Source organism: Hippopotamus amphibius, chromosome 2, assembly GCF_030028045.1.
Source record: "Hippopotamus amphibius kiboko isolate mHipAmp2 chromosome 2, mHipAmp2.hap2, whole genome shotgun sequence".
NCBI lineage: Eukaryota > Metazoa > Chordata > Mammalia > Artiodactyla > Hippopotamidae > Hippopotamus > Hippopotamus amphibius.
In genome coordinates, this window is record NC_080187.1 from 162,679,285 (window position 1) to 162,751,373 (window position 72,089).

Sequence of the window (72,089 nt, forward strand, 5' to 3'; positions counted from 1 at the left end):
CCTGAGGTTAATGTTAGAGGAAAATAATAATTGTTATTATAGGGAAAATGTATTGAGTACTTTGTGTCAGGCAGTATGCCAAGGTCTTTATATTGATTCTCTCATTTTATTTTCACAACTGCTTATGCTAGTTATTATTTTTATACCCCATTTTACAAACAAGAAAAATGAGCTTCAAGTCACACTTCTGCTTAGTAGCAGAGCCAAGATTTGAACCCAGGAATCCATTCATCTTGTACATACCATCTGGGTGAAAACCCTGTTTAATTAAAGCTTATGGCATTAGATTTCAAGAAATCCTAATATGGTTTTTGAAAACAAGTGTGACTTAATTTGTTCAATCAACATGCTCCTGAAAAACTGAATAGAGAAAAATATGTATAAACATCCTAAGGGCATGGGACATGTCTTTGTAATATCTACAGTATTTAGCACTGTGCCTTGCACAAATAAGACCTGAAATAACCATTTGTTAAATGAATGGATGAATGAATGAAACCATTGTAGACGTTAATTTGCTGAAGTAAATATACTTGCTAACACCAGTGTTTGAAGTGACCTGCAGAATTACTGAACAGAGTGTCTAGCTTCATCAGGTTTATTAAAATTTCTAAAGCCCACTATAAGTAGGCATTAATGCATAGAAATAAGACTGGAGGGATGTTTCAAATATGGACTTTCAAGTTTCTTCTTGTACTTTTCTGTATTTTTAGGTTTTTAGAAATTGAGGCTACATCGGTCTTAGTCTGGGTCCCACTTGAAGAAGAGCCTCCTGGAGAAGGACTTGCTATAGTTGATTTGGGACATGATCCCAGGCAGAGGGGTGAGGGAGCAAGCAGATGGAGAGGCGGAGGGCGAAAGCCCATGTTGGGGTGTTTAAGGGCTGTGGGGGTGTGTAATGGCAGCTCTTCACCATAGGGACTTGCTTGAAGGCCAGGTAACTGGAGCAGTAATTTCCTGGCTCCTAGTCCTTGTTGACAGGAATTTCCCCACCTTTCCAGACTCTACTTTCAAGGGCCCAGTGAACCTCTGCGGCATCAGAAAAGGCCCTAAGTCTGAAGGCAGAAAGAGGCATGGCCCACACTTAAGGTGGGGCCCTATGAGCACCAGGTGAGTCTGAGCTTCCAGAACTGCCCACCACGGCTGAGCTAAGATCAGAGGTGGGGACATGAAATCGGAGGCAACTGTGATGGTATGATTTTTCAAACACTAATAAAACCATAAAAAAAAAAAAACTCAGAAGACATTTTCATGAAGCCAAAAGTTGTTCTCTGATTTGACTTTGCAAATCTGGACTATCACAGGTGAGGTTATTTTCACTGAGATCTTGATGTGCTTGGTGTTGCAGGCCAGATTCTTGGGAATCAGACTCAAAGGCAGAGTATGGTGCAGGAAGCGTACTGGGGACCACTCTAGGATGTACAGCTATCGGGAGGGCAGGACTGAGCACAGGGAGAAGCTGAGGTGTGATGCAGCCACAGGGAGGCTTAAGCTGATTCCATGGGGAGCTGGAAGCTGGGGTGGCTTGTCCTGAGTTGGTCCTGGAGGCTAGGACTTTATACATGAGCATCCTCTAGTCACTGGATGCTGGATGCCCAGGGAGGGGATACAATCTTGAGTGCAGCAGTTGAGGGCAACTCCAGGAGAGGCCTTGGAGAGGAGGCCGGGCAACCTGGGTAACAGGGATCTGGATGGTGCCGCATAGTGAATGCTGCACGTGGCTGTGAGCAAACTTGCCTTTGAACGTCTGGGCCAATAGATGAAGTTGAAAAATTCAAACCCAGGAAAAAGAAAAGCGAAACTAAATTCAACAACAACTCTCCCTCCTTGCTGTGGTAGGCCGAACTGAAAAGGTACGAGGAATGGGACAAGGCTACTTTCTCAAACGTCACATGAAGACTTTGGACTAGACCAGGAATTACAAACTGGTGGCCAACATGTCAAATCTGACTGAAAAGTCTGTTTTATTTGCATGGCTTGTTTCTCAAATCCAGATTCCTGGCGTCTCTTGAAAATTTGGAGGACCTGGCACATTGGGCCCACTCTCTTCATGGCAAGTTCCAGCTAGAGAGGAGTAGCAGGTGCCCCCTTTAACCTCTGTCCCCTCAGGCCTGCTTCAGCCATTTATGTCACCACCTGCGCTCTGTCACCATTTGCGTTCGTGAACTCTAATCTCTGAGGTTCTGCCCAATTCTTTTTTTTTTTTTTTTTTTTTTTAATTTTTGCCCAATTCTGATGAGCTGTGGTTCGGTGTGAATCACCTTGCATACTGCTGAAATGCATATTTTAATTCCTAATAACATCATGACATCTAGAAAGGTTTGACTTCCTAGTCAAAGATCATCTCTTCCTAGAGATGATCCTTGGGCAAGTCAGGCCATTTCTTTGTAGTCTCACTTTCTGGCTTTGTAAATGAGGATCTCAGTGACCCTGATCTTGAACATGGGCACGAAGCAAAATGCTCCTGATGGTTGTAGTAGGGGCTGCGTGGGATTTTTCTAGCCACTAGAATATTTTTTAAGTCTTAGTGATTCCCACATCCAGCTGAAATCTCGGAATTACCTGGGCTGTTTATAAAAATACAAATTCTCAGGTTCTTCTAGGCCCCTGTGATTCAGTAGATCTGTGCCCTGTAGATGGGCCCAAGAGTCTTTATTTTTAATTGGTTTCTCATGTGATCTTGGTGTGCAACCAGATTCAGGGAGTGTATTGGTTCCTCCTAATTGCTCCTTTTATTTAGCACTTGGCTCATGCATTGTAAACTTTTGAGGTCCCAATGCACAGGGATCCTTTCTTAGTCATCTTTTTATCCATCCCCATCCTTAGTGCGAACACCTAGCACAGTGCCCTGCAAACCCTATGTGCTCAATGAATGTCTAGTGAAGGAATGATTGAATGAATAAATGAACATTTCTGAATAGCCTTCTTTTAGGAGGTTAAGAGCACATACCTCCAAAGTTATGTGTTGAAGATCATTTGATTTAGAGAGTTTATTTTATAAATATGGTGTCAAGCCAGAGAGGGTAAGAGACCTAGCTTTACCTTGGGAGGTTTTTGCCTTGGGATGTTAAGAAATAAATGATTCCTTCTCAAGAGAACTTATGCTTTTCATCAAAAGACAGATGATTCACCCACCCAACGCAGTGTATGTGAGTTATTTGTACAATATTTCAAAACAGCAAATTGACTCAATAGAAAAGGAAAGTTTCTAAATTATGCTGAAGATTTTCCTTGAAATATAAACCTTGAAAGAATAAGACCAGGAGCTTCTTTCATACTAGGAGATAGATGCAATGATACAAATTTAATTTATTGCACTATGGTTTATTTATCAGGTGCTCTGCTTCCAAAGAGTTCAAAAAGCCTATGTCTGCAGAGGGAAGGTGTGGCAGTTCCTGCAGTTAGTTTGGGCTTGAAGGAGGACAATCCAGAAAGTTTTGGCTCGAAGGAAGTCTTGGAGTTGTTTGGCTGTTTACACAGCTCTGTCCTTCTAAGAGTCCCTCTGCCTTCCCTCTGGCTTCTGGGCTTGGAGTCCTTCTGGAGGGGCCCTCAAGCTTCAGAAAGGCTGTGAATGTTGTTGAGGTGGAGAATTTGCTTGGCTTGAACTTGACTGGCTGTGGCCTCTGTCTAGAATGCTGGGGATTAGAAGTAGTATTTTCTCAAGTGCTCAGGAGTCTCTTTTAGGTCAACGTTAAATGAGTTTCTTGGCACTAGAAATGATTTCTATCTTGAACTCAATTAGAATAAGTTTATAAAATCTGTTCTTTGCATCACTGGCACCTACATTTTCTTCTTCTTAAAAAAATAAGATTATAATGCAATAAACTATTCAAATGAATGTTGCACAAACAAAGTAATGGTGCTGAAAGTAAACCAACCATTGGTGCATTGGCTGTAGCACCATGCAGTAGCTTGTAATGTTCACTGTCAGCTGTCTCCCCTTCCCCTATATGCCCCCCACCTCCCTGCTCTCTCCCCACTGGTAACCAGTAGTTTGTTCTCTATATCTGTGAGTCTGCTTCTTTTTTGTTATATCCACTAGTTTTTGTGTCTTTTAGATTCCACATATTAATGATATACAGTATTTGTCTTTCTCTGTCTGACTTATTTCACTTAAGATAATGCCCTCCAAGTCCACCCATGTTGCTGCAAATGATAAAATTTCATGCTTTTTTTCCGGTTGAATAGTATTCCATTGTGTGTATACACACACACACACACACACGCACACATGACCTCTTCTTTATCCATTCATCTGTTGATGGACACTTAGGTTGCTTCCATATCTTGGTGATTGTATATAGTGCTGCTATGAACATTGAGGTGCATGTATCTTTTAATTAGTGTTTTTCTGTTGTTGTTTTTTTTAATATACCTGGGAGTGGAATTGCTGGGTCATATGGTAGTTCTATTTGAGAAACCTCGATACTATTTGCCACAGTGGCTGCACCAATTTATATTCCCACTAACAGTGCACGACAGTTACCTTTTCTCTACATCTTTGCCAACTCCTGTTATTTGTGTTCTTCTTGATGATAGCCATTCAAGAATCAGGGACATTTTATATTTTAAGCATTATCAAGGTGATAAAAGAGTAATTTTCAGCAGGAAAGTAGCAGTATAGGAAGTCTGACACCGTCATGCTCCAATGTTTTGAGCTTCCAAAAGCTTATCTTTGCCACCACTGTCTTGGTTATCACGGAGAGATACTTATTAAGGACTCACTTGTAAAATAAGCTAAGCAGCTCTGATGGCTTTCCTCTAAAGATGGCAGTTCATTTAGTTGGTAAAAAGAAAATTTTTACAAGAAGAATGATATAATTTACACTAGAAGCTCACTTTCAACAGTTAGCTGTCCAGGTACCATTTCAGAGAAATCAGGTAGGAATGTGCTGTAGCACACACTAAAAATCATTCCAATTTCTCTTTATCCAGCTGAGACATTCTCGGACTGTTGAATTCAGTCTAGAATTCATACCTTTCTCTGCAAATTAACAAATCACATTCAAATACACTGATGATGCTTTGACTAGTGTCAAACAGAAGATGTTAAAGGAATTCCAACAAGTGAAATAGGGGATGAGATAATCTCTTAGGTTTCAGGAGATGTCCGTAAGACTCTATCATTTTACTTTTTACCTTAGAAAGTTGCTAAATGGGATAAAATAGTGATATGATAGCAAAATAACACTGATGATAACAAAAGACATTTTTCATTTGGATATTTGGATGTTTTGTAATTCAAAGCAACAATGAGCAATCTTTCCATTTCAATTTTTGAAGGAAGAAATATTGTATACGTGTTAACCAAAGATAAGATGCTAATCAAGTTGACTGTTCATCTTTCATTTAGTTAGTTAACCACATGTATTGGACATAAAAATGTGCTAAGCACATTGGGAAATTAGGAAAGGAAAATGGAGGTCTTATCCTGGAGTGTAAGTGAATGGAGTTGTCTCTGAGCTTTTGCTACAGACTTTAGCCTGTTTTGGACTCCTGGATTGTGAGTTTGTTGGGAAGATTTTCTCCCATCTCCACCAGCACTTACCCTGGGCTCTCTAGAGTGCCACTTTCCCCAAGAATGAAGCTAACCATTCTTTCTTCATTGTAGGGTAGCAGCAGGTATATTTCTCCCCATTTTGCTGATAGCAGAAGTGAAGCTAATTAAATTGTAAAGGTCACTGCAGATAAATTCACCTGAATCTGAAATTTTAAGATTTCACTGCAGGAAGGAAAAGGCTTATTAATGTCAGGTGCAAGGTGTGTTCCATATTAGGTTCTCTCTTGTCATAAGCTGCACTTCCTAGGAGAGTGTTAAGAATGTACAGAGTGGTGTTACTGTGTAGTTAGGAAAAGGAGAAACGTTAGAAGAAATTGGTGAGCCTGCACATCGCTCCTGTGACAAGAGTCCCCTGACTTATCAAAGTGTGTTCTAAAAAGTCATGTATGTACTATCTTGAAGGCTGTAGTAAAAGAAAAAAGTCAGTCCCTTCAGACAATAGACAGATTTGGTGGAATTCTCGAGAGGGACGTGGTAATTTTATCACTGGGAAAACAAACATAAACATTTAAGGAATGAGAAGCTCTCTCAGTGGAAATCTCTTCCCCTTCCCAACATGGTAGCTGCCTTCAGGATTTTCAAGTCAAAGAAGCCACACCTGCATCTCTTACCCAGTGAAGCTTCAGGAAGATTTTAAGTACTTCTGCTAAGTTATGTCTTGTGATTCAGATCTTTATTGGAAAACTGTGCATCATCAGGAGCAATACCTAGGGACTCTGGAACGCTAGTATGCGCTGAGACCCCTCTGCTGGGTGAAACTGCAACGTGAAGGGAACACACATCCCTCTGTCAATTAGGTTTTTAGGTTCATGAAAACAATGAAATCATCCAGGTAGTTAGCGAGTAGGAGACAATAAAATCTCTTATAATAATTTAGTGCAATTTCCTTGGAAAGCAAAGAGTAGAGGCAAAGAGAAAGAGAGAATGGTTGTAAAGCTCAGATTGTTCCAAGAAATGATACATGGACTTATTAACTATGTTTCAGAACAGCTACCTAGAATATTTCCTTCCAACTGAACCATAACCAAGTTCTTCAAAAATAATTGTCAAGAGTATTTGGATGGAAAAGAAAAAAAACCTCTCACATATATATTTACATTCATTTTTCAGGACATCTTTCTGTCTCTTCACTAATTTCTGGCTTCTCTTATTCTCTGAGAAAGCCTGTGTTTATCTCCAACTAGAAGAGAAGGTGGGGGAGAACTTGGAAAATGTTTTTCATTCCTTACACTTGAAACTGCTCTGCCTCTGAGACATTTACAGGATGGAAGAAAAGTCCTTTGTATAGACTCATAGACTAGATACTGCCTCACCTGCCTCTGATAGGCTCCCTTTTACCTTCAGCCAGTCGCTTCCCACCACCATACTACTTGTACTGGCAGTAAGACCTGAAGTTTTGCTATGGCCTGACCCGCATAGTAGAGTCTGTTCTTGTTGAGTAGCTATAAAAGGGAAGAGGGGTAATGCTGGAAGGACCCCCAGGGAAAGCCAAGATTCCTGTAAGAGTTCTGTTCAGGAGCCCTAACTCTTGCTTTCTGATGTTTCCAGTTTCTCTTTGCAGCACAAAAGCAGCTTTGAGTTGAGAGAGTCTTGAGGTATTTTGACTTCTAGGAGTTATATTAGTACAGGTTACCAGGCTAGAAGCTTAAGGTTACCATTTTAATAGTACAAATGGATACAGTCAGAGTATGTGACCACCCGTGCTTCCAGGCAGATCCAAACAGAACAGAAGTTGGGGAGGTGATATCGGGGGATCAGCAATGGTGGTAACAGTGTTAATGGGGCTGGTACGCATTTTCTTGAGCCCAAAAGACTGAGCAGGGGCTGATCAGATGTCCTTTGCTTTACAGAGGGCATACTAAGACTAGAGGGGGGCCGGAGCATTGCAAACAGTATTCAGGGAATGGCAGTGCTAAAAATAGGCCAGGTTCTCTATTTCACACAGGAAGGCAGCACATCAGGTGTTGATGCAGCTGCTTTGTGCTTTGTATCAGCCCATTGCCAGCTTGAAAAGTGCTATTTGGTGGCTAGTGAAAGTTGGCTAAATGTAAGCAATAGGGATCAGAGGTCTTGCCCCCGTGGTGTGCTTGAGCTAACTTGCATGTGCTTGGGGACAGTCAATTTTGTGCATGTCTTTCCAACCTGTGTTCAGTCATAAGTTGGTAGCATGAAATGGGCCATGGAGGGAGTATTGACACCACAGAAATTGGCAAAGTCTACAAATCAGTGCTCGTTGTCCGACATATACCAGTGCACCACTGTCTTGAGCCCTTCCATTTGGAACGAACAGACTAGTTTGGACTGAGGAATTCACTTTTGTCTGTGTAGAACTGCCTTTGGTCTCATAATCCTTGCTGCTAACCTCTACTTCTAATGGTACTCCTGTTCTGCTTGCCTCTGGTTAAAGCTCTCTCTCCCCCTCTTGATTCCTCTAGCACTTTGTTTCTGCAGTACTCTTTGGACATTTGCACACGTTACCCTGTTTGGGTTTGTTGTTGTTGCTATTTTACTGTATTCCCTGTTTCTCCACCTAGAATGTGAGGGTAGGGAGAGTGGATACTGTTTAGGGGCACCAGCAATGGTGGTAACAACACAGACAGGAATGGTTCAATAGGGGGCTTATGCAGAGAGGAAAGTGACGTGAAAAGCATAATGAAGTAAAGTCCGGAGGTAACACCCATTCAGTGTAAATGACGCGAGGGGAGAATTTTGTGGGGCTCATTCTGAAGATATTCCTTCCTTCTGAGGCTTCGTTAATGAATTTTTAGTCATTTTGTTAGTTCCCAGTCAAAACTGCTCAAGGAGTAGCCTTCTCTATGGATAGGAGAGGAGACTGTGCAGGAAGTAAATGGGAGCAAGAAGCTATCACTACACACTCCTGCACATGCCAGGAGGGCCTTCAGGAGAGTTCTGGAATGGAAAGGAGGAGGGAGGAGTAGCCAACTCTAACAGCTCTTGCTGTTTACCTGCCGTGGGTCCGTTACAGGATGCTTTCCCCTTAGCTTCTTATATGCCCCTCTCCTCTCTGTCCCACTCCTGAAGGCATTTGGGGCCTTTTCTCCCTGGTGCCCAGAGTCCCAGGTAAGCTCTAGCTCCCTATCTTCTGTTTCCAGAGCCCATGGTCTTCTATTCCAGGAGGCCTTCTACTGAAGGGATCCCAGATAAGGGTGGCCCATCAGAGACGATCAACCATTTAGTTTACAGAAGCAGTTTCAGAGCGGGCCCTGGGGCCTTGAAACCCAGTGGAGGAGGTCCGGGCAAGTAGGAGATGTAGAGCATCCCCTTTGAGTTACACTAAGAGTCTGTGTCAGAGTCTGGCTTTTCTGGTGAATGTGGTCCACTGGGGAGGTGAGTTTTCTTGAAGACCGTGTCAGTGTGTCTGTCTGTGTAGGTGGGCATGGGGGTGGAAGCGATGTTTGGGAGAGGGGAGGAGAATACAGGCTCAGTGGCCACCCTGGGAGGGCCAGTCTTCTAGTGAGACTAGAGCTGGAAGAATTTCCTGCTTTTGTTCTGCTTCCCAGTCATACTGGCTGGATTAACCAGGGATCCACTAATTCCACTGACATGTCTAGGACTCTTTGAAGACAAGAAGATGAGTGAGTGCAAGAGTAGTAATAAAAAGGTGAGGACAAAGGAACAGGTTTATTTTAAACATGTTTCTCTTGTCTACCTGGAACATACATCCATGCCCTACACATGTGGTATTGGGATATTTCAAGCACAACACTGTCTGCTATGCAATGTAAATGCTTTTCTACATCACCACTTCAAACATGTCAGTAAATGACACTGCTAACCAGTGCTCTTCTGTGAGTGGAGTTTTGCTTTGAAAATACTCAGAAGGGGATAAGAAGAATAGTTGACATGAGGGTTATAAACAAAGACATTTTTGTTTTTTTATTAATATTAAATCAGCTTTCCCCACCTCCACTAAGTAGATGCTGAAAAACAGTAAAAGCATATTGTGGGAAGGAATGTTGAACTATTAGCCTATTTAGGGGACCCAAATGTTTTGACCTGACCTTGTAAATGAATGAATGAATTAATGAATGGTGCCTTGGAATAAATATCACTAGTGTCAGCTATTCTAGCACCAAATCTAGAGGCGAAAAATCTCTGGGCTTTGAGTTAAAGAGGTAAAATTCTGTGTGTGTGTGGCGGGAGGGGGGGTGGGTAGGGAAGGAGTAATAGACCTATATGTCAACATAGTGGCTCCTCTCTTTAAAAAAAGACCTTGGAAACTCTGCTTAATTTTGATTTAGTTAAGTCCTTTACATCTACCTGGGTTCATATCACTGACATATTTTTAAGTGCCTTGAAATCAAGATTTGGAGGAACCCTAATTTTCCACAAACACAAATTCTCTACTTGTATTTTCCCTTTTGTCTTTGGGTTAAAGCAAATGCTATACCTACAGATTCAATGCAATCCCTATCAAATTACCAATGGCATTTTTCACAGAACTAGAACAAGAAATTTTACAATTTGTATGGGAAATGCAAAAGACCCCAAATAGCCAAAGGAATCTTGAAAAGGAAAGACGGAGCTGGAGGAATCAGGCTCCCTGACTTCAGACTATACTACAAGGCTACAGTGACCAAGACAGTATGGTACAGGCACAGAAACAGAAATACACATAAATGGAACAGGATAGAGAGCCCAGAGATAAACCCATGCACATATGGGCACCTTATCTTTGACAAAGGAAGTAAGAATATACAATGGAGAAAAGACAGCCTCTTCAATAAGTGGTGCTGGGAAAATTGGACAGCTACATGTAAAAGAATGAAATGAGAACACTTTCTAACACCATACACAAAAATAAACTCAAAGTGGATTAAAGATCTAAATGTAAGGCCAGACACTATAAAACTCTTAGAGGAAAACATAGGCAGGACACTATGACATACATCAAAGCAAGATCCTTTTTGATCCACCTCCTAGAATAATGGAAACAAAAATAAACAAATGGGACCTAGTGAAACTTAAAAGCTTTTGCACAGCAAAAGAAACCATAAACAAGACAAGAAGACAATCCTCAGAATGGGAGAAAATATTCGCCAATGAAGCAACTGACAAAGGATTAATCTCCAAAATATACAAGCAGCTCATGCAGCTCAATATCAAAAAAGCAAACAACCCAACCCCAAAACGGTAAGAAGACCTAAATAGACATTTCTTCAAAGAAGACACGCAGGTGGCTAACAAACACATGAAAAGATGCTCAGCATCACTAATCATTAGGGAAATGCAATTCAAAGCCACAATGAGGTATCACTTCACACCCATCAGAATGACCATCATCAAAAAATCTAGAAACATACTGAAACAAACAGCCACTATGGAAAACGGTATGGAGGTTCCTTAAAAAACTAAAAATAGAACTACCATATGATCCAACAATCCCACTACTGGGCATATACCCTGAGAAAACCATAATTCAAAAAGATACATATACCACAATGTTCATTGGAGCACTGTTTACAATAGCCAGGACATGGAAGCAAACTAAATACCCATCAGCAGATGAATGGATAAAGATGTGGCACATATATACAATGGTATATTACTTAGCCATAAAAAGGAATGAAATTGAATTATTTGTAGTGAGGTAAATGGACCTAGAGTCTGTCATACAGGGTGAAGTAAGCCAGAAAGAGAAAAACAAATACAATATGCTAATGCGTATATATGGAATCTAAAAATATCATACGATTAACCTAGTGGCAGGGGAAGAATAAAGATGCAGATGCAGAGAACAGGCTTGAGGACACGGGGTGAGGGGAAAGGGGAAATTGGGATGTAGTGAGAGAGTAGCATTGACATAATATACACTACCAAATGTAAAATAGATAGCTAGTGGGAGGCTGCTGCAGAGCACAGGGAGATCAGCCCTATGCTTGGTAATGACCTAGAGGGATGAGATAGGGAGGGTGGGAGGGAGGCTCAAGAGGGAGGGGATATGGGGATACATGTATAAATACAGCTGATTCACTTTGTTGTACAGCAGAAACTGGCACAACAGTATAAAGCAATTATACTCCAATAAAGATCTAGAAAAAAGAAACTATTTCAAAATTTAAAATTAAAAAAAAAAGGGAGGGAGGCAAATGCTATTTCAGGGGATCACAGTCCTAGGAAAACAATTAAGGCATGTTGTGTCTTTTTCTAGGCATCTGGCTTTTTAACACTGTTAAAGCATGTCTGGAAGCGTAGGGTATGATCCGCACAAGAGTTTTTGACAGCAGGGCTTCCAGTCCTGTTCCTACATGCTCCCCATAATTGGACAGCAAACAATGCTCCTTTTCTTCCTATGACCCTCTGTATTGCTGTGGAAATCTGTGCAAAATTGTGATAATTGCTGTGTTTGTACACTTGAAATTCCTGAACTCAGCAGTTATGAGGAAAGGGTGGCAAGCTCGTTGTGGTTTTTATGAAATCAAGTAAAACCTGGGAGAGAGAGTGGCCGGTTTTAGCAGTTGGTACTAGGTAAGATACAGTTAAATTTTTGAAGAAACACATTTGCCAGTGAACTTCTCCCATAATGACACATATCATGTAACTGTTTCATCTGCATTTCTTGGAAAGGGGCACATCAGTGCCCTTTGGACTTCATCACGTGCAGTGTTGTAACCAGGCAGTCCACTTCTTATGAGTAGAGGGTGCTGGCAAAAGACACTGTAGTCTGAACGGCTGCCTCTCCCTGCCCTAAACTTAAAGCTCTGTCCAGGATCAGCTATGACATTTGTGGCACTCATTGCAAAATGAAAATGAAGGATCCCTTGTTGAAAATTTTATTAAGAATTTCAAGGCAATGACAACAAAGCAGTAAATGCAGTGTGGGACCCTTCCAAGCAAGGGGCTCTGTGTGACTCACAGGTCACACAAAGGGCTGGATCTTGCTCTGATCTTCCTAAGTAAGTAGATGGGATAAGAAGGAAGTACCCACATCCTCCCAGGCACAATTTATAGTGTGTGCCGTCTGGGGAAGAGCACGGCTAAGAGGTGATGTTTCACTGAGGGCCCAGGGACCCATCCTTCCTGCCACTGGTGAACAGGAGACAGAGAAGCCTGGAGTGAGTGACTGGGGTGCCTTCAAGTTCCCTTCTCATCCTGAGAGTCTGTAACTTAGAAGCCCTTATCCTGAGGGGACTCTAATTCCAAGATGCTGTACTTTTCTTCATTACTCTTCACAAATTGAGAATTGCAGCTTTACCGCTTATCAAACATGATGACTCAGGGCTGGTGATCTGTCATCTCTGAGCTTCAGTTTCCTTGTTTGTAAAATGGAGATAGACTTACCTCATGGAGTGGCTGTGAGGTAAATTCCACGACGGGTGGGAAGTGCTTGGTAGGGTTCGGGCACATGGTCCACTCTCAGTACTGGTGATGAGGAATCACGGTGATTCAGGTAAGCCTTGCTTTTGGCAACGTGTGTGAGAGAGAAAAGCCTCCTCTGTGTACTACCCGCACCCCTCTCGGGCCCCGGGTGACAACTCTGTTGAAGGCCTATGCTACCCCAGTAGGCCGTCTCTGACTCCTTTTTTCCCAGCGTCCTCCAGCTTAACTCCTTTCAGATGTAGACTCTTTTGAATATGATGAAAGTCCACGCACTAACAAAGCGGCTGCTGGCAGCAAGGTCACCCAAGGAGAGGCAGTCTTGTCCTCTGGGCACACAACACAGCATGCATTTATTCAGACGCTTCGCAGGGCAGCCCTGCTGTGCTGAGCCCCTGTGGGTGTTCTAGTCGCAGCCTCTTTCCAAGCCAGGCAGAGGGAGGCTCTTCCCCTCTGGACTCAGCTTGGAGGGATCGTCAGGGTCCGTTGTCAGTGGTGTTGGTGATGTCAGCCCCTTTCACAGATCCTGTTTTGGTCCCAGAAGTGGGGAGGCACTAGCTCGCTCTTTCTAGGGGAGTGTGGGGTCCTCGTCAGTGTCACTCCCTCCTCTTCCTCACAGGGACAGGGCATGGACAGGCTGGCCTGAGTCAAGGTCAGGGCAGCATTTTAGGGCAGTGGGCCCACTCTGTCTGAAATCTTTCCCATATCCACACTCGCTCCCTCAGGATGGACAGACTCTCTTAGACCTGGCAGACCTCCCTCTCCCCCACCCCTTGAACTTGCACTGCTCATGAGAGCCTAACTCAACCCCTACCCTGGTGCTGTGCCTCCGAAGTGTTTAGGATGCAGTCCTTCTCTCCGGAGAAGAGTGTTTTATTTCAGCAAATGGAGTGTGTTTTTCATGATCTGCACCTTTGTTTTAGTCTTGAAGCAGATGGCTGAGTATAGACTTAGTTGTAGGGTCTTTGGCTGCAGCAGATTTGTCAGAACAGAAGGGGAAGTGACGTTTGTCAAGCACCTTCTGGGTTCCCAGCCTTGTGTTAGGGTTGCTGTTATTTTATTTATTCTTGGAAGGTGGAAACGATTATCTCATTTTTTTGGTTGATGAAGAAACTGAGGCTCTTTCCGGAGGGTGCCCACACGCGCGTCGCTGGCACAGGGCAGCACCCACATTTAAATCCAGTTCTGACTCTTGTTTCTCTCAGCGACTGTCTGTTGCCTCACCAGACTAGCATCCTCAGATGGGAACATTCATCCTAACATGTGGGCCTTAGATGCACATTCTGCACACACGGGCAGGGAGGAGCAGGGCAGGGCAGAGCGTGGTGGGGTGTCTGCTCTGGTAACATGGGCAGTATCTGGAGGACACAGAATCCCAGAGGGGTGCGCATTGCGCCTGGATCTCCTTAGAAGACAGAGTGAACATGCGGCCCAGAGAACCTTGGATGTTGCCTAAATATGTAGTTTCCCCCATGATTAGTGATAAGGAGAGGAGTAACTAAAAGTAAATATCAGGATAGGAATATCCAGATTCATGGTAGAAAGACATCCATAGCATCTTGTAGCACATGGACTCAGGTAAGGTACAAAACCCAGCTCTCTAAAGACCTGAACTGGGGCATATATCTGGAGAAAACTCTAATTTGAAAAGATGCATGCACCCCAATGTTTATAGCAGCACTATTTACAATAGCCAAGATGTGGAAGCAAACTAAATGTCCATCGGCAGATGAATGGATAAAGAAGATGTAGTATATATAGGCAATGGAATATTACTCAGCCATGAAAAAGAATGAAATAATGCCATTTACAGCAACATGAATGGACCTAGAGATTATCATACCAAGTGAAGTAAATCAGATTACATGATATCACTTATATGTGGAATCTAAAAAAAGTGATACAAATGAACTAATTTACAAAACAAATAGACACACAGAAAATAAATGTATGGTTACTAAAGGGGAAAGAGGGTGGGGGAGGGATAAATTAGGAGTTTGGGATTAACAGATACATACTGCTGTATATAAAATAGATAACCAACAAGGATCTACCGAATAGCATGGGGAATTATATTCAATATTTTGTAATAACCTATATGGGAAGAGAATCTGAAAAAGAACATATATGTGTATATATAACTGAATCACTTTGCTGTACACCTGAAACTAACACAACATTGTAAATCAACTCTACTTCAATTTAAAAAAATTAAAAAGACCCGGACAGAGAGTTGAGTCAGATATGCCACTGACATCTCTGGCAACATTACCCCTGAGGCATCCTAGTAAGTGGGGCTGGGTATGCTGGGTAGAGAGGCCTTGGGCAGCTTGGCATGGCAATAGGTAGATATCATGGAAGACCCGGATGTGCCACTGTGAAACAAGGTTCTCTGTGCTTTAGAAGAAGCCTCTTACCAAGACAGACTCCGCACAGCTGCCATTGCTGGGAGTGGGCCCAGGGCCCCTGATATCTCTAAGGGTGGGGGGGTTGAACTAGCGGCCTGACAGGGCTGCTATAGGTGGAGGTCCCTAGCACTCAGCAGCTCAGGACTACAAGTAACAGGGCTGACACTTTCATTTTAGCTGTTCCACATCATCCCTGGGCAGGGGTGAGCTTGGGAGGGGGAGGAGCGTCAGTGGAACTTAAGGGCGACAGATACCTATCCCTGATCTCATGGATTACCACCATCCCCCTATCATACACGCTTATATTACAAGGAAGCTGGTGTCCCAATGTGTTATCTCACGTTTATTTGTGCAATTCTTTGTCACGTATCTTCTAGTCCATCTGTTTTTGTTCATCATTGTCCCCAGTGCTTCGTACATTGCCTGCCACATACAGCAAGTGTTCAAATAAATATTTCTTCAATGAATTAATTAAAAGAAGTTCTGGAAGTAGTAGAAGATGAGAAAATGCTTCAGAGATAGTTTAGTGCCGGCTTTCTTGGCTCTGCTGAGTAAGTACATGACAGATACCATATCTATCAGAGTCCCAGATAAGAATCCAGAAAATGCTATCTTTTACAGGGTCAGAGAAATACAACCTTTGCTCCTTCTCAATTGCTGGAAATACACTTGTCTTTGAATGAAATGAGGCATTGGGGCAGTAAACATGCCCTTTTGCCCTGGCCCTGAATTTATCAGTTACAGTTCCCACATTGAAGGCATGAGAGTCATCAGAGAAAAGCCAAAGAAAGGAAAATAGATCTTCAAGCTCTGTGTGGGGATCCAAGGTCAAGGCAAATGTCCAGGGGAGGCTGAGAGCAGGAAGGTTTGGAGGTTGCCTGTGTGGCCTGAGGGGATCTGAAAGGCTAAGTTGTCCTAAAAGATTCCTTTATTAGTTTAATTGGAGGGTCACACATTTCTATCTTTAGGGATCTCTCTTTGGATTTAGATTTGACTATAGAGTTCTGTAACAGTGTAAACATTTTCCTGGTTGAGATGGGCATGAAGGCTTGAGCACCCTGGAAGCATGGAAGCATGAATTATTTTGGTAAGTTACTGCATTTAATGATTGAGCAGAGGTCTTCCAAGGGCCAGAAGGAAAGCACTAGGTAAAGTTGAAAGGAGACTGGAGTGTAGGGAGTTTGGGCGCTGGTGGGAGTTGGGAGGAATGGTCTTGAGGAGTGTGGTCTCATGGAATGTTCCTGTGGGCATAAGTAGGAACTTGGCAGAGAAATGTTGCCAGGGTCCCAGCAAATACCTGGGTACACTCCAACTGGATATTTTGAAGGAGAGTTTAATAAAGAGACTGTTACAAATGTGTGAGCGGGGTCTAGGGAAATCAAACAAGGGGTAGTGTAGCACCTTGGGACAAGCACTAACAGGGAGCCAGCCGCTCCACCCCCGGCCTGATGGAGCAAGGGGGGGAGACCAGTTATTGGAATAGACATAGGAGGGGCACTTATAAAATGTGGTGGATTAAAGATAGATAAAATTCCCTGATACTCTTTTCATCAAGAGTGGGGTCTGTGTTCTTTCCCATTGAATCAGAGGGGCCTCTGTAACTGCTTTGACCAATAGAACATGGCAGAAGTGATGTTGCACCTGTTTCCAGGCCAAGGTCTTAAGAGACTGGAAGCTTCCATTTCCTTTCCCTTGGACATTTGCTCTTAGAACACAGACACCTTGTTGGGAGGAAATCTAACAGCCCCAAGTGGAGGCCCACCAAGAACTGAGGCCTCTGCTGACAGCCCTAGGCTCGCCTAGACCATAACCAGCACCACCTTGCTAGCCATCCTGCAAGTGGATTCTCCAGCCCTAGTCAAGCTGCCCCAGCTTATGCCATGTGGGACACAGATGAGTCGCCTGACTGAGCCCTGTTCAGATTATAGGTTCATCAATAAAAGAAACGTTTGTGGTTGTTTGAAGCTATTAAGTGTTGGGGATCGTTTGTAGCCACCAGTGGTTACTGGAACACACGAGTTGTGGCCTCAGTAGAGGGACACAGACAACCCATGGTAGCCTGGCAGAAAGGGAGCCAGGGGGACAGCCCCCCAGCTTCTCTCACCTCCGGCCTACTTATTTACTGCTAGCGAGCTCCACTGGATGGACCCAACAAAAGCCGGAGGACAAGGAACCCATCAATGTGTCCTTATAGGCCAGCCCCCTGGGACACAGAGCAGGTTGGAGAAGTGTGAAGGGAGCTCTGGAGGAACAGATGGGAGACAGCCAGCACAGGCGTCAGGCAATTTAAGGTTGGTGTCCTGGTGTCGATCCCATTTGATCCAACTCAACCTAGCAGAACATGAATCTTAAAAGACCACGGCCAGAATCTTTTTGGAAGGTAGCCAGGTATGTGATCAATAATCCAGAAAGGAGAAAAATCTGCCTGAGACATTTCTTAATCAAACGTTTGATTTAATCAAGGTTAATTCAAATGGAAAACCCTATAAATGATGGCCCCTCAGAGAGCGCTGGGGTTGAGCCATCCTCTTTAATTTCCTGAGTGGCTGTCCAAGGGGAGCCCTGGGGAGCCTGACACCCAGTGAAGGAACTGGCTCTGCCTTTATGTCCCGTAAAGTAAACATGTGTGCTTCCAGGGAAATAGGAATAGTCTGGCTAAGGGAGAAAGGGACACCTTCCCAGGTCTGAAGCCCCAGATAGACAAACGCAGATGACCTGGGCAGAATCAAGACTCACTTTGCTAGTCAGCCGTGGCAGTGAACCCACTGGCTCCTGGAGGGGATCCCTGGAGCAGTGTGCGGAGGGCCAGGAGCCCCTTCACAACTGCCTCTGGGGCCAGCCACAAAGCCCGAGTGAGGCTTGCCCACATCCAGCCACAAGTTGGCAAAACCTAGTGAGTGGGAACTTTGGAAAACTGCCCTGGCTTAAAGGGAGGTGGTAGAATGTGATAATTAGAGCTGGGATTCAGAAGTCTAGCTCCCTGGATTCAAATTCTGGCTCTGCCTCCTGCTAGGTGTTGTAACCTCATTTAGCCCCTCTATGATTTTGTTTTCGCATCAGTAAAATGGGGGTGTTAGTACACACTATGTGCAACTTTTATGAAGGGTAAGTGAGCTCTTAGCACGTACTGGAGGAAACCACAGGATGCAGTGGTTGAAGAGCACCAGCTCTGAAGCCAGATGGCCAGGGTTTGAATCCTGACTCCACCACTGACGATACGCATGATGTGGGGCAGTTGTTTAATTTCTCTCAGTGTCCCCTTTTATGGAGAAATAGCAGTACCTCCTTCATCTGGTTGTCATGAGGACGAATGAGTTCTTCTGTATGAGGGTTTAGAGTGCGTGGTGGCTGCACTGGGCCAGCTGCGTGTTTGGCACAGAGTAACCTCGAAAGAGTATTTGCATTATTCTGGAAGCACAGGCCAGAGGAAGAAACCCACATGCTCAGTTCAGATTCACCAGGAGCTCCCGGGACTGCCCTGCTTCCGGGTGGATGGCTTTGAGCCTAGTCGAACTGTTTGCTCCCACAGGTGTGGTCATGCTGGTTTTTTTTTTGTTGGTTCTTGTCTTTTTCTTGCTCTGCTCCAGTCCCATCTTAGCTTCTGGGCTGCCCACCGAAGACATTCCCCCCCCCTCAGCGTGCCCTCTGACCCAGCCGGGCAGAACGGGGCTGCCACCGCCAGCATGGGGTGACTGATGGCTCACCGGAAGCTGGGCTTCCCTTCTGCCCTGGGGCTTGATTGTGAAAGAAAGCAAATGAAAAATGATAGCAATAAAGAAGGCTGCTCCTGGTAGACAACGCCCCTTTCTTTCCAGGTCAACGATAGGGTTTGGGCTTAAGACTGTAGAGTCTAAAATCTGAGCCTCCTGCTTCTCTTACCAGCTTCTGCAACCCGCTTGTGACGTGGCTACACCCCTGTGCCTCAAAGTGTACCCTTCCTTAAGCTCTTGCCCTTCAGAGATCTCATCACGATTTGCTGGTCAAGAGTGGTTTGCTCTGATAGAATGCGGGGTGGAGGTGGCTGAGACCACAGTGGCTGCAGGTGAATATCAAAATATCATTACCGGGCGGGTGAGAAAACTCCAGGCTTGGCCAGTGCCGGCAGGCTGGGTGACGTCACACTTGTACTTAGCATCCCAGGACCTCTTTTTGCAAAATGAAGGCAACCTGAGCTGACTTTGCAGACTATCGTGAGACTAATAAAATCCTTGGAGAAAGAGCTAAGGAAAAGCAGGTGGGGGTATTTATTGTGTTGACAGAGCCGTTATACTCATCAGACCCCCTCATTTGAGGGCCTGGGGCATCATCTTCAGGTGGAGAGTTTTTCTTCTTGCCTTTTCTCCTCCTCCCGTCCTCCCTTCAGTCCCTGATCTTCTCACAGACCAGGACGAGTCTCAGGACATGCCCCTTGGGCCAGCAGAGGTGCAGGAACTCTGGGAAGAACGCCGTTCAGGCCCGGCCTGCTCCGGGAATGCGACGACTTCTCCTTCGGGGTGAGTCCTCTGAGGGCCCTAGGAGGGCTGCCCGCATCCTCCTCACCCAGGCTGACCTGGAAGAACGGCCCCCACAAGTCAGGCCCTGTGTCTTAGCTCTGCCCTTTTTAAAAGGTGCCAGTCCTCCGGAGAGGGCAGAGCCACAGTTCCAGCCACGTATCCTGGGATGAAAGAGGTGGTAGAAAGTACATCAGATAAACTTAGAATGTCCACCATCCAACCGCGGAGCCTGGCTGCCAAATAAAGACATCCCAGTTCAACAGCAATTTTTGCAGGTAAAATTTTCAGTCAGCCACCAGAGGGTGCCCACAGAGCTCTCTGAAAATGACCCAAACCTGCAGAATTAGAAAAAGAAAATTTCCAGTGCATGTAAGACCAAGACCAAATACAGCTCCCTCACACATGAGTGGGACGGATGCACAGGCCAGCTAAGGAGCTGCGAGTTTGCTGGGGAAGAAGAGCCAGGGTGGGAGTGATAGAAATCACCTGAATTTTAGCTAAACAAGTTACATCTTGATTTTAAATTGGCAATTGCAATAGTGTTTTTGAGGATAGGCCCAGAGTGCATTTTTATTCCCTGGCAAACTCCCTTCCCCACCCTTTCTTTCCCCGGCCCTTTGTACAAAGGAAATGCAAATACATGTAAATATTAGCCTAAGCCACAGGCTTCCTGGAAGGTGAGGCTGCTGCTGCTTTTAAAAAAATCCTATAATGCAAGGGGAAAGTCGGAGTTTCTGAGCCGCTGCTCCTGCGTGAGGGTGAGGCCTCAGGAAGAAGAAATGGAGAAGTCATGGTTCTCTGAAGAGCTGGCCTGGTGTGGAGCGTGCCTGGAATGAGAGGAGCAGAGGGACAGCTCCCTCCCTGTCCCCAGCAGGGCTGGCAAGCAGGCTCCCTGGCCTCCCTGTCTCTCCAGGGCCTGGCACACTGACTGACATACAGTAGGTGGCTGTTAATGTGTGTTGAATGAGTGAGTGAATGGGAAGTGAGCTGGGCTGGGCGGGACACTGCCTGTGAGCTTTCAGCAGGGTGAGGGGAGAATTGGGAGACGGGTGGTTGGGGTGGAAGGGCAATTTTCCAGGGAGAAGAGGTCCCACGTTCAGTGTTAGCTGCCTGTGGCTCAGGCCCTTTCTGTGGATGTCCAAGACTCCAGATGAGATGCTTTGTCTTAATGCTGGTCAAACTGCCCAGTGGCCTCATTTTTTCATAAGGTCCATTCATTCACAGTTATTGGGTACCCGATGGGGACCCTGGCAGTTATTCCCACGCCAGGGACTCCAGTCTCCCTCAGCTTTGGGTTTCTGGAAATCCAGCTAGCATGGAACGGGGTACTGGTTGCGGGGCAGTTGGGCCATTCATCTCTCTGCACAAGTACAGGCATTGTTTGTGTGTGTGTATGAGAGAGAGAGAGGGAGAGAGGGAGACTATATGAGTTGCCATAACGCCTTGTGTGCGGGGTCTATCATCTACACAGCCTTTTGACAGCGTTCATGGCTGCCTCTTGCTGGTACATACATGGAAGAGAAGAGATGATTGACATTTAAGTTTAGGAATGGCTCCAGTTTGGGAACAAATTAATTTACTTAGGTTTCTGTACTTCTGATCCATCACAGAAGGAATCATGATGTCGATGCCTTGTAGGGTTTTTAAAACGTCCCTACATACGCTCCCTTTCCAATATTTCTCCTTTGGGGCAACTTTAATGACAATTTGGGGGGCCTTCAGATGAGCCAGGAGGGCTGCTGGACTTGGAAGAAAGAGAATGGTTTCAGGAATTATCCTGTGTCTCTCCTTCCCTGCCTCAGCTAAGTCTGTCCATCTGCTTAGCACAGTAATGATCAGCTTTTCCCCATCTGACTGAAAAGTATGGGTTCCAGGGCCATGATCCTTTTGGTTTGCAAGTCTCATGCAGATGAGGCCCTGAGAATTCCCAGGCCCCCTCTGCATTGGCCTAGCTGGGTGCCCACACTATGTGAGATCTGCGATGACTGAGGTTACGTCTTCTTCGGGTCCTTTTTTATTTCTGATCTCCACCAGGCCCTGGCACAGCACTGTGTACTTGGGGAAGGTTAGACCCAGAGAAGAGGCTATTAGGAAAGGGTCTCAACAAACCAACTGTAGCTAAAGCAAAGGAAAATTTTCTAGAAAGCTAAACAGTTTCCTGAAAGAATGTTCCACCAGATTGTGTTGTCAAAATAAGATCTCTGCCCCCCACTACATATATACGTATATATAACAGAATCACTTTTCTGTACACCTGAAAATAATACAACATTGTAAATCAACTATACTTCAATTTTTAAAAAATTGGGGGAAAAGATCTCTGGGGGAAAGAATCCATTTTCTTGAAAAGGGAAGAAAAGAAAAGGAAAAAGAGGCAAAGGATGGCTCAAAGAACCTCTTTGCCTGAGCTCTCTGTCAAGAAGGATCATAGCACCAGCCAAAAGATTAGGGGGTTTGGACACCAATAGAGAGAAAGAGGTCAAGGAGCTGTTTACCTTAGGTCCACTGATCAGGGGCCGTGGTGAGGTTGTGTGGCTTTGTGAGTGCCATTTTATCAAATATGCAGAGAGATAGTGTCTTTGCTATTTCCAAGAATGAGCGAAGGGAAGGAAGTTAGCTTTAAAATGACCACTTTGTCAAGAAAGAAGAGAGAAAATGTTATAAACATTTACTTTTTTCTTGATCTACAGGATAGATACAATTCTACAAAGCTCAACGAATTCCTTTGCATTTAAAGACTCATCTTGAATATCTACCATGTCCCAGGCACTAAGGGCTATATTCTTGCCCTCTAGGGATTCACAGTCTAGTGAGGGAGGGAGAAACATGACCATACTGCACCAGAGAGGCCAAGTTTCACCGGCACTTCTGTGGCCTCTGCAGGGGGAGTTCCGGCCCAGAGCCTGGAAGGTGCAGTGCTCATGACATGAGGCTCCACCTCTCATGTGCTGTAACTGGGCCAGAGATGGGCAGCTGATGGCTGGTCAGGGGTCCAGCCCTTGGTTAACTCTAAACTGAGCCAACCCAGTTTCTCCCATGACAATTTATAACTGGGATGCTGAGAGACAAAGTTAGTCAGATGTGGGGAATAAACTTGAGGTTTACAGGGACCGGGGCTGCAGTCACCTTGATGAGCCACACACACCCAGAGAGTGATGAAGCAAAGGAAGCCAGCCAGGGGACAGCATGGGACGACTCACAGAGGGAGCAATACCAGAGAGCTTCTTAGATGACCTGGAGAGATGGAGAGTCACTTTCCTTCCCAGCCCTGGTTCCCAGCTCCAAAAGCAGGAGGCTTAACGTCTCATCTCTGTGTCCTATGAGATTACAGTTCTTTCAAATAAGTCCCTTGCTTCCTGAGCTAACTGGGGTGAGTTTCTTTTTCTTATAATCGAAAGTTCCCCGATATCCGTTCAAAATGTTATGGAATAATGTATTCGTTGCCTAGGACTGCCATAACAAGTTAGTATAACTGGGTGGCTTAAAGTAACAGAAATGTGTTCTCTCACAGTTCTGAAAGTCCCAAATCAAGGTGTCAGCAGGATTGGTTCCTTCTAGAGTCTCTGAGGGAGAATCTGTTCCATGTTTCCCTCCTGGCTTTGGGGGTTCCAATAATTCTTGGCATTCCTTGGCTTGTAGATGCGTTGCTCCAACCTCTGTCTTCATCTTCACATGGTGTTCTCTCCACGTGTCTCTGTGATTGTTTCTCTCTCATAAGGACGCTCAACTTTGGATTTAGAGCCCACCCTAATCCAGGATTACCTCATCTAGAGATCTTTACCTTAATTACATCTACAAAGGCCCTTATTCCAAATAAGGTCACATTTTGAGGTTCTGGGTAAATATATCTCTTCGGGGAACATCATTTAACCTACTACAAATAAGATACAAATGTATTTATTGCTGGATTACTCAACTGGTGGGCATGTGCTTAAAAAAGCAACAAAGCAGGGGTATAGAGAAAGAGATTTTATTTTAAAGAATATAATTTATCAAAAACATGAAGCCTGTATGGAAAAAACTATGATTTAGGATTGCTTTTAATTTTAATTTTATATTGCAATGGGAGAAAGAATTCATCCTTTCAGTGTCCGGGGTCTCTAAATGTATTAATCAATGTAATTTGTGAATTATAAATAGTTCATGTGATTCGAAGTTAGGATGTAAGAGGAGTTTTTGTGGTTGTTGTTAGTTTTATTCTAGTTTGTGTCTTACAATTATTGAGGCCACTGGTGACCTTAGCAGGAACAAGTGCCACATTGCTAACCTCAGTGGTTGAGGTTAAGGATTGAATGGAGGTGAGAAGATTGCTAGTATGGATATTGTTTGCAAGAAGCTTGATTGTGAAGTGAAAGAAAGATTTAGGGGTCTCTGAGAGGTGATCTGTCACCACAGAAAGCTGATTAAAAATCTGCTGTTTGTGTTTGAATGCTACAGTTAACTTTAACCTCTCTCAGAACTTCTTAGGGATGGGATCCACTGATGATGTCTCTTAAACAGTACAAACTGAAGTTGTTAACCAGGCCGCAAAACTCCCTACAGGTGCCTTCATTCTTTGGGTAAAACAGCGACTCACCGCCATGTTCAACCAATAGTGTGACATAGAGAACACTTATAGTAACCTGAGCCTGCCAGGCCAATGTCTTTGGTACTAGCTAATTTCCCTGCCTGAATGTCCTTCTTCCTTGGTTACCTACTTATCTTTCAAAGCTCAGCTGGAATATTCCGTTTGCTTTACCATGAAGTTCCCCATGAGGTCGCTCATTCTTTAGAACTCCCATAGCACTCTTAAGTTATGTATCAGTACATAGCACTTATCACTGTACTAAGTAATTAAGGAATTCTTTAATTTTCTGCCTCTCCCATTAAATCATTGAGATCAGGATCCCTGTCTTTCCTTCTTCTAGTCCTCAACTCCTCACACAGTATTGGGCATGCAGTATGAGTTCAATGAGTGTTTATTGAATTTTTAAGTTTGCAGTTAATACATGACCAAACGCTGTGAGTGTGAAGGGGGACTTTGTTGGCTGTCTTGCAAAGGAAACCAGTCAAGAGAGAGAGAAAGAGGGGCGGGGGGTAGACTCATGATCAGCACCCATCACCCTCTTCCATTACTCCCGGAATCCAGGTTTTGTGCAGGTGTTCACCCTCTTCCAACAGCCATGTGCCTTGGAGGGAACTCACCCTTGCCCAGCCCGGGGTGGGTTTGATGGGCCTTAAGCTAGTCACATTCCTGTTGTCAGTGATTGATCTGGGAATGGGGATGTCACCCAATTCTGGCCAATCACACATGGGAGACTTCTGGGAAATGTTCCCTTGCTCCTAAAAGAGAGAACAAAACGAGATGCTGTCTCTTCTTTCTCAGGGTGTTGTCATGTCTGGAGAGGATATCTGGAAATGTCAGAGCCATCTTGCCATCAGCCTGAGGATGCAGCCAGCGACTGAGGATGGAGGAACACAAAACGGTAAGAAGCTGGATCTGCTATGACATGGCCAGGCTACTGACACTGCCTGTCCAACTTCCTGCCCCTTGAGAACTAGTTATCACAGTCCATGCGTTTCCTTATTGTGACTGTTAGAATCTGTTTCTATGGCTTGAAGCCAAAAGCATCCTCACCAAAACAACTTGCCATATAGTAAATATTCATTAAGTATACAACTTTATTTTAAAGTGATGGCCATGGAAATAAAAGAGCCTGTTCCTTGTGACCCTGTTATGCACCAGGATTTGGAAAAGTAAAATATGATATTCCTGGGGTCATCTCATAAGCCTGAGGTTATGCCATTCATTTGACTATGCCACTCAGACAGTAGAGGCTAAATTTCATTTCCTGGAAGATTAAGAAAAATCTAGTCCTGATCTATCTGAGGGAAAGTAAACAAGGTTGTGAGACATGGACAGAAAACCTTGTCTCCATGGATCACTGACCCAAAGGAAGAGTTACTTCAAGGAGATACATAAATAAAGTTTAAAAAATTGAAATACAATTGCTTTTAGTTACGTTTTAAAAAATCAAACCAGGGTGCCACTGGCACATGAATAGAGAGATAAAACAGAATAGAAAATCAAGAAGTAAACCAAACTACATATAGGGACTTAGCATATGATAAAGGTCTCATTTCAAATCACCGGGAACACTGGATTTTTATCCGTGATGTTTGGACAACAGGGTAGTTAGCTATGACAATCAATACATAATTAAAATTGCAGCCATACCTCAAATCTTATCAAATAAATTCCGGATGGGTTACAAATTTTAAATAGAACAATATGAAACCATAAAATTGGAAAAAACCACAAAAGATTTTCTTGTTGTAATTTATGACTGAAGAAAACCTTTAAATATATGATACAAATTATAGCAGTCATAAAATAAAAGATTGAGAAACTCAACCGTGTTTTTAAAAATGTATGCATGCAAAAACAATCATAGCTGAGTCAGAAGTCAATGGACACATTAGGAAACATTTGTTAAGTCATTGCCACACAGTCAATAAGAAAAAAACCAATAATGCAATAGAAAAATGGGCAAAGGATGCTGCATCAGGTGACATGAATTTGCAACTTGGCAATACTTATCAAAATTACAAATACATTATCTTCGATTCAGCAATTCTATTTACAGGAATTATTTATAATGATTCTATTAGTAACAGTTCTATTAAATTACAAACATACTCCTATATGCGGAAATCACTTATTGACAGGTTAATCATTACAGCACTGTTTGTAGTATCAAAAAATTGGAAATAATGGAAATGATCATCAATGGGAGAGTGGTTAGACAAATGAAGATACGTTAATATAATGGATTACTATTCATCATAAAAGAAGATTGAGGAGGTCTTTGTGTACTGGTGTGGAATGATCTTTAAGATATTTTATGTGAGGAAAGCAAGGAACAGAATAGTGAGTTATCATGTGTGTAAATAAAAGATGGTGAGGGGATGCCTTATACAAATTTGCTTATATATTTCTGCAAGAAAAAGTAGGAAGGGGATGATGCTTATGCCTCTGCAGGGAGAACTGGGCTGGAGCATGTAGGTGGGAGGGAGTCTTCACTGTACATCACTGAATGCTTTTTGAATTGTGAACTGTGTGAATGTATTACCTATTCCCATTCCAAAACAAATAAATTACACTTAGAAAGCTATTTGAAAAAAGAGAGAGAGAGAAAACCCTCAATGCTTTACAAGAATGAAAACTAAAAATAAGTAACTGTAAATCGGATTCAATAAATGCAGCACACCCATACCCAGCATGAGTAGAGCCTAGCGTCTCTGCCACCATCTTCAGCCCTCTACCAACCTCAGGTAGACTGGGCCTTGATTTGCCAGCCCCAACCCCATCCGCACCACTTCCCTCTCCTCCTGTCCCAGGTCAGGCTGTCTACCTGGGGTTTGCCTCTAGGCTTCTGTCTTCTTCGCACCCAGGGCAGAGCACTAAGCTGAGGGCATCCTGCATTTCTCTGATGGGAGACCACTGATGGGAGCAGTGGTTTGTCTGAAGGGTGGAAGAGTAGTTGAGACTCTTGATTTTGGAAAAGACTCTTGATTTTGTATGTTGATCTTGTTATTTAGACTAAGACAAGAAAACAGAGCAAGGTAGGAGGTTTTCACCTGTAGAGTAGTGTAATAGGGTGGGTGGGAGGAAATGTAATAAATTGCAGAAAGGAGGAGAACCATGTACTTGTCACACTTCGGCTGAATTTTTCTCTCCCCAGAGCTCCATAGTTGATGCCTTATTAACATCAGAGGGGATTTGATGACTTGTCATAGTCAGTCCTGACTATTGAAATGAAAAGGATAGAAAATGAAAAGTATGGAAAATGAAAACCAATTGCATTCTTTAATTTTAGTCATCCCATTCCTGGAGCATATCAAATACTACTTTGGGTTCTTTCATTGTTCAGGTTATTAATAACAAAGAGCCAAAGTATTTCACATTCCTAAAGAGTCTTTCATCTCAAAGGAGCCAAGGTAATTCACTAATTCAGTTACCTGAACTACATTTGGTAATTATTTGAGGATCACTTCACCCAGGGGTGAATTTCGACGAGTTGTGTGACACAGCCAACAGTCACTTCATTCTCCAGTCAGTGCGGAAGGAAAATGAATAGCTAATGGGGATGTCCTCCTGAAGGATTTGCCCAGTGAAAACTTCAGGGAGACGGATGCTGAAAGAATGTAATTAACTGCCCGAAATTATTACCTCCAACCTTACTCAAGGTTTCCTGACCTCTTTACCAGAGTCAGGGTGGAGAGGTGTCTTATCTCAGAATGGGGCTCTCTAGTAGCCGAGAGACCCGTGAGCAGCAGTCACTCCATTGCTGTATTTTTTGAGTGATTATAAATGGTTTTGTATTTTTAATTTGTTCCCATGTATTCACTGTTAGGATATAGAAATACAATTATTTTTTCTGTTAGAATTGATTTTGTGTGTTGATCTTGTTATCTGTGAACTTGCTGAATGTACTTATTAGTTCAAGGAATTTTTTTTTTAAGATTCCTTGGGATTTCTATGCAGACCATAATGGCATCTGCAAATAGGGGCAGTTTTAGTTTTTCCTTTTGTATCTGTATGCCTTTTATTTCCTTTTCTTGCCTTATTGAGCTGGCTAGAACATGACTGAATAGTAGTGGTGGGAGCAGACATTTTTGCAGACATCCTTACCTTGGACCTGATCTTAGGAGGAAAGCATTCAGTCCTTTACAATTAAATAAAATGTTAGTGGTAAGTTTTTTGTAAATGTTCTCTATCAAATTGAGAAAGTTTCCTGCTATCTTACTTTTCCCAGAGTTTTTATCATGAATGGGAATTGAATTCTGATCAGATGCTTTTTCTGTATCAGTTGATAAAAACAGGTGACTTTTCCTCCTGAGTTTATTAATATGATGGGTTATATTGATTGATTTGTGAACAGCAGTCATGCTAATACGACCTCCTTTTAAAGTTCCTTTATAAGGAATAGTGTCTCAATCACGTGACCCTATTTTTGAGGGGAGAAAATGTCGGAGTAAGAAGCTAGAGCTCTTCCAGCGAAGGGTATGCAACTCAATTCGCCTCACTGAATGCAGTGCCTTCCTTCTCTCTTCCGTCTACTCTCTACTGTCACCCAAAGGTCAGGAAGATGCTGCCAGCATGACAGCTGCCCAGCACCCATTAGGCTGGTCATCAGGCAATGGACTGTGGAGTCTGGAGCACGGTGGAGCATGCCCAGCAGTCACCACCGCCCAGAGAGAATGCCTCCACTTCTCTGCACTCCAGCACACGAGTGTGTTTATCAGCAGAAGCTCAACCTCATCTAGATCCCTAGCAGAAAGGGAGTCGGGAAAATATGGTTTTATGTCTTTCCAGCCCCTGTGATCCATAGGGGAGCATAGAAAAATGTGGAAATAGAAGCTTAGGACCAAAGGGCAGTATCTAGCACTCCTTTCTACCTCACTGGATCTAACAGAAACCAGAGACCTTCCACCATCTCTTTGCAATTACTCTCTTAATTCTTTCTCTTAATTTTTTTAAGCTCTTTATTGGAATATAATTGCTTTACACTCTTGTACTAGTTTTTGAGGTACACCAGATCTCTTAATTTTTAATGTCATTTTTCCTCTTTTATGTTTCCCATCATTGTTGAAAAACCTATTCAGAAGGATGTATTTGCAGAAGTCTAAATGGGCTGGGAGAGTAGAGTGGAAAAAAGAAAGTGGTAAGATGCAGTGCAAACCAAATATATTCTATTTCAGTGATCTATTTGAATGAGTTGTAGTCATGTAGAGACGTTTGAGATTGTGAGAAAGGAAGGCAAACAGAGCCTGACTATCCCCAGAAAAGTCTGGATTTTGGCAGCTGGGAGTGGTTGGAGTGGGCACGTGTGGGTTGGAGATTGGGTGCAGGGTGAACAAGGGTTAAAGACAAGGGCTCACAAGGAATCTGCCGCTCAGGGATGGGACGTGACCCCACAAAGTGAGAGGAAGACTGGCAGTGGTCACGCTCAGAGGAACAGAGCTGAGGACTTGAGCAGAATAAGCTGCAGCTTGATTGGCAAGTCAAAGTTGAAATCGAGTCCTTTGGGAGAGAGAATTTGGAGTCAAGGTCTGGGATTGCTCCAGGGACTCAGTGTGAGTGCCAGCCCTCAGCTGTCTCTGATTTGAGGTGGCATAGTGTGCAGGGAAGCCTTCTATAATCAGAGGGCCCTGCTTGTATCATTTCTCTGAAGCTACTTCTGTGGATAGGTGTGGGGTTCTGTCAGACAACGGCTGATTTCCAAGGTCCCAAGAACTTTGTGGTTTAGCTCTTTCCCCAGGGCTCAGGTGAGATGTTCTGCTGAGAGACAGCTTGATTAGGAGTCAAAGTTGTGCGAAAGGCTCAGGACTTTTTTTCCCCTTCTCTCTCTCTCTCTCTCATTCTCTCTCCCCTCCTTCCTGCTTCTCTCCCTTGGCTCCCCCCCTCCCCCCTTGCCTTGCTTCCTTCCTTCTTTCTTTTTAAACATCAGATGGGATCTTTTCCCCACGTGGAAGGCTACTGAACCCTTGGGTAGGTAAGTACACTGGGTCTGAGAGGTCAGGGCTAAGGGCAGGGACAGGAGCCGCTTAGTGCCAAGACACCTTCCTAATGGACATGACTCCTCAGCTCTCTTCGGTCTCTTTTTAACACCCCAGAGAGCAGCTGCTGTGTGACTCTCAGGCTTGCTGGTTATTCTCCAGGGCATCAGAGTGCAGCGTGAAGGCAGCGAAGCGACTGATTTTATTCCTGCCGGGATCAGGGCACTTTCACTGCTCGGTGGCCCCAGACTGCTCCCCTTGGCTCGTCTACAGCTGTGGGCTATTGATTCCAAGAAGGATCCGATGGGCCTCACCAGATCCATTGGCAATGTTGGAAAACTATCACCTCAGGAGCAGCAGTGTGCCCCAACTGTCCTTTTCACATATGAAGGACTAAACATTTTTCTATGCCAGTGATTTTCAAATTATCTTAGTCTTTAAATTCCTTTTTCTTCTCTTCCAAATGCAATCTTACTTGGGAACTCCATATAAAAATTAAATAGAAAAGGAACTCTTCTGATTGACTATTGGTTGAGTTCAGACACCCACGTATTCATCCCCTCTCTCCTTTGACTATGTCCAAAATTTTTCTAGAATTTTAAAACACTGTATTAGGTGTTCTTTAATGCTGGTTGGTATGCTTACTCAGTTTTAAGGAGAAATAAACTGAGGCACAAAGGGGCTAAAGAACTTTCTTTGCCAAGATCATGCCATGAGTTTGAATTAGTCAGGAACTGTACTTGGCTGATCTGAAAATTGGTTTAAATAAGATAGGGCTTTATCTTCCTCTCATCTAACAAGAAGTGGACAGTGTAGGGCTGATGTGGTGCCATGAAGTTTTGGGGGACCCAAGCTCCTGGCAGCTTGCCATCCCACAATCCCTACGATAGATCGTCATCTCATATTTATAGTACGGCTTCTGGAGCTCCAGCCATCTGGTTAGCATCTGGAAGATGTGGAAAGAGGAAGGACAGAAGGATCCTGTCAGCTGAGTCAGTCCCTGTAAAGGGGGCTTTCTAAAATGCCTCAATGACTTCTACTTACATCTCAAGTAAGTCTTAAAAAAGTTTAGGATGGGAATCCTGTCACTCCCAGCAATATAGGAGCTCTGGCAGTGAGGAAGGGGAGAATCTACATCGCGTGGGGAACTAGTCGTCTGCCACAAACATGATGCCCATACTCTCTGATGTGCACGTATCCTGATTCGACCTGATTGCAAACAGTCTGCCTACAAAGTCAGTACTTCAGCACTTAAATGTATGTTCTTCCTATTCAGAAAAGGCTCAAATATCGTTTGCTAGGGTCACGTGTCCTGAATTTAATTCAGAAAATGAAGTAACCTAATAAACAAAATAACCTAATTTGTCATTTGCTCAAATTGCTTGACTCATGTAATGTTTTAAAATATATATTGGACATGTTTTGGATTCTCTTCAGGTGGCAGGAGGGAAGGTGTAGGTTAGTAATATATGGGGTTAGTAACCAAGAGTGGGAGTCAGATTATCCTTCAGGGCACGATAATCCTCACCCTTTGACCCTTGACCACACGAGGGTCTCTACTAGTTTCTCACCAAGACGTTACCATCCCCCACGTGTTTTCCTGTCCACCTTCCGTGGGTGACGGGGGCATGACTGGTTCACGGGAAGCCACCACTGCCTGTGGTGTGACGTGGAGGATCAGTACTGGGCATGCACTAAGAAGAGCTGGACCCAGCTCTGCCTCTTAGGCCACTTCATTCTCCAGGCCTCAGCTCCCCCCTCAGTAGAAAGAGGAAACTAGATTCGATGAGCTCTGTGGACGCTTCCCAGTCAAACATTCTGAAACTGTGTCTCCTGCTCCCGTCCACTTCCTGCGTCCTCACTGGGATTGGAATGTGACTTACCAGCGCTGCCAGTCACTGGGCGAGAACCCTTAGAAGTCATCTGTCCCTTTTCTTCTACCAGAAAGAATCATGGTAGAAACCAGCCTCTTTAAGTTTCACTGAAGAAGGCTTGTCTTCCGGACCCTAGGAGGTTCTCCTAATGGAGAACCTAAATGCCTCTCCTAAAATGCCTCCAGTTGTAATTTAATGCCTGGTTGCTCTTGCCCTATTGATTGTATGATTCGTGTCTGGTTGTTCACAGGAAAACTTCAGACAAAATCAAAATAGGATTTTGTGATAGGATAAAGAATATTTTCCAAAGGAAGATACGGGAACCAGATTGCTGATTGTCTATCCATGAGTTCACTTATTAGCTCCTCCAGTCAATCAAAAAACCTGGGTGCGTGCTATGTCCAAGTCACTGCACGGAAGAGGTGGGCTCCCACGTTGATCTGATCTATGTGGACGGTAAAAGTGCCCCCGTGTGCCATGCCTTGTCCCATGTGCATCACATTCTTGTCTGAGCTTCACAACAACCACGTGCTGTAGGCATTTATCATGGGATTCTATTGCTTTTGTCTGCCCCCTGTTTTGACTGAAGAGGATGCACAACACCCCCTCCCCAGTCATTTATTTACCTAATTTTGGGGACACCTATTATGTGCTAGGCACCAGGGGTATGACTGAACAAAACGGAAAGGATTTATCTGACAGACCTGTCAATCTGTTAATCACAGTGTCCTGCCGACTCCCAAGCACATGACCCGAGCCTGGCCCATCAAGAAACTGTGTTTTCTTGACAGTGATGAGGCGGGGGGTTGGGTGCATGACTCAGGGAGGGCCAGTTAGTGTCCTTCTATGCCACGTGATCCAGCTCTTGTTGTTGAGAGAGGGTTTGTCTTTATCCATTGGAGCCCTAGATTCTGATATGTGTGGTACCTATTCCACTGTTAACACTTTTCATCGTCATAAGCCAATAAAACCTTTTCTTAGCTTAAGTTACTAGTTTGAACCACATAAAATTGCCAGTTTTGCAGATTGGATGTCAACAATTTCATCTGATTTAACTTAATGACTTGACTTTCTGCTGCCTGTAATTGAAGAAGTCCTGACCAATATGGTAGTGTTGTCACCTCCAACTTAGATGAGGAAAATGAGGCTTGGGGTACTTATTAGCCCAGGGTCCTTCAGCTAGTCAGTGTAGTGAGGACTGAAACTCAAGTGACCTCAAAGTCTATCCTTTTGATTGCTCTGGTACTAATCCCATAAAGTCAGGCAAGGGCTGAAGAGAAGAGACTGCTACTGAAGGGTGGTCCACAAACTGTTCGCTGCTGGTCCACGAGGAGGTTAGACATGCTGCACCAGGATGTAACCCAACTGTGTCGCTAGCATACTCTTTAGTTCAGCTGACATTTTTTTAATAACAAGATTTTTTCAACGAAGGAAGCAGTGCATTGATTTAGATTCTGGTCCCTGCTCCTTATACAGTACCCTCCTGGGTTGGCATCAAAATGTTTTGAGGACCAGCACTTGGAGGAGCACTGGTATAGAGAACCCTTGGGTTTGCTGCCCAGCTGACAACCATCCTCCAGCCTCTGGGGACTTGCACAGAAGCCATGTCTATGCCATGGGACCCTGACCCCCTCTTTGTTAGTCATAACTGATTTGTTCAGATCATTTGTTTGAGTCTAGCTGGACCAACCAGATTTTCTTGTCTAAGAATATGGACTCTTAAAAAAGAAACAAGGGAACCAGGAGATGTTAGTCTCTGAGCTACAAAAATAGCAGAATAAGCCCAGAAGCTCTTGTTTTTGTGTCTGGAATTGCTATGGTTCTTGCACTTCTGAGGTGTAGCTATTCCAGTCTTCCTTACCTTTTATAAAGTTACTAATATCCTATCAGGTAAATTCCCTTTCATCTTAAGCTAGCTCAGAATTGGTTTCAAGAGAACCTTAAGTAATACTGTTGAAAAGTATAGGGAAGACCACATGTTCATGACTCAGCATTCTGTTTATGGTTTCAATTATTTGCTAGACTATATGACAGTGTCCCTAACAATTCTAGGTCTCAGTATTAGCTGAAAATCTTACTACCTGAGCTGGGGCCCCACTGTGACATGAAAACAGAGATGAACATCATCAATTACCCCTGGTAACTAAAGACTCTGATACAGACTGAACATCTAAATTGAAGTAAATAAATGATCAACCTTCGTCAGTTTAACTGTAGATAAATAGAATGGATTGACTCATTGCTAACATTAGAAACATTACTACTTTGGAGCTACAGCACTGACATCTGCCATCTAGCTGGCTTTAAAAGAAGAATAACCATTTGCTCTGGGAAAATAGGCATCATCTCAACCAGCTAAATTCAAACAACAGGTTCTTGAATTCAATCTGGTTTTGGAAAAATAATGTGATGGAAACACAAGCTGAATCCTCTTATGGCTTGGCCATATCTTTTTAGATGCAACATTTGATTTAAAAAAAAAATTTGGATGTCCTCTGAGATCATCTCACTATTTGAAATTGCAAGTCTCGATAAAGGCAGCCCCTTCTAGCTTGGTGAAGGAAGCAGTGAAAATGGAAATTTGAAGATGTATCTTTAGCAGCTGGAAGGGGCTGCCTGGAGTGATGGCAGAAGGAGAAAGGGAGCAAGCACAACGTGCTTGCTGCACTTACTTCAGTGGAGGAAAAACAGCGCTGGGCAGTATTGGGAGAGGCTTCACAAGCTTGATACTTTCATCATTTATTTCTGAATCCAGACAATTCTCTCCTACATGTTTACCTAGAACCTCTGTGGTCTTGGTTCTGAATGGTTTAATCTATTTTTAAAGGATAGCCAAATGTGATTAAGATAATTCTTGCATTCTTTTGATCTTTCTATTTAAAAATTAAAGTGCTTATAGTAATAGATATCTCTGCCCAAATAGCCAAGAGAATCAACTACAAATGCTTTCTGAATAGAAAAAAAAAAAAAAAAAACTTGAACCTGAGATGCAAATATCTAATTCTCCACATTTAAAACCTCTTCTTAGACAGTCTGTTTAAAATCTAGTGATTTATGTGCAGAGCTCTTTTTTCTTAATTGTATTGCTGGACATATGTTAGATACAACCTATAAGACTCGGCATGATATCATATATCTAGTATTTTTTATTGTACTAGATTTCAGGGCTAATTTAAGTCTAAACTCTTTATTTTAGAAAATCAGTAACAACAACTAATTAGTGCATCTCATTCTGGATGTATTTGCCAACCAATTTCAGAGACTCATTTGCCTGTTAAGAGATTTTATTGAACACCAGCACCACAGACTCTCCTTTTTTTCTAGTAAACAGCTCGTGCTTATTGTCTTATTACAGGAATGCCACTGGTTAAATCAGGCTCTGAATATAAATAGCCATATTACTGCCATCAGGCATCAATGTTTATTTAGTGGCTGTGAGTCATGCATACATCTTTGATCGGGTTTGGAATGAGCCATTGCAGTTTTTGTTCAAAAAGGTTATTTGCAAAGGCTACAGAAGTATCAGTTAGATTAAACATGAAATTAATCAGTGTGGAATTTTAGCCATTTCTACCACCAAACACCAGGTGTCAAGAGCATGTGCAAATGAGGGCTGAACGTAATGAAGCTGCGGGACAGCTTGGTAGGGAGATCAGAGGGGATTCTAAGAGGTCTACTATGTTCAGGGAGGAAAGATGGAGGGAGGGAGGAAGGGAAGAAGGAGGAAGGAAGGGAACATTGAAGGCCTAGTGAATCATCTGGAACTCCTTGGCAGTTTCACATAGCATATCTTATATCGCAGTATGTGGAGTGCAAGTCAGGTGACTTGAGTTAGCCTAAGCTCTGCTCTGCCCTGCCAGCGATCTTTGGAAAACTACTTAATGTGTACACGCATTACATAGCATACATGAATTACAAAGCATACATACATAATGTATAATAAACTTCCACAAAAGCAGAGGAAAGTGCATTTTCCACCTCAACATGTCTTTAGACTAAAAATATCAGAGAGAGGTAGACCCAACATAGCTTTCATATGGTTTCAGTTGATGAAACTCTGTTGGTAGAGGAGATGTGGCCCTTTAATTGGAGGGCTAACTTAAACTAGGTCCCTTCATTTATTCAGCATTTAGTGGATACAGCAGCTTGTCAGGCACATGTGCTGAGAGAGGCCTGTGAATAATTATAACATACTGTGTTCAGTACTATGATGATTGCCACTATAAATTACTGGTGACTTCATTCTCAACCTGGACTTCATCACTGCCCAGCAATTCTATGGCATTCCGCTGGGTGGTTCTCCCAGCCACTTCCCACTGCCTATTTCTAACATTCCCCACGATCTTCAAGCTTCTGACTCTCAGCTTCCAGTTCCTCTTACTCTCCTTAGATGATCTAACCTTCCTTACAGTGAAAATAATTTTACCTACATTCACATTCATTCTCTCCTTTTCCCTCGCTCTGATCACAGGGAACATCTTTCCTCTTATAACAGACAATTGTTCTACCTGTGATTTGGAGCCCATTTCTTCTCAAGGTCTTTTTTTTCATCCAGAATCTTCCATTCTTCCCTCTCAACGAGCTCTTTCTCATCAGCATATAAAAATACTTAGTCTTTCCAAATTTAGAAAATCATCCTTTGAAGAACTACAGAACCAACAGGAAAGCAAAGTTTAAAATGGCAATAAGTACCTATCTATCAATAATAATTTTAAATGTCAATAGACTAAATACTCCAATCAAAAGACATAGAGTGGAAGATGGGATTAAAAGACAAGAGTCTACAATATGCTGCCTACAAGAGACTCACTTCAGGGTAAAAATGAGACTGAAAGTGGGGGATGGAAAAAGATATTTCATGCAAATATTGGGAAAGCTGAACAACTACATGTAAATCAATGAAATTAGAACACTCCCTCACATCATATACAAAAATAAATTCAAAATGGTTTAAAGACTTAAATATAAGACATGATAGCACAACATTGTGAATCAATTATACGTCAATAAAATAAATTAAAAAAAAAATAAGACATGACCCCATAAAACTGCTGAAAGAGAACATAGTCAAAACATTCTTGGACATAAATTGTAGCAATATTTTCTTAGATCCATCTCCCAAGGCAATAGAAATAAAAGCAAAAATAAACAAATGGAACTTAAAAGCTTTTTCACAGCAAAAGAAGCCATTAATGAAATGAAAAGACAACCTATGGAATGGGAGAAAATATTTGCAAACAATGCAACTGATAAGAGGTTAATATCCAAAATATACAAAGAGCTCATACAACTCAATATTGGAAAAAACAGACAACCTGATCAAAAAATGGGCAGAAGACCTAAAAATATTTCTCCAAAGAAGACAAACAGATGGCCAACAGTCATATGAAAAAATGCTTGACATCACTAATTATTAGAGAAAAGCAAATCAAAGCCCCCAATGAAGTATCACCTCACACTGGTCAGATAGCTATTGTCAAAAGTCTACAAATAATAAATGCTGGAGAGGATATGGAGAAAAGGAAAACCTCTTACACTGTGGTGGGAATGTAAATTGGTGCAGCCACTATGTAAAAGAGTATGAAACTTCCTTAAAAAAAAAACTAAAAATAGAACTACCTCATGATCCAGCAATCCCACTCCTGGGTATATATCAGAAGAGATGAAAACTAATTCGAAAAGATATATGCCCCCCAATTCATAGCACCACTATTTACAATAGCAAAGATATGGAAACAACCCAGATGCCTATCAACAGAGAATTGGCTTAAGAAGATGTGGTGTATATATACAATGGAATATTACTTAGTCATAAAAAACATTGAAATATTGCCATTTGCAGCAACATGGATAAACCTAGAGAATATTATACTTAAGTAAGTCAGAAAGACAAATATTATATGATATCACTTATATGTGGAATCTAAAAAATAGCACAAATGAATCTATATGCAAAACAGAAACAGACTCACAGACATAGGAAAAAAACGTACAGTTTAGTTACCAAAGGGGAAAGTGGGGGAGGAGGAATAAGGAATATGGGATTAACAAACTACCGTACGTAAAATAGATTAAAAAACAAGGATTTATTGTATAGCACAGGGAAATATATTCAATATCTTATAATAACCTATAATGTAAAATGATCTTTAAAATACATATAGATATAAAGTACAAATATAAAATATTATATATATAAAACTGAACACTTTGCTATACACCTGAAACTAACACAATATTGTAAATCAACTGTACTTAAAAAATCCTCCTTTGACAGTACCCTTCTTCAGGTATCTTCCTTCATTGTCACAGACAAGCTTCTCGAAAGAGTGTCCACATAGAAGTCTTCCTTCCTCAACTTTCACTCTATGTTGGGTCAGATTCTCTGGGAGACTCTGATGCAGAGATCTACATGCAGGTCGTGTATTGTAGGGCACTCTTAGAAACCACCCCGGGAGTGGGATGAAGGAACCAGGACTGGCAATGTAGATTCAACAGTAGCATCGCCCAATTTTAGGGAACTCTGGAGCTGGATGGCCTTACAGAAATGACCTGAACTGAGGCAAAGAGGATAGGCCTTTGTAACCCACATCAATCTGTCATTGCATGCACATGGTAGGTGCATACACGGGCAAGGCAGCTTCCTTTGATAAAGGGTCATTCCTGGAGAGGGATTTGGCCATGACTACCAGCAGGCAACAGTCCTGGCAGCTGGGAGTGCTTCATTCCCAGAAGGGACTTCTGGAGGGGCACAGCCTAGCACAAACTGTGTGCTCACTACCCAGTCTTCTCTAACCTAGCTTTCTCTCTCTTGAGGTCCAGACTCTGTCTATATTCAACCACCTATTGGATATTTCCATCTGGACATCTCATAAGAGCCAATGAAACATATTCAAAATGGAACTCTCATCGCCTCCTACCTCCCTACTCATTCCTTCCTTAGAGTTCTTTGTCTTGGTACTTAGAAGATAGGAGGCAGCTTGTGAGATAAAGTCTCTCTTCTTTCTCTTTCTGTGGATTGCTTCAGGATATGTTTGTTCTTTGCAGCCCTCCTAAGGAGTCTTGTGTGCTGAAAAAGCACTGTTGAGTGACCCACTGTCTCTCTTTGTATATTCTCCCATCGCGAACCAGGAGCCAGGGTGGCCATGCAGCACACTGTCTTTGCACATTTGTCCTTCGCTCACTTCCCCCTTTCCTCCTCCTCACATCCGTGGGCTTGCATGTACCAAGTCAATTGTTATGACCTTAATTCTGGTCTCAGGGCTTGTATTTTGAGAACCTGGGAAAAGATACCACCTTTCCCCTAATGTCCTTTTTCTAATAAGTCATATCAATTCTAACTTCTAAGTAACTCTTCAATCTATTCTTTCCTCAACATCTCCATTGCCACCGCCCTAAATCAGACACTATGAGGTCCACCTGGATCACAGCATCAGTCTCCTATCTGATGTCCAGGCTTGCTTTCCTACAAAGCTCTGTGCCACTCAGTAGCTTGACACATAGTCAGTACTTAATAAATGTTAGTTGCAAAAGTGAAAGAATAAATGAACAGGTGGATCACAGGGTGCTGCATATGGGAACTGAGCTACCTTAGAAAACGTTGACGTGCTAAGATAATTTTTCCTAGATTGTGGTGACCCACACAACACTTCCTTTCTTCTTCTACAGTGTTCTAAGATTTCATGGGTTTTTAGCAAGCTTAAATGAGTAGTACATGTGAAGCTCTTTGAGCTGTGCTAGGAACATACTAAGCACAAAATAAATTTCATTGTTATTATCCTTTCATGAATTTTTTTGTTTCCATTCCCCCTTCTTCTGAGGGTTAAAATAGTTTAAAAGTATTTCATTCAAAATTGAGTAAATTCCATTTTCTATATCTATTTTGTTTCCCAAAATGCAATAGAAATCTAAGCGGTCATCAACCTAAAAATTGACACTGTCGAAGTGAGTTAGTATCTGTGTGATATGTTTTTTGTGGATACAAAATAGAATTTAAACCTTGAGATTTAAAAATTATTATTCAATTGAGAAAAGTTAAAAAGTAGAAATAAATCTAGTTTTCCTGAAGCTTTCAAGTGCAAATTACAATTCTTATTTTAGAAATAAATATAATAAAGCCAGGGGGTTATTTGGTTATTGTTTGAGTAGCTGAACAGATCAAATTCCCTTAGACAAGTTGTCCTGTTTACGTCTTAATTTATGAAATTCCCTTCATCTTAGGCTGCATTTATAATTGACTATATATGATTTTTTAAAGCATTTCTACTGCATAACCTACCTACCCAAATTTTCCTGTTCTAATAAATCAAATTAAATTAATGAATGTGGTCCATCTCAAGTTAATCATGTACATTACACTCCAATTTTGTTTACAAACTTTGCATAATTCCCCTTCATCCTCCAACTGAAGATCTAGTCTAAAATTACTGTTATACATTTTAAGTTAAAATTAAAGTCCAAATCTATCAAATTTCCTAAAATCTCTTAAAAATTCCAAACACTTAAAATATAAAGTATACAGAGATCATTCCTACTGTAGGAAAAAAAACATTAATAGCAATGGTTTGGTTTATTTCATCATCTCTATATTTAATTCTAAACATTCCAGAGCTGGCAGATAGTTTTTATCATCTCAAGCAAGTTGGGGTTGCTTTTGGCCAAGAGTTTTGGCTGGGATACAGTTGGAGTTTCTGAATGCCAGGATGCCCCGTCTGTGCACTGAAAGAGATGCTAAGCACCTTTTAAATAGTCACATTGATAACAAGGGACTCCTTGTTCATGTCCTACAAACAGGGCTATTTTCACAGCTGACCTTCTGGTTTCAAATTAGACCATTATTCAATTCTTTCTTCTGATTTGAGCCTGCAGCTCTGGCTAGTTTACCTCCTGATTGGAGTTAATTAATCTATTTACCACTGGTTAATTTGAATTTTTTTTCTCATTTACTTCTCATGTTTGAATATTGGCCACAATCCTAAAGATATTTATACTATCAGGCACATTTTTGTCATTTGTGGGTAAAGAAAAGAAAAAAAAATACTGAGCATAATTTCTGTGCTATAAACATTATTTTATATACTCTTTTTCACAATTGTATGATGTAGGCACAATGATGTCTATTTGACAGATGAGGAAACCGAAGCTCAGAAAATTAAGTAGCTATTAAGTTTCAAAGCAAGGATATAAGCCTGGTCGTGACTCTTTAACCCACAGGCCATACTCTCTGGGGAACTTCATGTAAGCTCCCTGAGATTTCTAGCTAGAAAAGAAGCTTGGTCACATATGCAGAAATCTCTTGGGGGTTGTATTTATTTTTATTTATTTATTTCATAGTATAAGTAGAGCATCTAATTTTAATGGAAAACAGAGTGAAAAGATCATCAAAGTATGTTGGAGTGAAGTTAATCCAGGAATGCTCCCTATTTGGTGGGTTCTTTTTTTTTCTCTCTCTCTCTCTCTAATTGTGATTTTTATTTTTATTTCTTTCTTTATTATTTTTAAGAACTTTTATTGAGATATAATTGACATACAATAAACTGCATATATTTAAAGTGTACAATTTGATTTTTTTTTTCTTATTGGTAATGTATATATGGAATCCCAATTTCCCATTTCATCCCACCCCGACCCCTCCTAAGTTAATCCAGGAAGGCTCCCTATTTGGTGGGTTCTTAAAATTTTTTTTTTAATTTTTATACAATTTTAAAGGTTACTTTCCACCTAGAGTTATTAGAGAATATTGGCTATATTCCCTGTGTTGTCCAATACATCCTTAAGCCTGTCTTATACCTAATACTTAGTAGCTTTCACTCTCCCTACCCCTACATTGACCCCCTCCCTCCCTTCTCCCCACTGATAACCACTAGTTTGTTTTCTATGTCTGTGAGTCTGTTTCCTTATTGTTATATTCACTATTTTGTTTTATTTTTTAGATTCCACATATACATGATAGCATATCACATATATTTTTCTTTCTCTGTCTGACTGACTTCACTTAGCATAATGCCCTCCAAATCCATCCATGTTACTGCAAATAGCAACATTTTGTTCTTTTTAGCGGCTGAATAGTATTCCGTTGTATAAATATACCACATTTTCTTTATCCATTTATCTGTTTATGGACACTTAGGTTGTTTACATCTTGGCAATTAAAAATAATGCTGCTATGGACTTCCTGGTGGTGCAGTGGTTAAGAATCCACCTGCCAATGCAGGGGACACAGGTTCGAACCCTGGTCTGGGAAGATTCCATGTGCTGTGGAGCAACTAAGCTCATTTGCCACAACTACTGAGCCCACGTGCTGCAACTACTGAAGCCCACGCACCTAGAGCCCATGCTCCGCAACAAGAGAAGCCACCACAATGAGAAGCCTGTGCACTGCAAGGAGGAGTAGCCCCTGCTTGCCACAACTAGAGAAAGCCCACACACAGCAACAAAGACCCAACACAGCCAAAAATAAATAAATAAAAAATAAACAAAACAAAACAAAAAATAATGCTGCTATGAACAATGGGGTGCATGTATCTTTTTTAATTAGTGGTTTTTTCCCAGATATATGGGCTTGTCTTTTTAAAAAAATATTTTTCCTACTTTTTGTGATAAAGCAGTCATGAATGTTTTGGGGTCATGGCTATGAGTTAGACATTTGACACTTGTTCTTCCCTTTTGTGAGGGGTCCGTATGTTAGTGGGCCAGCTAGTGACCCTGTAGACAGAGGCCCAAGGGCTTCACGGTAGCAGACTAGAATTCTTTACAACAGGCTCTTGCCTGAGGTTGCCTTTAGGTCTCAGGGCTTTCTTGCTACCCAACCGGCAATTCCAAGCTCCACACAAAAGCCAAGAGCAATACCTGGCAGTTTCGACAGTTGGCTGTGGGGATGCCCAGGTGATTTTTTTTCCTTCCCTCCTTCCTTCCATCATTCTCTGTCTCCCTCCCTCCCTCTTTCCCTCTTTTCATTCTACCACAGTTCAGTTATCAAAGCAAAAAATTTTGAAATTGATATAACGCTTGTATCTAATCTGCAGACCTTCAGAACCCCCTTCAGAGACCAGAAAATGATGGGTAGGGGAGCCTGTGTGTTCTGCAGTGGTTTGCCTCCTCTGTCTCCATCCTCAGGTTGAGTCACAGGTCTTGTCGTAGGGTAGGACTGGAGGAAGGGAGGCCATGAGATTCCAGGCCAGTATCAGCAGCAGAGACCCCTGCGTGTGCATCGGGGAGAGATGGTTTTGCCATGGAACCAACCAAAGAATCTAAGGCCTGTGGGATTGCTTAGTCCAGATTACCTGGACTAAGAAACAGTCTAACCTCATTTTATAGGCAGAAAACTGGCCCACAGAGGTAAGCAGCTTGCCCAAAGTCACAAATTTAGTTACCATCAGTTCTATGTAATGTGACTGAACAGTAATAAACCTTCTCACAAGTAATCCATGTTGAAACACATGCGTTCAGATGGGTGTCATCCTGACCAGCTGTCTACCTAATTCTAGTAAGTGCCATGGCTAGAACTTTTCTGAAATTCTCTTATCAAGGAGGAGCTGAAAATTTGCTTTAGCTGGTTTGTGTATTCACTGATTCTTTCACTTTAATAATACTGACATATTTTTCTGACTTTTTTTTAGACTTGAGTCCTACACATACTCTTTTATCAGCATGTGTTGCTTTGTGTTGTTGTTTTCTGTTTTTTTTTTTTTTAATAGATGTCTGTAAATAATTAGGCTTGGTTTTCTTTAGTTACATTCTAGTTTAAAGGATACACCCTAATTAACTTAATTGGACTCCTGTGTTTCCTAAGCCTCCTAGAGCACCCATTTCTACCCAGATTAATCCAATCTATTATGTTAGTGTTTCCCAAACTGATAATCACTGAGGGCACTTGTTAGACATACATATTCAAACACACGCCGGCCTCCCAAACCAGACTCTCCACATAACTGGAAATCCAAAATTTTAATAATTTAACACGGATGCCAGTTTTGGAAAGTGATGATTCTGTGTTAGTTTTGGGAGTTTAACTCTCTGCTGGCAGCTTCATCCCAAATCCTCTTACGTGTGGCTCATCCCTAGGCTCTGAGGGCAATGCCAGTACAACTTCTTGGTCTATGGACGAATTATCGGAATAAATACACAGCCTCCTAACACAGGCAATTCATCAACATGCAAGTGTCTGCTTTGAAAGGTGGGGAGCTCCTCAGGATGATAGGTATGTGTCTGCCAAGTCGCAGTACTTTATAGTGACAGCCATTCTTCAGGAAATGCAGGAGGCAATGGGTGGTGGGTTCTCCATGCTGCCAATTCAGAGTTGGATGACAAAGGCAGTCAGTCCTTCAGTGGTGAAGATCTGTTGACCAGAGCGTTTGATCAAGCACCAGGGCTGCTTCAGTGATGCCAGCCGTCCCGGTGCTGTTCTGAACAGACTGACATCAGGGTCGGGACTGCTTATCGCCCCCGTTGCCTTCCATTGCTACCGTGAGGGCTGTCTGCTTCAGCCGCTCATGAATTCACTCTTTTGATTTCTGCCTCTTATCTTGGAACATCTTGCCCTTCCTTTTTTAACACTTAACATTTAATAAACGTGATTATTAAAGTGAGTAATTACCTCCACCACTGTGGGGTGGTGGAGCAGAATGGAAAGCTACTGAGAAAAATAAATACTTATTCAGCCAAGTTGTCGAGGCTGTAAAAGTGCTTAAGCAACAATTCCTGCTCTAAAGGAACTGAAGTTCGCTAGGGGGATAAGACAAATAAATAACTCTTAAAACTTGGCAATGAGAATAGCCAAGGAAAGGCAGGTATAAAGCAAGCGTTTTTGTTTGCAGGAATTAACACAGTTTGGTACTGATGTAAGCATAGATATATTAATGAAATTGAATAGTGGGCATAGAAGTAGTCCCAAACATATAAAAATAGTTAATATTTGATAATAGCCTCATTTCAAATTTGTGAGGAAAAACTGATTACTCAATAAATTATAGTGGGTCACCTGTGAAGGCTTCTGGAAAATAAATTGAGCTGAATCCCTACCTTACTCCTTACACCAAATTAATTCCAAATGGATATAAGTGTAAAAAATTAAACTGTAAATATATGAGAGAAAACACAGGCAAAAGGCTTTCTAATTTTAAATATACAGGCTTTTCTAAGCATAAAAAACCCCTAGCAACCTTTTTAAAAGGGTGATTTTCACTTCATAAAAATTTAAAGCACACCATAAAGAAAGTCAAAGACCAATGACAATGGGTAAAATATTTGGATTACGTATGACAAATGAAGGGCTGAAATTCTTAATATCCAAAGAACTCTTACAAGTCAATAGAAAGGTAAAGAACTCAATAGAAGGATAAAAAGACATGAATTGAGAATTCATACAAGAATTACTGATATAAATGGCCAATAGGTAAATAAAAATATGTTTCAGTAATAAAAAATGCAAATTAAAGCTTCCTTTTTGCCTATTTGGTTGAACAATATGTTTTTTAATTGGTAATATGCCCAGTAAGATTGTCTATAAATGGGGTATAAATTGGTATATACTTTCAGGAACAACTTGGCAACATCTGTTTAAAACGGAAATGTGGGTTCTCTGTGATTCAGAATGTCTATGTTTATAAGATCACAGGTTTACTCAAGTTACTGTGCAAAGGTGTGTGTACAAGGTCATTCACTGCAGTGCTGTTAATTATATGAAATGCTGGCAATGATCAATAAGGTTAAGTAGATTATAGTATATCCATATGATAGGATGCTGTGATCTGATGAGATCTGTGATCGGTAATTGCTTAACTGAAATGTTTTCAATGGGAAATCATAAAAACTGACACATATATATCTTAAGCAAAAGTTTCACTGAAACTATCTAAATTTGAATTATTCATTAATCTTTTGCTAAGACAAGGCTCCTTTGAGTAAGGGTTAGCTGAGTAGAGTTCTACTCACCTTTCTTGCATAAGCCACACCTACCATGTCTCTGCTCACCTTCCCAATCTTGTCTCCTTCCACCTCTCTCACACTGGCCTCCTCTCTATTGCTACAGGTGCTAAACTTTTTCCCACTGCACAGCCTCTACACTAGTTATTCTCTCTTCTTTCCTTTCCCTGCCTCTTTGCACCAGTGGCTCCTTTTCTTTTTTAATTAATCAATTAACTAATTTGTTTTTATTGAAGTAGAGTTAATGTATAAGATTATATAAATTACAGGTGTACAATAGAGTGATTCACAATTTTTAAAGGTTATACTCCATTTATCGTTATTATAAAATATTGCTTATATTTTATAATATAAAATATATACTTAGTTGTACAATATATCCTTATAGTTTATTTTGTACATACTAGTTTGTACCTCTTAATCCCCACCCTTATATTTCCCCTCCCCCCTTCCCTCTCCCCACTGGTAAATACTAGTTTGTTTGCTATATCTGTGAGTCTGTTTCTTTTTTGTTATATTCACTAGTTTGTTGTAGTTTTTGTATTCCACATATAAGTGATATCATATAGTATTTGTCTTTCTCTGTCTGACATTTCCTTTCGCATAATACCCTCGAAGTCCATCCATGTTGTTGCAAATGGCAAAATTTCATTTTTTTTTAGGACTAGTAGTATTCCATTGTACATATGTACAACATCTTTATCCATTAATCTGTTGATGGACACAGGTTGCTTCCCTATCTTGGCAATTGTGAATAAGGCTGCTATGAAAATTGGGATGCATGTATCTTTTCAAATTAGTGGGGGGGGGGAGTTTTCTCAGATATATGATGGGTGGCTCTTCTTTATGTTTTCAGTTTCAATCTGTCACTTCAGGGTCACTTGCTCTGATGACCTTCTTATATCAGTTAGGATAATTTTCCTTGCAAGCAACAGAAATTCTAGTTTGAATTGACTTATATTATTAAAAGGAAATGCATTGTCTCACATAACTAAATAACTAGTCATAGATCTGGCCACAATTTAAACAAAATGATGACGATCTGTTTTCCATTTTTCACTCTGCTTCCTTCCTCTGCTTCTTGCATGATTCTTCTCTTCTCCCCAGAGGCTGTCAACAGCTCATCCAAAGTCTGGCTATTGAGTCAAATATATATTGGCCCTGATAATCTTGATATGGGTCTTGTGCTCATTCATCTTAGGTAATTTTTGCATAAGCAGAAACTGAGTTAGGGATTCAGGTGGTAAGTGCTCTTTGAGAAATATCCATGAGGTGTCTAGTAACTTTTCTGACCATAGTGGTATAAAACTGGGAATCAATAACAGGAGAAAAACTGGAAAATTCATAAATGTGTGGAAATTAAACAACACATTCGGGGAGAAAAAGATGGCGGCGAAGTAGAGAGATGTGGAGTGCATCCCTCTCCACAGATGCATTGGGAATGCACGGAAGGACGCAGTCATTCCCACAGAGAACCAGCTGAACACCAGCAGACGGCCTCGGACACCAGAAAGGGCTGCGGGGAGCTCGACATAGCCGGTAGGGAGGCATCTACGAGGGCTCAAAGAGGGTGAAGCGGCGGAGCTGTGGCAGACGGGAGGGAGTGAGAAACATACGGAGGGTCCGCAGCGCAGCTCAGCGTTCCCGGACCGAGACATCGATCCGCGGCTGAACGGAGGGTCCAGGAGCGGGATCGTGGGAACCGGAGGGCTGGTTCAGGGTGAGAAACATTGTTGCCGGTAGGGTGACGGACCGAGAGGACAGGAGGGAGGAGGTCCGCGGAGAGGAGTGCCCGTCCCTGAGAGCTGCCCGGCCACGATAGCGGCTGGAGGCTGCAGGCTCCCGGGCGGGGGCGAGCAGCCGCGCCCATAGCCTCTCCCTCTCTTTTGGCGCCTCTGCAACAGGCAGTGGAGAGACGCCCTGCGGGCCACCTAAGGCGCTCAGGGATAACAAGCACCCTCAGGCACTTGGGCGGGGCTAGATTAAAACCCCTTGCAAGGCCAGCAGCAGGGAGGCTGCCGAAGGAAAAAAAAAACCAGCATCAAAGAGAAAAAACCCCGAGAGAGGCCCAACTCTAAGACTTTCTGTGTACGCCTGAGCCACCAGCGCCCTCTGCAACAGGCACCTCCAAGCCTGACTGAAACAACAGTGCGCCACTGCTCACTCACTCCCAGGAGAAGGAGCCACTATTGTACCCTCTCCCTCCCCACACACCGAGCCTTACAGACGAACAATAAAGGAACCTCTGCTGGTCACAGAATAACTCAAAAAAAAAAAAAAAAACCCAAGGCAAGGAGAAGGACATTTACAGCTGAGACGCTAAGGAAACAGAAATAGTAGTATCAATACCTATTGAACTGGTCCATTCTGGGATCAGTTCTGGATTTTTTTTTTTTTTTCTTTCTCTCTCTCTTTTTTTTTTTTTTTTTTTGCTTTATTAAATACGATCTTAGCCCTAAGGGATCTACAAGTTTTACAACATAATTTTTTAAGGATATTTTTTATTCTTTTTTTTTTTTTTTTTTTTTTTTGCCTTTTTATATACTTCTATATCTAGCTAAGTTTTTGGTAGTACGGACAAAATATCTTTCATACTTTCCTTTCATCCCTTTCTTTTATACACTTCTATTCCTTTCTTTTTCTTTGCATATTCCAACCACATTACGCTCTTCTGTTCCCCTTTCTTCCAGCCATTTTAAGTGTATTTTATCTTAACATACTTATAAGCAACACTATCGGTCTGCTCAGACTCCTTGCTCTATTCTCCAGATGATGCACTGCCTTGGTATTAATATTAGGCTTTTGTCTTTATCTTAGTTCTTAGTACAGTTGTCTAATTACATTCTGAGAATCTCCATTCTCTCTGGTGGTACTCCAGCTCATTTCTATGTTTGATCCTAGCTTACAAAATCTCCCTGGATTGATGTTTGTATGTGTAGGGTGTTATTTGTTGTTTGTTTGCTTTTGCTTTTGTCTCTGATTTGTTCTGTTTCAGTTGTCAATTTCTGCTGGGTTTCTCTCTGAATATCTGATAGCACACTGGGGTTCTGTCAGGTCTTTCTAGAGCCTTATGTCCTAACGGATTCAATAATTGTTTGTCTTATACATGTATGTGTTTCCTAGACTGAATAGTCATTTAATCCAATACTTGGACATTAGTCTGAGGCTTGGACAGTCTTCTATAAACACCTCTATCACCAGGACAAGCAACCCCAAAAGCTTGGACAACCATGAGGAAACAAAGAAACCCCATGCAGGCAAAGGAGCAGGAAAAAAACCCACAAGACCAAATAAATGAGGAGGAAATAGGAAAAATGCCTGAAAAAGAATTTAGAGTAATGATAGTAAAAATGATACAAAATCTCAATAACAAAATCGAGAAAGTACAAGAAACAGTTCATAAGAACTCAGAAAAACAAACAGCAATGGATAACAAAATAACTGAAATTAAAAATACTCTAGATGCTCTAACCAGCAGAATGACTGAGGCAGAAGAACGAATAAGTGAGTTGGAAGATAGAATGGGAGAAATAAACGCCACAGAGCAGGAAAAAGAAAAAAAAATAAAAAGACTAGAAGACAGCCTCAGAGACCTCAGTGATAACCTTAAACGTACCAACATTCGAATTATAGGCATCCCAGAAGAAGAAGTAAACAACACATTCCTAAACAACCAATGAGTCAAAGAAGAAATCAAATAATAATTTAAAAATGCCTTGAGCCAAAGGAAATTGGAAATACAACATACCAAAACTTGTGGCATGCAGCAAAAGCAGTCCTAAGAGGTGAGTTTATAGTGGTAAACACCTACATTAAGAAAAAAAGAAAGATCTTAAGTAAAAAAATCTAACTTTATACCTCAAGGAACTAGGAAAAGAGGAACAAACAAAGCCCAAAGTTAACAGAAGTAAAGAAGTAACAAAGATCAGACTAGAAATAAATGAATTAGTGACTAGAAAAACAACAGAAGAGATCAGCAAAACTAGAGTCGATTTTTTGAAAAAATAAACTGACAAACCTTTAGTTAGAGTAAAGTAAGAAAAAAAGAGAAGACTCAAATAAATAAAATCAGAAAAGAAAGAGGAGACATTACAACTGATGCCACAGAAATACAAAGGAACATTAGAGACTACTATGAACTATTATACACCAACAAATTGGACAACCTAGAAAAGATGGACACATTCCTAAAAACATACAACATACCAAGACTGAATCATGAAGAAATGGGAAATCTGAACAGACCAATAACAAAAGAGATTGAACCAGTAATCAAAAATTCCCCAACAAAGAAAAACCCAAGATCACGTGGCTTTACGGATGAATTCTACCAAACATTTAAAGAAGAATTAATACCAGTCCTTCTCAAACTCTTCCAAAAAAACTGAAGAGGAGGAAACATTTCCAAACATTTTACAGGGACAGTGTTTCCCTGATTCCAAAGCCAGACAAGGACACTACAAGAGAAGAAAACTATAGGCAACTATCCTTGATGAACACAGATCCAAAAATCCTTAATAAAATACTAGCAAACCAAATCAGCAGCACATTAAAGGGATCATATACCATGATCAAGTGGGACTTATCCCTGAGATGCAAGGATGATTCAACATATGCAAATCAATAAATGTGATACACCATATTAACAGAATGAAGGATAAAAATCATATGATCATCTCAATAGATGCAGAAAAAGCATTTGACAAAATTCAACATCCTTTCATTATAAAAATCTCAATAAATCGGATATAAAGGAGTATACCTGAACAAAATAAATGCCATAGATGACAAGCCAACAGCTAGCAATCATAGTTAGCAGTGGAGGGCTGAATGCTTTTCCTCTAAAATTAGGAAGAGAAGGATGCCCACTCTCATCACTTCTATTTAACATAGTACTGGAAGTTCTAGTCAGAGCATTTAGACAGGAAAAAGAAATAAAAGGCATCCAAATCAGATAGGAAGAAGTAAAATTGTCTCTGTTTGCAGATGACATGATCTTGTATATAGAAAACCCTAAAGACTAATAAAATAATAAACAAATTCAGTAAAGTTTAGGATACAAAATCAACATACAAAAATCAGTTGCATTTCTATACACTAACAACAAACATCTGAAAAAGACATTAAGAAAACAATCCTATTTATAATAGTATCAAAGAAGAATAAACTACTTAGGAATAAGTATAACCAACAAGGTGAAAGATCTGTACCTTAAAAACTATCAAACACTGATGAAAGAAATTGAAGAAGACAGACACAAATTCACTGTTTGTGGATTGGAAGAATTAATTTTTTTAAATGTCTGTATTTCCCAAAGTGACCTACAGATTTAATGCAATCCCTATCAAAATTTTAATGGCATTTTTCACAGAAATAGAAAAAACATTCCTAAAATTTGTATGGAACCACAAGAGAACCTGAATAGCCAAAGCAATCTTGGGTAAGAAAAACAAAGTTGGAGGTATCATACTTCCTGGTTTCAAATTATGTTACAGAGTTACAGTAATCAAAACAGTAGGTACTGGCACAAAAAGAAACACAAAGATCAATGGAACAGAATAGAGAGCCTAGAAATAAACATACCCATATACAATCAATTAATCTTCAACAGTTTCCAAGAATACACAATGGGGAAAGGATAGATTCTTCAAATAATAGTGTTGGGAAAACTGAAAATATATATGCAAAAGAATGATATTGGACCCTTTCTTACCCCATACGCAAAAATCAACTGAAAACAGATTAAAGACATAAATCTAAGACCTGAATCCATAAAACTCCTGGGAAAAAACATGAGGGGAAATCCCCTTGACATTGATTTTGGCAATGATTTTTTTGGATTTGACACCAAAAGTACTGGCAACAAAAGCAAAAATCAATAAGTGGGGATACATCAAACTGCAGAGCAAAGGAAACAATCAACAAAATGAAAAAGCATCTTATAGAATGGGAGAAAATATCTGCAAATCATATATCTAATAAGGGGTTAACATCCAAAATATATAAGGAATTAATACAACTGAACAGCAAAAAACAAACAAAAGCCCCCAAACCCAAAAACCCAACCAAACAAAAACCAAACAACCTGACTAAAAATGGTCAAGGTACCTGAAGAGATGTTTTTCCAAAGAAAGCATATGAATGGCCAACAGGTCGTGAAAACATGGTCAACATCACTAATATAGAAATGCAAATCAAAACCACAATGAGATATCACCTTACACCTGTTACGATGGCTATTATAAAAAAAGGCAAAAGATAAGTGTTTGTGAGGATGTGGAGAAAAGGAAACACATATACTATTGGTGGGAATGTAAATTGGTATAGCCATTATGGAAAACTATATGGGAGCTCCTCAAAAAATTGAAAATGTAAATACCATATGATCCAGCAGTCTCACTTCTGGGAATGAAATCACTGTCTTGAAGAGATATTGGCACTCCCATGTTCATTGCAGCATGATTCATAGTTGCCAACATATGGAAACAATCTGTGTATCTGTCAGTGGGTGAATGGAAAAAGAAGGGGTGGAATACTATTCAGTCTTTTAAAAGAAGGAAATCCTGCCATTTGCAACAACAGGGATGAACCTGGAGGGCATCATGCTAAGTGAAGGAAGCCAAACAGAGAAAGACAAATATTATATGATCTCACTTATATGTGGAATCTAAACAAGTCAAACTCATAGAAACAGAGAGTAGAATGGTGGTTGTCCCAGGGGCTGGGGTCTGGAATAAATGGGGAGATGTTGATCAGAGGGTTCAAACTGTCGCTTACAAGATGCGTAAGTTCTGGAGATCTGATGTGCAGCATGGTGAAGGGAGGGAGGGAGGGAGGGAGGGAGGAAGGCAGGCAGGCAGGCAGGCAGGCAGACACACCTGTGATGGGGAGAGTGGAGCTGGATAAGGAAAGGGAAGATGCTGAGCAGTTACAAAATCAGGGCAAGTCTATCACTGACCTGACCCACAGAGGGAGCATAAACACAGAGACAATGTAGGCTTGGAGGCCATGTGGCTTTTTGTGCCCACATATCAGTCAGTTACTGGCTAAGGGCTGCCCCTAGGTTAGGCAGCTTCTGTCACCCAGGGCGATTCTCTGGAGGAAAGGGGCAGCTGTGTGCCTTCGCAGTCGATACTCACACACACAGTGCGTGTGTGCTGCCCGGTAACGGACATCTGACTTGGGCACCACAGTATCCACCACACCACTGGGCCCAGGAAGATTGCCTTGTAAACTGGCTTGAGGCAGTTAGCTTTTGGAGCTATGGGTGGAGCCAGTCTCACCCAACCAACATTACTGAGAAATTCATGATCATGTCAGAATGGGAAATGGGGAATTGTTGGTGATCAGGTACCCAACACATGTCCATATCCCTCCTAGTCTTAATTAGTTGTTGTCTTATCACCCTGTTTATTTCCTTCGGAGCACTTTCCATCATCTGTAATTCTCTTGTTTGTTTGTTTGTTTGTTTGTTTATTGTCTGACTACTTGAATGTAAGTTCCACGAGGATAGGAACCTTATTTCTTTTGTTCACTGTTGCGGGCTAAAAGTCTATTGGCATGTCTAGTACAAAATATGTTGACTGTATTCCAGATGGGACTCTAAATGTGCAAAGGCACAGGGATAAGAAGGAAAGAAAGTGAGTGGGTAAGGAAGAAAATCCTAGGCCAGTCACTCTCAAACCACAGTTCCCAGACCAGCAGCGTCAACATCGCCTGGGAACTAGTTAGAAATGCAAATGCTCAGGCCTCACTCCAGACCTAATGAGGGAAGAACTCAGAAATCTGTTTAACAAACCTGCCAGGTGATTTTGATGCACAGCAAAGTTTGAGAACCACTACTCTAGAACAATTTGAATAAAACATGGGATTTACACAGGGTAGATAGCGATATATAAAGTGGTAACAGAAATTTAGGACTGCATTATCATGACAGGGCAATATATTAAACTGTAACGTAATGAGTACCGTGGGTGTTGGTTTATTTTTACTTCACTGGAATATAATCAAGAAAAGAAAGAAACTGTCTTCCACTTGTTGGGAGAGACATTTGAAGAGACACCCCTGTTGGTGGTTGGGAGGTAGGAGTGGGTGGAGTTAATGGTATTAGGATTTTTCAGGTCAAGTGGGGGTGTGCCACCCTAAAGACACTCCTGATTTATCCCCATCCTTACCCTTATCCACAACCATCTCCTTGCCCTATACACACACAGTTATTTCATAAAATTTAGTTTTGGCCACACTGCATGGCTTGTGGGATCTTAGTTCCCCAACCAGGGACTGAACCCAGGCCACTGCAGTGAAAGCGCTGAGTCCTAACCACTCTACCACCAGGAAGTCCCATTATTATTTTTAATAACCTTATTTTAGCAAGGTTTAATTTTTTAAATTTTTTAATTTTACTGAAATATATAGTTGATTTACAATGTGTTAATTTCTGCTGTATAACAAAGTGATACAGTTATAGATATATATATTCTTTTTCATATTCTTTTCTATTATGGTTTATCACAGGATATTGAATATAGTTCCCTGTGCTATACAGTAGGACCTTGTTGTTTATCCATCCTATGCATACTAGTTTGCATCTGCTAATCCCAAATTCCCAGTCCTTCCCTCCCCATCTTCCTCTCCCCATTGGCAACCACAAGTCTGGTCTCTATGTCTATGAGTCTTTCTGTTTCTTAGATAGGTTCATTTGTGTCATATTTTAGATTCCACATATAAGTGATATCACATGGTATTTGTCTTTCTCTTTCTGACTTACTTTACTTAACATGATAATCTCTAGGTCCATCCACATTGCTGCGAATGGCATTATTTCATTCTTTTTCATGGCTGAGTAATATTCCATTGTGTACATATACCACATCTTCTGTATCCATTCACCTGGACATTTATTTTGTTTCCATTTCTTGGCTATTGTAAATAGTGCCGCTATGAACATCGGGGTACATGTATTCTTCCGAATGATGGTTTTGTCTGGGTATATACCCAGGGGTGGGATTGCTGGATCATATGGCAACTCTATTTTTAGTTTTTTGAGGAAACTCCATACTGTTTTCCATGATGGCTGTACCAATTTGCATTTCCTACCAATAGTGTAAGAGGTTTCTGAATAGTATGGCCATTTTAACAATATTAATTCTTCCATTACAAGAGCATGGGATATCTTTCTATGTCTTTGAATCATTACAGTTTCCTTTATTAATGTTTTATATTTCTCAGCATATAAGTCTTTCACCTTGGTGAGGTTTATTCCTGTGTATTTTATTTTATTTTTTGCTGCAATTTTAAAAGGGATTATTGTTTAAATTCCCTTCCTGATATTTCATTGTTAGTGTAAAGAAATGCAACCAATTTCTATCTGTTAATCTTTTATCCTGCTACCTTGCTGAATTCATTTATCAGTTCTAGTAGTTTTTGTGTGGAGTCTTTAGGGTTTTCTGTATATAATATCATATCATCTGCATATAATGAAAATTTTACCTCTTTGAAAACCTTTTACCAATTTGAATCCTTTTTTTTGTCTAATTTGCTGTGGCTAGGACTTGCAATACTATATTGAAGAGAAGTGGTGAGAGTGGGCATATTTGTCTTGTTCCAGATTTTAGCAGGAAGGCTTTCAGCTTTTCACTGTTGAGTATTATATTGGCTGTGGGTTTGTCATAAATAGCTTTAATTATGTTGAGATATGTTCCCTCTGTACCCACTTTGGTAAGAGTTTTTATCATGAATGGATGTTGAACTTTATCAAACTCTTTTTCTGCATCTATTTAAATGATCATGTGGCTTTTGTCTTTTCTTTTGTTGATGTGGTGTATTATACTGACTGATTTGTATGTGTTGAACCATCTTTGTGACCCTGGGATGAATCCAGTTTGGTCATGGTGTGTAATCTTTTTTATGTGTTGTTGGATTTGGTATTATTTTATATTTATTTTATTTTATATTTCGCTAGTATTTTGTTGAGAATCTTTGCAGCTATATTGATCAAGGATATTGGCCTGTAATTTTCTTTTTTGCTAGTAACTTTGTCTGGTTTTGGTATCAGGGTGAAAGTGGCTTCATAGAATGTCTTTGAGAGTATTCCTTCCTCTTAAATCTTTTGGAAGAGTTTGGGAAGGATTGGTATAAGTTCTTTGTATGAGGGTGAGTCCAAAATTATCCTCACTCTGGCTGTAGAATTTATTTTAATTAAATTTTAGAAAAGACAAATACATCATTTTTCAACATAATGTCCTTACTTTTCAATGTACTTTGTTTATCTGTCAACAAGCTTTCGTATTCCCTCGTTAAAAAATGTTTTAGGCTGAGCGGTGAGCCACGAATGCACCACTGTCTTCACTTCTTCATTAGAAATGAATCTTCATCCTTGTAGAGCTGCTTTCAGGGGACCAAACAGGTGAGAGTCCTATGGAGCAAGATCAGGACTACAGGTGACCTTCTTTGTGCAAAACACTTTCTCCATACTGCACACAAAGTCTTCGATAAATAACGGCACGAGATACACCCTCAGACCACAAAAAATGAATCACTGCACACTGCTCTTCTTTCGTGCAAATCACAAGTGGGGCATCCATTTTTGCTCACACCACAGTTACAAATGAACTGATGTAACACATTACACCTGTACAGCAGTGACTGGGGAGACAGTAGCCTTGAACGGAAAGCGCTGATAAGACAGTGTAACCAACAGAAGTTTTAATATAACCAGAGTGCGGATAATTTTTGACTCACATTTGTATGTTTGGTAGAATTCACCTGTAAAGCCATCTGGCCCTGGACTTTTGTTTATAGGGAGTTTTTTTGTTTTGTTTTTTGTTCTAAGTTACAGATTCTATTTCACTTCTAGTGATCAGTCTGTTCAAGTTATCTATTTCTTCTTGATTCAGTTTTGGTGGGCTGTATGTTTCTAGAAAGTTGTTCATTTCTTCTAGGTTGTAGAATTTGTTGGCATATAATTGTTCATAGTTCTCTCTTATGGTTTTTTGTGTTTCTTCAGTATCAGTTGTGATTTCTCCTCTTTCATTTATTATTTTGTTTATTTGGGTCTTCTCTCTTCTCTTCTCGGTGAGCCTGGCCAGAAGTTTGTCAGTTTTGTTTACCCTTTCAAAGAACCAGCTCTTGGTTTTATTGATGTTTTTTCTATTGTTTTTATCTCTATTTCATTTATTTCCTCTCTGACATTTATTATCTCCTTCCTTCTGCTGACTTTAGGTTTTGTTTGTTCTTCTTTTTCTAATTCTTTTAGGTGGTGGGTTAGGTTGTTTATTTGAGATTTTTTTGTTTCTTAAAGAAGGCTGTATTGCTATAAGCTTCCCTTTAAGAACTACTTTCACTGCATCCCATAGATTTTTTATGGTTGTGTTTTCATTCTCATTTGCCTCAAGATATTTTTTAATTTTTTATTTGATTTCATCATTGACAGCATGGTTTTAGACTCACAGAAAAACTGCACAGATAGTACAGAGTTCCCATGTACCACCACACCCAATTTCCACTGTTATTAACGTTTTACATTTGTATGGCACATCTGTCAAAATTAATAAGCCAATATTGATCCACTGTTATTAACTAAAGACCATATTTTATTTAGATTTCATTTGTGTTTATATAATGTCCTTTGTTCCAGGATTCTATCCAGGATACCACATTACAATTAGTCATCACCTCTCCTTAGGCTCCCTTTGGCTGTGACTGCTTCCCAGACTTCTCTTGGTTTTGATGACCTTGACAGTTTCGAGGTGTGCTGGTTGGGTATTTTGTCGAATGTCTCTCAACTTGGATCTGTCTGATGTTTTCCTCACAATTAGACTGGGGTTATGGTTTTGAGGAAGAAGATCACGGAAGTTAACTGTCATTTTCATCACATCAGATCAAGGGCACATACTATCAACATGATTTATCACTGCTGATGTTGACCTTGATCTGTAGCCTCAGCTAGGGTAGCTGGAGAAGGAGGATGAATTTATGAAATGTTGCACAGGGAGGGTTTTCAGAACTTGATATTTACTTAGATTTTGGGAGGATGGTTGGAGAAGAAGGAAAAGGAGAGGGAGGAGCTGATGAGCTGATGGTGGTGCCCTGTGACAGGAGCCTCCCTACATGCCCAGCCAAACCCTGGTGAGAGGGCAGGGAGGAGTGTGAGGGCAGAGAGGAGTATCGAGCCAGAGAGGCCCGGGGAAAATATCTAGGCATCTCTGCTCAGGCTGGGGCTGAGGGCAGGGGCTTTTCTATCTTGCTGTGGGCTGGGCTGCTGGCTTCCTAGACATGGGGCTTAGCCAAGGAGATCATTTACACTCCACGCAGCAGCATTCCCTTCCTGAACAAACACAGGAGGACAGCTTGGAAAAGCACAAATGTGATAACTGAAGCCACATTCACCCTGGCTAGGTAAACACTGCCTGGGAGTCAGATACTGTTTTCCCCAACTTTCTTAGGTGCCAGGACCTTTGGGGAGGTGATTTCTCTCATGACAGCCACACCCCAGGTCATTAGTCACAGCACACGCTTCCCTCTGCTTGGCTATGTTCCCCTGACGTTCTGCACGTCCCACCATCCAGCTGTAAGTGTTTACCCCTCCCCAGGGCTAGTTGGACTGAACAGCATCTCCTGCAACTTGTTCTAAAGGAGCAGCTGGGAATCGGGTTTAAATTGTGGCTTTTCAGCACAACCGAGTTAAAAATCCCTTAGACACTTTTGTTTATGGGTGCCAGGGAGAACAAGCAACCCAGGAAGGAAAAAGGAATTCTTAGCATGTTTCACCTAAATCAGAAGTTCCGTCTGCTTCCTTCAGAAGTCACTTGTGTCTGAGTGATTTTTTTTTTAATGTAAGAGCATCCTGTTTGGAGATGGTGCTTTCAGCAGATCATTTTGGCTATTAAGAAACAAAAATACAACTGGTTCTTTAAGGAGGGGTGGCGTTCTTAAAACAACTGTTCCTAGGCCTAAAACTCTCTTAGCATGTCAATACCAAGTTCAGCTTCATGGTGGAGGCAAGGGCTTTCATTCTTTCCTATACAGCTGTTTAACCCTTTGTGAACATTAAGGACAGTCATAGGATAAGACATAATCTCCTCTTTCAAACAGGCTCTGTTATCAAAAGACTTCCCTTCCTGATGCTACATACCTAGCCACCCTGACCAAGGGCTCCTGTTCTGTCCTCCCAGCATGGCAGTTATCCCCACTTGATAAAAGAAGAAATAGAGGCTCAGGGAAGTTGAGTAACTTGCCCCAAATCGTAGTTGTTGGCAACTTGAGTCTAGGAGTGACTGCGAAGCCTGGACTAAAGAGGGCAACACCCATAAAAGTGGCCTCTGCAGAGGCTGGGGAGAGCAGGCTGTCACAGATGGGAGCTGGTTCGCTTTCCATGGCCACCTTTACCATTCACTTGCTGTGTGATATTCAATAGCTTACTGAAATGTTCAGTATTGTAGGTGACACACTTGTGGAGCACAGCACCCTCTCTCTGGGGTTCTACCGTCATCTAGTGTTTCCCCAGCAGGCACCAGCATGCCACATTTTAGGGAGGCTAAAGATTGAAAGAGGAACTTGTAAAGCATAGGCCCCAGCAACACCACACTCAGAAGCCCTGGCCCAGACCGCTGGCAGCCCTCATGTGCCAGAGGTACCTGCTCCTGCCAGAGGGTGCAATTAGCACAGAGGCGCTTGGGAAGCCAGCTCTGTCCTCTGTTGTGACCAAAGGTTCTGGGTAAGCAAACCTAGCTTTACGGAAGACATGCCCTCCAGGCCCACCCCTTCCATAACTTACATACCACTTCTGCAGCAAGGTTGTCACTATTTTAAATTTGAATGTGCAGAAAAGTACAAATGAAAAAGTAATGATCAAAAGTTATCAAATATATTTTTTGAATCTATTGAAAATAAGAAAGTAATGGTCACCCATATTCCTAAATTAGCCAGTGTTGACATATTTGCTTCTGGTTTTATTTTACACTATACCTTAAAAAAAAAAAAAAAAAAAACCCACAAAACGGGGATTTCCCTGATGGTCCAGTGGTTAAGAATCCGCGCTCCCAATGCAGGGGGCCTGGGTTGGATCCCTGGTCAGGGAACTAGATTCCACATGCATGCCACAACTAAGAGTTCACATGCCACAACTAAGACCCAATGCAGCCAAATAAATAAATAAAATATTAAAAAAAAACCCCACAAAACTACAGGATATATAAGCACATTGTTCTTTGAGACAATTAGTACAATATGGAATAAACTAAATTCCTAATGACCATCATTTCAAATCCTAATTCCTCTTCCTCCATCCAGAGGTAACCTTAAGTTTGTACGTATCCTTCCAGCATTTAGAAAAGATACACACATAAATATATAGAATTTTTTGTGTGCATGCTGTGTATATCACTTTGCAACTTACTGTTTTTCATTCAGTATATTTTGGAGACATCCGTTTTGATACACATAAATGTAATTTATTCCTTTAATGGCTTTAGTAGTACTATATTTTATGAATGTATCACATTTTAATTATGAATAAATGCATTTGAATTTTTACTTTTTTGCTATTATGAACCGTATTAAAATAGACATACTTGTACTCAGGACTACCACACTGCACAGCTCTGGGAAGTTCCATTCACATCCATGTGTATGTGACTTTTGGAGTTGTACAGTACGCAGCCTGCCTTGCTGTACTTGGCCCTGCCTGGGTCTCCTTCATTCATTCTGTTGACAATATTTATTGAGCGCCTAGTGAATGCAGGGCATTGTTCAAGGACTTTGCTTGTATTAACGTGTTTAGTTCTCTGAAAAGTCCTAAAAAGTACTGTTGTCACCATTCTCATTTTTCAAACGAGGAAAATGAAGGGGGGGGGGGTGGGGATAGTCAATTGGTTGGCTAAGGTCACACGTAAGCTGTAAGCTGCGGAGCTGGCACGGTGACTTGGACAGCCTGGCTCCTGAGCCTGGGTACTGAACCGTCGCATTAAGTTTCTCTAAAGTTTAACACTCTACTTAGTTGGTGTCCGCCTCGCAACTCTGAACCCTTGACCGCAGGGACCACGGGAGCCACTTACTTTGCATCTCTAGTGCCCAGATGTGCTGACCTCTATTAGGGGCGCGATAATGTTCTGTTAATCACTTCACTCATGGTTCAGTGCTCCTTTCCTAATTAACTTTTCCTCTTCCCTTGCTCATCTGTGTCTTTCCCTTCTTGAGCATCCTTCTCCTGTCTCCCTCCCCATAACATGCCTCCCCCCCAGCACAGGCTTTGAAAAAGTGACACAGGCACATCCCAGATATATGAAGAGGAGAGCTTTATAATGCGCCCTAATTCGGGAAAGGCTGTTTCACCAAACGGCAAAGGAGGACTTGGAATTTTTTCTGCCCTCAAGAGGCCCAGTCTTGCTGACTCGGTAGGTCTACAGTGGAACAGGAGGCCCTGCTCTGTTCACACATTCAGTGGAGAGTACTTCTAATTCCGTCCTTCAGCCGGCAGGCACGTAGGCAACTTCCTCTTATAAAGTCAGTTGTAACTAAACAGGTGCAGATTTGAGGAAATGCAGGCCGACTCGAATAAGTCCCCGCTGCATGTGAGATTAAATTGATAAGGGGCTTCCCTCCCTTCATTAATTGGCCTCAGCCTCCCCAGTCTGCCCTGGACTCGACCCCTGCAGCTGGAACCCAGAGCCCTCCTTCTCCATCTACCTCCCGACCTATGAGGGCGGGCGAGGGACCACCAGGTCGGGCCGAACGTGCGGCCCCAAGTGGGAAAGCACCCGCGGGCCCCGGCAAAGCCGAGTTCCCGCGGAGGACCCGGCCGGGGAAAGGCGAGCCCACCCCCACGTGGCTTTCGAGCCCAGGCGCCCCTGCTGCCGGCGCACACCGGGTGGCATTGGTGAGGAGCGCGGGGCGCTCAGCAGGCGGTACGTGCAGGCGGCTGGCGCGGTCGAGGGCAACGCACCCGGGTTTGGGCTGCGGTCGAACGCGCTGACTCATGCTCTCGCTACGTGAGCGGCGAGCCGGGCCCGGCCGGGCAGAGCGCCAAGCCGGGGCCGCCGCCAGCCCGCGCGGTTATTTATTTATTCGGGGGCAGCTGCGCGCGCAGGCGCCGTGTGCGCGAGTCCGCCTGGCCACCGAGGACTTCATCCCCCGCCGGGCGGCTTGCTGGAGATTTTGAGCATCTTTATGACTTGATGGCTGCTGCGGGGCTGTGATCTTTGATCCCCGGCCACAGCACCGGGGGATTTCTGTTAGGCAGGGGCAGCCAGTCACGTTAGGTCTGCACTGGCGCACGGGCTAGCTCCTGGGGACTCCACGGGGGGCATTTTATAGCATGTTCTTAAGGAAAGAGCCATTTCTTAGTCCACGTGCTCTTTCGCACCATTTTTATCTCATTTGATCCCTAAACACCCCTGTGACATGGAAAGGATGGGAAGGGCAGGCGCCCGTCAATCCAATCGACAAATGAGGAAATCAAAGCTTGTGTTTAGGTATTTTATCTGTTGACAAGAGAACGATTTGCCATAACTTATGTATAGAAGTACTTAGCTCTTGGATAATAAATGTTAGTGTTGGCGTAGCCTGTTTTAGCGACATCTCCCATTCTCTTGTGTTCACTGGAAAGACGTTAAAGAATTAGAAAGGAAGGAGAGTTTGTATCAATAGGTGTGACATCTCAGTGTCTCTACAGCTCTGGGGCCTTTTAGTAGGACACAGCTGAGCTTACAGTAAGACCAGTGTTGGTGAAATAACTGTCCAGTCCTCCTCAACTCCACCAAGTGGGCCCTTGGATGCCCGCCATGGACCAGGTCCTGTTGGTGCCATGGACACGGCGGTGCCTGGGGCCCCTAGGCTTGCATCTGAGTCCTGACACCTTGGTTACTGCCAGTGAGAGACTCGGGCACGGCCACTGACATCTCCCAGCTTCTTCTCACGTCTCGGGGTTGCCGTGGAGCCCAAGATGAGAATATATTTGAAGGAGTCTCCTTAACTACCGTGGCCCATAGAAATGAAACGTGGGATATTTTTTTGCCTTGGTCGTACAATACCGGGGAGGGGAGTGAGAGACGCTGTCTACCACTGAAAAGTCTGTGTCACTCTTGTTTGCTCCTCTTGGCGTAAACCATGGAGAGACCAGTTTCTATAGAGTCAGTAGGAACAGAAATGAGATTAATTTTCATGGAAATTCTGCCTTTAGACACAGAGTCCAAGGTTACAGGATTTTGACTGCAAACACACAGCTAAGCCATTTTGAGAGCACTTTTCAGTTTTGCCTATTTTGAAGGTTTGTTTTTGTTATGGTTTCTTCCTTTTTTTTGAAGGGGATAAGGGGCTTGCCAGATTTTCTAGATTATAAAATTAACACATGCTCTCATAGAAACAAAATATAAAGAGAAAAAGCTTTCATTCGTATGAAAGTTTATAACATTCATATACCAATAATGTTAGCACTTCAGGTATATTTCTGTCTAGGTATTTTAAAAATTCATTTAATATAATTGAGACCACAGTCTATGTTATTTCATATTATTTACCTTGCTTAAAGTTATGTCATGTTTTCCCATGTTATTAAGCCTTTTATAGTCAATTTTATGAATGTATTTTTTTCGACTGTTTCCCTATTGTCGGAAGTTTAGGTTGTTTCCATTTTTTTTTTTAGCTAAGCAATACTCCAGTGAATATCTTTCAGTATACATATTTCATCACCACTTTATTATCTCCTTAGCATGGGTTTCCTGAAGTAGAATTTTTAGGTCAAATAACATAAACATTTTTGTGACGAGATCACATTGCTAAGTGGCAGTTTCCATGAGTGCAGGGACTTTATCTTCCTTCCTTCCCACTGCGTTGCCAGCGTTCAGCATGAAGTTGGTTCTTAACACTCGTTGCTGCATCAGTGAATAGAAAGAAACTTGTCACTTTTATAGCAGAGCTTGTCTAGGAAATATCAAAACTAAAGATTAAGTTTCATCCCAACTTGTTCTAATGTGCTGAGGCTAATAAGGGACCATGTGCTTTCAGGGGCACCCCTCCTCCCCACCACACACCTGCCTGAAGACTTTTCTTAGCAGTAAGTAATGGGACTTGCTTAAGCCAACTGCCTAGCCAGAGTGCTAGTTTTTAGTACTTAGTTAGAATAACCACCAGGCAGTCCTCCCACACACTCTTTCCCCTTCAGGAAACTACTCTGCTAATTTCTCCATTGGTGTGTGTTTGCTTGACTGTTAAAGTAGTAGACTCAGCTGCAATTTAAAACAAACAAACCAACAAACAGACAAATGAACCTCTGGTGATCTTTATTTTTTGACAGATGAATATTGCCAAATTGAGATACATAAAACATGTAGCAATCTACATTGTACCACCAGTTTCTAAGTGTGTTTCATTGCTCCTTTGCTAAGGTTGCATATTATCATGTTCATAACCTTTGTTTTTTAATGGAGTGCGATGTGAAATCTTTTTTGCCCATTAAATGAGCTAGACTGAACTTTTTAATACAGATGTTGTTATTATCTGTTTATATTTACTTATTTATCATTTGTGATCTCAGTGATTTAAAAAATCAATTTGAAAAAAAAAATCAATTTGTATGAAACTTTTATACACCTAAGGATATTACAGAGTAAATTCTTCATAATATTTTTAAAGTGAAGCAATGTCAGAAAGATCTTGAGGCAACACACTATTTTTTCCCTTTATTTTTTTTCAATTGAAGTATAGTTAATTTACAGTGTTGTGTTAGTTTCAATTGTACAGCAAAGTGATTCAGTTATACATACTATATATATATCCTTTTTCAGGTAGTTTTCCATTATAGATTGTTATAAGATATTGAGTATAGTTCCCTGTGCTATAGGGTAGGTCCTTCTTGTTTACTTATTTTATATATAGTAGTATGTATAAGTGAATCCCAAACTCCTAATATCTCTCCCTCTCCACCCCCCACCCCCGCTAGCTCCTTTGGTAACCATAAGTTTGTTTTCTGTGTTTGTGAGTCTATTTCTGTTGTGTAAATGAGTTCATTTGTATCATTTTTTTTAGATTCCACATATAATATGGATTTTATATTTAGACATTATATATGGACATATTATATTTGTCTTTCTCTGTCTTACTGCACTTCGTATGATAATCTCTAGGTCCATCCATGTTGCTGCAGATGGCATTATTTCATTCTTTTTTTAAGGGCAACACATTATTTTGATATATTAAATTTTTGAAGTAATTGTATGTTTAAATCATTTATTGCTGGAGGTGTTCTTAAGTGGATTGGGTGGTTTTCAGCCACTGGAATGATTTAAGTAGAGGCTGTTTGATCCCTTGGGAGGGACTGAAACATCTAATGAGAGGCTCGACTAGTGATCTTTAAGTTCCCTTAAAACCCTGAGATTTTATGATTTCATCACTTGTCCAAGGATATAAGGCTAACAAGGTTTTGGGGGCTAGTTTTCTTTCTGTTACTCTGTAAGATCAAGTAGATTCTGTAAGAAGCAAAGGATGATTTCCTGAGTCTATTGCCTTTATTTCCACTTTTTGAGAAAAAGCCACAGTGATAGAAGAGTGTGAATGAGCTTTGTGTTGCAGCTATTTCCTGGCCCTTTCAGGACTTAATCAGAAATAAACATGCATTTTTACAGAAAGTTTTTACATGAAGAACATTGATTTTGCAACCTTTTTCTAATCCAACTTTTGTTCTCTTCTATGTAATAAGGTCTATAAACTTATATTTTACATATTTATTCTTTAATAAATATTCTTTACTATTATACATTATTACATGGTACATACACATAACTATGCATGATTGTACATAAAAACCATGTGTAATGGGTAATTGATAGGTAATTTAGGGAATTTTTTAAAAAAGGTGATTGTCTATGTAGTCCTCAGTTATGTGCCAACTTTGGAACTACCTCCAAAATAAAAATCAGCTTCACTGTGATGTCTGTGTGGATTTCTATTGTGGTTGTACTTGATTGCTGAGTCCTGACACAGCCTAAATGACGTAGATCTCACATATGCATTTATTATATAATATGAGAGCCATATGTGTTCTGACAGCTCTCGTATTTCCCTTACTGGAATGCTCATTACTGTTGTAACGGCATATTTAGTCACCAGTCTTCTCTATAGATTACAAATTTGGGAGGGGGGGGTTGGGGGGGGAAGGGAGCAAATAGGACTTGATCCTGTTACGTCCCTAGCACTTAGTTTATATTCTATGAAATCTATAAAATTTCGGCATTCTATAAAGTCTTTGTTGAATTGCATTAAATGTAAAAACTTACATGTAAAAACTAGACATGAAAATGTGCAAGAGGTTGTGGATTTGACCTGTGTTGAGAAAGCTGGCTGAATACTCTTTGGGCATGCATTGGCTCATGGTTAGGAAGAAATGAAATGATTTGTGCACCTACTAGGAGCTGGGCGCTAAGCTGGCATATTGCATGCGTTACCTTATTTAATTGTCACAACTACTCTTCCAGAGTACTTTGGGTTTTTTTTTTTTTTTTTTTTTTTTTTTACAGAGGAGGATTCCCTGGATTAGAGAGGTCAGCTTACTTTGTCAGTGAGTAAATGGCAGAACTGGAATTTGTTCTGAGTTCATGCTGGCTTGAAAATCCAGGCTCTTTTCTGTTGACCAAGCTGACTGCAGTAAGCAGCCCAGTTGGATTGGGGTAGAGTGGGGGCACGGCAGGGGAAGGTGTGTTGATTTAGAAAGGGCTTGGTTCCAACATCCTAGATGAATTTTGTCTTTGAATCTCTCCTCTCTACACCCTTTCTTTCCACTTCTCCACGGCTTCTGCTTCAGCTCTCCTCACTCACTCAAGAGCCCAGTGCCTTCAAGATGCCTCTCTCCCCACTTCTGACGTTCTCTTGTGAGCAAGCCACATCCTCTTTCCTCCCCGGCCACCTCTAGTATTCCCCTTCCATTTGATCTGATAAATTCTTCTGGAAAAAGAATGGGATAATTGTTATAATGTTTCCCCTCCTCCTCACATGCTCTGTTACATACAGATGCTAGTTGTAGGGATTTTAAAGTTGGCAGGGAGGCATTTGGACAAAAGGATATTTTGTCTCTTCAAATAAAACCATAGGAGGCAGTCATTTACTCTCTGAGCAGGGCACAAAGGGCCCTCAGATCTCAGGGACAATAAGCACAAACATTTGTTCGATAAATCCATGTGAAGGACTATGTGTACTATTGTTCTCGGTGCTTAACATACATTAACTTTCTTCATCCTCCTAACACCCCCATGAGGTACGTGCTAATGTTGCCCACACAGGTGGTGAGAGGAGAGTTGGGATTAGAACCCTGCAGGCTTGGCTCTGGAGCCCCAGGACACTCAGAGCAGTAGGAGGAGGTGGGGAGGCAAGGGGAGAAGGCCGGGGCGAAGGGATAGTGGGAAAGAGAGCATGAGAAAAAGAGAAGGTTTTTTTTTTTTAAGAGAATATATATTATTTATAATATGCTTTTCATTAATTAATTCCCACATTGTGGGCCATGTTCTGTAATTTTTTAAAATTGAAGTATAGTTGATTTATAATGTGTTAATTTCTGCTGCACAGCAAAGTGATACGGTTATACATATGTATACCTTCTTTTTTATGTTCTTTCCTTTATAGTTTATCACAGAATATTGAATACAGTTCCCTGTGCTATACAGTAGGACCTTATTTTTTATCCATTCTATATATAGTGGTTTGCATCTGCTAACCCCAAGATCCCAATCCAGCCCTCTCCCACCCCTTCTCCCCCTTGGCAGCCACAAGTCTGTTCTCTATGTCTGTGAGTTTGTTTCTGTTTCATAGATAGGTTCATATGTGTCGTATTTTATTTTATTTTTTAGTATGTTAATATATCCCCCCCTTTTTTAAAATTTTACATTGGAGAATAGCTGATTAACAATATTGTGTTGCTTTCAGGTATACAGCAAAGTGATTCAGTTATACATATACATGTATCTATTCTTTTTTAATCCTTTTCCCATTTAGGTTATTACAGAATATTGAGCAGAGTTCCCTGTGCTACACAGCAGGTCCTTGTTACCTGTCTATTTTAAATATAGCAGTGTGTATATGTCAATCCCAAACTGCCTATCTATCCCTCCCCTTCACCCTTCCCCCTGGTAACCATAAATTCATTGTCTAAGTCTGTGAGTCTGTTTCTGTTCTGTAATTAAGTTCATTTGTATCATTTTTTTTTAGATTCTGCATATATGCGATATCATATGATATTTATTTTTCTCTGACTTTTTCTGTTAGTGTGATAATCTCCAGGTCCATCCATGTTGCTGCAAATGGCATTATTTCATTCTTTTTAATGGCTGAGTAATATTCCATTGTATTTATATGTACCATATCTTCTTTATCCATTCATCTGTCAATGGACATTTAAGTTTTTCTGTGACTTGGCTATTTTGAATAGTGCTGCCATGAACCTAGGGGTATATGTATCTTTTTGAATTATAGTTTTGTCCAGGTATATGCCCAGGACTGGGATTGCTAGATCATATGGCAACTCTATTTTTAGTTTTTAGAGGAACCTCCATACTGTTCTCCAAAGTGGCTGCACCAGTTTACATTCCCACCAACAGTGTAGGAGGGTTCCCTTTTCTCCACACCCTTTCCAGCATTTATCTGTAGACTTTTTAATGATGGCCATTCTGACTAGTGTGAGGTGGTACCTCATTGTAGTTTTGATTTGCATTTCTCTAATAATGTGCCTATTGGCCATCTGTATGTTTCCTTTGGAGAAGTGTCTACTTAGGTCTTCTGCCCATTTTTTGACTGAGTTGTTTGTTTTTTTGTTGTTGTTGAGTTGTATGAGCTGTTTGTATATTTTGGAAATTAAGCCCTTGTTGGTCACATCAGTTGCAGATATTTTCTCCCAGTCTGTAGGTTGTCTTGTAATTTTTTTCATTGAAGTATAGTTCATTTACAATGCTTAGTTTCAGGTGTACAGCAAAGTGATTCAGTTATACGTACATATAGATATCTATTTGAAGAAAAGAAGCTTTCAATATTGGTTTAGGAATTTGACTGAAGATGAAACAGAAAATAAGGCTAACCCTTGAACTGAACTATTTTGAAATTAAAGAGGGAGTTTAGAGCAATTAGAGTAGAGAAGAATTAGCACCTGTGCCAAGGAGCCTCCACCAATTGTTCAGGCAGGGTCTGCTTGGACGTATTCCCCAAGGAGTGGGACTACTACGGGGCAGGGCTCCGCCGCTCTGTAGCTGATTACAAACAGTTTATCATTGATTCAGACTTGCTGGAAGCAGAACCAGCCAGGAGGGAGCCCAGAAGAAGTCTGCCAAGGGATATTGTGGGGGAAGGTTCCAGGCTGGGAGTGTGAGCCAGGGAGAGGGAGGAAATGAGCTTTTCCTGGTGGGCGGATACCACCTAAATGAAAATCCAAATATGGGTCTTCAAGAGTCTGAGGATCACAGAGGGGGCCTGGTGTCAGTGGGAACCCCCACGCCAGCATCGTTCCGGAGCTGAGTGGGTGTGGATGCCTGGGAAGCTTCCTCATCATTACAAAGCATTTATTAATTTTTAAGTTGTATGAATTTCCCCAAAAGTGAGTGTTTCTGGGAAAGAGATTTAGAAGCTGTGGGAGGAACATGTTCCTGGGTAAGTGGCTGAAGGCAGGAAGCCAGGGTCCCAGCAGCATTCTGTGCTGAGTGATCAACTGTCCTGGTTTGCCCGAGACTGTCCCAATTTTTGCACTGAAAATCCAGCCCCACCTTCAGAGCACTCAGGACCCTGCCCCCATACCACCTCCCAAGAGAGGCCTTCCCTGATCATTTCTGAAATAGCATCCCACCCCGTCCCCAGTGGTCACACCCTACCCTCTTATCCTGAGAATACGCATTGCCTGAAATCATCTCGCTTATTTCTTTATTATCTCTTCTCCAAAACTAGAATGTGAGCTCCAGGAAGACAGGGACTTTGGCTGTGCACAAGAAGGGCCTCATTAAAAATTCATTGGATGAATGAGCACTTTTTTTAGTTTCCAGCACTCTGTGCTCAGCTCTGGATATACAACAGTGAGCAAAATGGTCCTTGCACTCATGCTGCATAGAGTTTAGTGCAGAGGAGAGACAGTAATGACATGTCTTCACTTAAGTAAAATTACAACTGGTATGAGTACACAGATGACTAGGGGCCCGAGGGAGAGGTACTGGTGCTTTGGGAAGGTGTGATGCTGGGTGGAACCTAGGGCCTAGGAGACCTGGCTGAGGATTTGGCTATTTTTTTTCCCTAAAATGGGAAATCAGTGAAGGACTTTAAGAAGGGTGTGTATGTATGTGCATGTGTGTATGTGTGTGTTTCTGTGTGAAGCAATTAGTCTTTTTTTAAGTGAGGATTCGGTAGATTATCAAAGTTCCTCCATCCTAGTGGCCAAATGGTTAAAAATAGTCAGGGAGAGGACTATTAAAATATTCGTAATTATAAAAGGTAGTTCATAGCCTTAGTGCTTTCCTTCTTCTGTCTGCGGATGAACGAAATTCCTGTGGCCTTAATAAGGGCAGAAAAATGAGGAATAGAATTTGTAGCCAAATAGTTTTTGAGGACTCCTTCTAGAATTGGTACTCAAGAAGGAATATAAAACTGGGAAGCCACTGTACTCAAAGCACTCTCCTAGGCTCTGTGGGAGGAGAAAAAGGAAACCACATGAAATGTTCCTCCCCTTTAGGCACCTTAGATGTTTAATGAGAGGTATGCAAATGGGAAAGGCATGGGGCAGAGCCCGAAACAAGTTAAACAAGAACAGCTTCCTGGAGATACCCAGGCCCATGTTACTGTACAGCCTTCTCAGGAGCAAGGTCCGCATCTGAGTCATTCATGTCCTCCCATGTAAATTAGCCAAGTGCCTTGCCCAGGAGATGTGCCGAATGAATGAAGCTGAGCCTGATCGTCTAAGGAGAGAAGAACCATTAGTCAACACACAAGTCAGGCCTCTAGTGACACTTCCACTAGAGAAAGCATTTCTAAAAGAATGTAAGCTCCATGAGGACAGAGTTTTGTGCCCATTTTTTGGTTGTTCACTGCTGTGTCCCCAGTGCCTAGAATATTGTCACTCAGTAATATTTCTTCAATAAGTGGATTTATTGGCTTAAGTGAGAACCTCTGGAAATGATCAGATGACTTAGTGAGGAATTGATTAAGTAAAGGAATGGTTCCTCCATATGATGGTATGTTATTCGGCATCTACAGAGTATGTCACAGAAGAAGGCTTATGGACTAGTAAGGGTAGTGAAAGCACAGGCTTTGGAGGCCAGCTGCCACTCACTAGCTGTGTGTCCTTGGGAGCGGTATTTAACCTTTCTGTAACGCAGTTTCCTCAACTGTAAAATAGGTATAATAACAGTACATACCTCAGAATACTGAGGAGAATTAATGCGTTAATACATAATGAGTCAATATATATAAAGTATGTAGGGCAGTGCTTGATACATAGTAAACACTCAATGAGTATTAAAGTGCTTTACATGTATGGACTTTTAATCCTCACAAGAACCCTATGAAGTAGGCACTGTTATGACCCCCATTCTATAGTAAGGGATGTGTAATAGTAATTTCCCGGAATGTGATGGGAAGAAGCTGGAAGATTTTGTGGAGAAGAATGACATGATCTAATTTATATTTTAACAAGATCAAGATGTCAGCTGTGTTGCAAACAAACCAAGGAGCGTGGAAGGGGGCAAGGTCAGAACCAGGAAGACCCCTAAGGAAACTAGAGCAAGAATCCAGGTGAGATATAATGTTGACTTGCATCAGGGTGGTAGCAGTGGGGGTGGTAGAAAACCATCTGATTCAGGACATCTTTTGAAGACAGGACTCAAAGGATTTGCTGGTGGAATAGACAGGAGGCATGAAAGAGATGAGTCATGGATGATTGCACGGTTTTGGGTCCAATCAACTGGAAGGATGGAATTGCCATCTACTGAACAAGGAAAGCCAG

General features: G+C 41.6%; 1 long non-coding RNA gene across 1 annotated transcript; it reads left to right on the plus strand.

The window, feature by feature from the left end:
• Positions 1 to 20,722: 20,722 nt before the first annotated feature.
• Positions 20,723 to 31,697, plus strand: LOC130846188 (uncharacterized). Its single transcript, XR_009051529.1, has 3 exons — positions 20,723 to 20,737; positions 25,165 to 25,264; positions 28,922 to 31,697. It is a non-coding gene; the product is annotated as an uncharacterized LOC130846188 (long non-coding RNA).
• The last annotated feature ends 40,392 nt before the right edge of the window (positions 31,698 to 72,089 follow it).